General features: G+C 43.3%; 1 protein-coding gene across 1 annotated transcript; it reads right to left on the reverse strand.

Annotated features, from left to right (window-relative positions):
- Positions 1–19,693: 19,693 nt before the first annotated feature.
- On the reverse strand, positions 19,694–34,043 carry LOC128697984 (cerebellin-2-like). The gene is made up of 5 exons (XM_053789968.1): positions 33,932–34,043; positions 33,201–33,475; positions 33,058–33,124; positions 32,201–32,319; positions 19,694–19,957 (listed from the first exon to the last, which is right to left on the reverse strand). Exons 1-5 carry the CDS (start codon positions 33,932–33,934, stop codon positions 19,756–19,758), a joined length of 666 nt encoding a protein of 221 aa, XP_053645943.1. The 5' UTR covers positions 33,935–34,043; the 3' UTR covers positions 19,694–19,755.
- Positions 34,044–72,089: the final 38,046 nt, after the last annotated feature.

The raw sequence follows: 72,089 nt of genomic DNA on the forward strand, positions 1-72,089 counted from the left end.
ACTTTTTTCCAGACTGCACTCAGAGGAAGCAGAGGTGATGGTGGAAACATGATCTCACCAGCAAGTGCGTTTAGCATCACGGATGACATGGTGAGTGATCGCACGCTTCTGCTTAAAATAAAGAAGTCTCTCCGTTGTTCTATTGTACCGGTACCTGCCCCACGCAGCGCGTTTCAAATGTACTGCACGAGCACAAGCAGGAGACCACCAAGGCACGCATTTCTGCAAATGCCTGCCCGAAGTTTGGGGTATAGAATGATAAGCTGCGGTTAAAACGGAGGACGAGAAGAGGTGTAAAAGCTCATCAATGGAGGACGAAGAAGGAACATCACTAAAAACAGTTAGTTGTGAGTAAAGGTTCCAATTTGCCTGATCAAATTGCCAGCGTGGGTTACGAAGAGGTGGTGAATATGAAGGGGAAGTAAGAATGATTGGGAAATGATCGCTGTCATGTAAATCCGGGAGAACAGACCAGGTGAAGCCCAATGTGGCGGAGGAAGAGCAGACTGAGTGATCATTGCAAGAGAGAGTATGAGACCGAGGATCAAAATGGGTGTGAGTACTTGTATTTAAAACATGGAGGGGGTGGGTAGCAAGAAAAGCCTCTAACTGAATGCCACGGGAATCACAGTGAGATCCCCCCCAGAGGAAATGATGGGCATTAAAATCGCCAAGTAACATTAGTGGTGGCGGTAATGACGGAAAAAGAAAGGCAATATCTGGGATAGATAATGCCCGAGAAGGAGAGAGATACAAAGAATAGTGTGTATACCACCTATGCAAGTGGATACAGGCTGCTGTGTAATGCAGCGAAATATGAACAAATAGCTGATGGTACGGAATGTCAGTGCATAGAAGAAGAGCACTTTCATTAAAGGTCCCATCAGGAAAAGGATCTGAAGAATACAATAAATTATAGCCTGAGATGGGATAGATAACGGCAGTGTGTAATTTTGGTTCCTGTAAGCAAACACCAATAGGAAAAAAACTGGGAGAGCAACATCTGAAGCTCACCCTGATTACCCCTGAGACCTCGAATATTTCACTGTAAATAGGCCATGATTGGCAACGATAAAGATACCTGAAATCCACAGGTAAGGGTACCTATGGACTAGAGGGGTTAGAAAAGTCCACATGCGGTGGGAAAGGAAAACGTTCAAGTAGCGAGGGAATGGTGCATTGTGAAGAAAGGAGTTGCACAGATGGAGAAGAGGAAAGAGAAGGAACAGAGGGTGGATCAGTGTCCATTGATAGTTTGGTCTCTGCAATATATTCAGAGATTGCTTCAAGTGTTTTGGTTCAGAGACGTCGTATGGGAGACAATATTGGAGATAGGAGCAGCAGCAGCTTGACTATAGATTGGAGCTGTAATGGACTGTACCAAGGTAGGGGGGGGCGAAAGGGTGGAGGGAACTGGAGAAGTGTGGGAGGGGACAGAAGAGGCAGAAACCTGGGAGGTGGCAGAAGAGGAAGAAACTTGGGAGGGGACAGGGGAGGAAGGCACAGTACGAGGAGGAGGATGAATCTTCACACTTGTAACAGAGCCAGTAAAAGGAGAAGACCCAGGTACAGAGACCGGGAAGGTAAAATGTGGAGGTGGATGAAGGGAAGGAGGGGTTAAAGGAGATTTTTTGGACCTCTGAGAAGTAGAGGTACGATTGGGAGGTGTCGTCGTACGAGGTCTTGTCGATACCGGGGTTTGTGAGGGAGAACACGAAGAAGTGAGGACAGAATAAGGAGTTGAAGTAGGGACGTCTGAGCCCAGAACAGCAAAAGAATTAGATACAGGAGTGACTATGGGACTGGCAACCGCAGAGGAGGCTGCAGAAGATGTGACCCCAGAAGTGGGGGGACGCTTTGAAACACGAGAATAAGAAACACGGGGCAGTCTCCCTTGGAGGCGAATGAGAAACCACCATAGCTTAAGGGAGACCTTCTGCCTCTTGGAGACAACGAATTTCCCGCATATTTAAATAGACCTGGCAACGGCGAGAGTACGAAGGGTGAGCCTCATAACAATTAAGGCAGGAGGGAGGTCGACTGCAAGATGTATTAGAATGGTTATCGGCACCACTGACTGAGCATTCGGCTATAGATCTGCAATATTTTGCTGGGTGGCCAAATCGCCAGCAATTCCTACACTGTTGTGATGTAGGGATCACCTTCCAAACTTGTAACCAATGTCCTGCTAAACAGAGGATGGGAGTTCACGGCTGTCAAAAGTTAAACATTGCAAGGGTATCGTCTTTGCCAGCGGGCAGGAAGAACATAAGTGTCTACCTTGAGAATTGGGAGATCTTGGAGTTCCAGCTGTTCAAGAATGTCCGTGCCACATGTCTGGAAATTCTGTTGGACTGTGGTATGGGGGCAGAATAACAGTACCACTACAAGAATTGAGGGAATGATGTTTTTCGATAGTGATAGGAATAGTATCGATATGTGAAAGAAGAGAAAGATCATGAGCTTGGGTAGAATTCTGGACTGTGATGATGCGCATACCACTCTTAAGAGCATGAAAGGAAATATCTCTACCAACGTGGCATAGGAGCGCTTTGCCAATATTATGGTTGGAAAAATAGGCAGTAGAAGAAGTCGCTCTTAATGTAAAGAATTTAGTCCATTGTGTGGTCCAAAACCGAGTGTGGAGAGGGAGTGCATGACATGTCAGTCTTTTCTGAGTAGAATGGGAAGGTAACGAAGTAACATCAGGAGATTGTTGTTGATGTTTAGAAGTAGGACCAGAGTGGGTCCGACGTGGGACAGGCTGGCGATTCGAAAATTGCCACACCGTAGAGGGAGAAGCCAGAAGCACAGTCAAAGGAGAGTGGAGGTCAGACAAATCGAAGGAGTCAGTGGAAGCCCCGGTACCTGAAGCAGGTGAGGAAACAGCACCAGCAAGAGGTACAGGGGCTTTAGGAATGTCCGAAGAGTGGCCAAAAGATGAGGCGAGGTCAGAACGGGGTGCGGTAACAATAAGGGGCCGGGGATGGGGTAACGGGGTCATGGATCGGGTACTCCATGGTTAGGTTACTTCTTTCTTTTTGTTTTTAAGAAAAAAAGAATGAAGAAAATAAAAATCATAAAAAAAGAATAAAAAAAGGGGGGACCGGGGAGGGATAGTTCCTAGGAGGAATGAAAGGGCCAGAAATCTCCGTCCACACCCAAGAGGACCTCAACACTGTAAGTAGCGTAGATGCAGCATGGAACCCGTGCCATACCCTACCCATCATGCCAGTAAACCAGCAATCCGGGATAGCAACCTCACATCTGCCGAGGTAGGCTTCCAGAGATGCACCCGTCGCCCGAAAGACACCCAAAGCCACCCTCCGGGATACCAGAGAGGGATCGGGACATCCCCAGACAATCCAGATTCCACGGCAAACTACGCCACCGCCAAGAACCTCAACGGAATGGGATGGACCCCGGTACCCTTTCCCCTACCTAGGAACTAGTGTGTCTGTGGGAAAAAATCCTAAAGGCCAAAAAGGAAGGGCAAAAGGGAGGGGTGGGGAGGAGGAGGAAAGGAAAAAGGGGTGGATGGGATAGGGAAGGGGGGATTGGGGGGTAATTAGGTTCGGTCTGAGGAAGGAGACCAACAGGTCTAATTCCTCAGACCAAGAGCCTCTTCACCACGCCAAGGAGCCCCCTTTGAAGAGGCAGTATTGTTCAGAAGACTGATTTATTCATATTCTCGGACACTCGAGCAATCTTTAGAGATTATTATAATCAAAAAGAAGCGCTAAGCCACAAGGGCTATACGGCGCTGCATTCTTTAGAGATGCACGTCTTTCATACAAAATCTTGGTGTCTCTTCTTTATGACTGGATTCAGAGACGTTGCATTTTCCACTTTTATGCAGTTGGTTTAAAGACTGTCTTGTTGAGGTAAATTCTTTGATGAAGACTCGGTGTTAAGATTAGTCTTTATCGTTAATGTGATATTTCCATGCAATTGAACTTTGAATATATATTTTGTAAATTCTAAGTAATGAGTTTCCTTAAAATAAAACTATTGTACATGCACTATTAGGTTGTAATATTATGTAAGAAGACAAAATTATTGTATTCTAATACTTTATTATTAAACACTAAAATTTTAGTATTGGATTTAGTTTCCTAGTAGAAAAGAACTATAAATCCCAGACTCTAAAAATATATTAAACTAGGTTTTGATCCAATGCCTTGTTGCCTGAAAGGGTTAATCTTTGATATAGGCCAAATTCTGAAAATCTTCATAAAATTCCAAGGAATTAAAATTCCTCTTAAGTCCCTTACTCGCATGATCCCGGGCACCGCAGACTGGGCACTCCACCATGGACCTGCAGTATTTAGCTGAATATCCGAAGTGCCAACAATTTCGGCACTGTTGGAGTGTAGGGACCATTTTACAGACCTCTAGGCGATGTCCTGTGATATAAACGGAGGATAGGAGTTCACGACAGTAGAATGGTAATAAGCAAGCATTGTTACTAGGAAAGCACCTCCGCCTGCGAGCGGACAGGACATACGTATCCACTATGAGAATCATAAGGTCTTGAAGGGCTAATTGCTCCAAAATATCGCCACCACAAGACAGAAAATCACACTGTATAATGGTACATGGTAAGACCACCATACCACTGGAAGAATGGAGTAGCGTGCTTGTGAACTGTGATAGGAACATTATCGACAGAAGATGGGAAAGATCACGAGCTCGGCCTGCATTTTAAACAGTAATAATGCAGCCACCACTGAAGAGCGTGAAAGGATATATTTTGGCTAACGTGTCGTAAAAAAGTTCTACCGATACTGTGATCTGAAAGATAATCAGTTGGAGACGTTGGTTGGAAGAAAAGGAATTTGGTCCAGTGTGTACTTGTAAACATGGGGTGTAAAGGAAGTGGGTGTCGTGTAGGTTGTTTCTGGGTAGAAAGAGCAGAAATCAAAGGACCATCGTCAGCAAATGGTCTGGAATGTTTAGGCTTAGGACCGCAGGTGGCCTGACCTGAGGCAGGTGGGCGATCCAAAAACCATCGCACCATATTTGGGGAAGCCGGACACATAGTTAAAGAAGTGCAAGGGGTAAATGCACTAGATGAAACGAGCATAACTTCGGCATTTGGAGCAGTTGATGAAGCATCACCAGCAGGAGGTACTTGGGTATAGGGAAAGTTTGGAGAATGGTCCAATAATGAAGCCTGGTCAGAACAGGATATGGTAACAAAAAGGGGCCTGAAAGGAGGAGGGGGGTCATGGAACAGACTCCATGATGGTGGTACTTCTTTCTTCTTTATTATTTTAAGGAAAATAAAAGGAGGAAATTAAAAAAAGGAAGAGGGACAGCAGAGAGACAGTTACCAGAAGGCATGAAAGGGCTGTAAATTCCTCCTCTCATCTAAGAGGACCTCGACACCACCAGCAGTGCAGATGCAGTGTGGAACCTGTGCCATGCCATACCCTGCTCTTCACGCCAATAAACCAGTGCTCTAGGATAGCAACCTCATATCCACTGAGCAACCTCGGTGGACAAAAGAGAGGGCGGTCGGATACCCACCACAAAACATACTTCCTTCGGCTGCCACCTCTCAGAACCAATAGGCAGCCTCTGGAGATGCATCTGTCACCTGCAGGACACCCCGTCCCACCTCCTGGCAATCCGGGAAGGGAGCAGGGTGTCTCTAGACGATCCAGATTCCACGGCAAACTACACCACTCCCGAGGAACCCCACAGAGTGGGATGAACCCCAGTTGGGAGGGGGGAGTAAGAGGAAAAGGGGGGATGGGGAGAATGGGATAGGGAAGGGGGTATTGGGAGGTAATTAGGTTCGGTCTAAGGAAGGAGACCAAAAGGTCTAATTCCTCAGACCAAGAGCCTCTTCACCATTCCAAGGAGTCCCCCCTTGAAGAGGAACTCGAAGAACTGGAGGCATAGATGAGAGACTGCCATGGTGTAAGTAGAGCCTTCTGTCTTTGAGACAACAGATCTCTCACTCGTTCAAGTAAACCTGGCAACGACAAGAATAAGATGGATGAGCTTCATGACAGTTAAGGCAGGATGAAGGTAGACCACAAAATATACTTGTATGGTCATCGGTACCACAGGCTGGGCATTCAGCCATGGACCTGCAATATTTTGTCGGATGGCCAAACCGGCAGCAATTTCTACACTGTTGTGGTGTAGGGGTGACCTGTTGGACTTGTAAATGATGTCCCGCAATATAAACCGATAATGGAAGTTCACGGCAGTCATAAGTAAAGCGAGCTACATTGCAGGGGTACCATCTCAGCCCGCGGGCAGGTAGCACGTACATGTCTAAGGATTGGGAGGTACTGGAACTCAAGCTGTTCCAGAATGTCATCATCACATGTCTAGAAATTACACTGAACTTGGTATATGATAGAATGACAGTACTACTGAAAGAATTGAGGGTGATGCTTTTCAATTGTCTCAGAAATGTCATCAATGGTTGTAACGAAAGAAAGATCGTGAGCTTGGCTAGCATTTTGTACTGTGATAATGCATGCACCACTCGAGAACATGCAACTGAATATTACTATCAACATCGTGTAGGAGCGCCTTGCTGATACTATAATCAGAAGGATATTCTGAAGATGTTGGTTGTAGAGTGAAACACTTCGTCCATTGTGTACTATGATGCGTAATATGTAAAGGAAGCGATTATTGCATTGGTATTTTTTGAGTTAAGTGACAGGCAGGCGAAATTGTGTCATCAGAACGAGTTCGAGGTCGTTTAGATACAGGACCAGAGGTGGTCTGTTTTGAGGTGGCCATGTGATCTCAAAGCTGTCCCATCATATGGGGAGAAGCCGGAAGCATAGTCAAAGTCGTATGGAGGTCAGGTGTGTCAAAGGAGTCAGGTCCAGCTTCTATATCAGGAGCATAGGACAAAATGTCACCGGCAGAAGATACAGGGGCAGTAGAAAGGTCTGAAGAATGGTCTGGTAACAAGGCAAGGAAGGGGCCCAGGAGGAGGTACATGGAATTGAGGCTCAATGGTTAGGTCACACTTCTGTTTTCAAGAGAAAAAAAAAAAAAAAAAAAAAAAAAAAAAAAGTGGAGCATGGAGGGGCAGTTCCCAGGCGAAAAGACTAAGTATCCCTTTCCATGCCCAAGAGGACAATCTCAGTGCAGTCGGTAGATCAGATGTGGCAAGGAACCTGAGCCATACCCTACCTTTCAGGCCAGTAAACCAGCAATCAAGGATACCTCGGCGGACAAAAGGGAAGGTGGTCGGAAACCCACCACAAAGCATACCTTCTTCGGCCACCACCACCTGGAATCGGACAGGCAGCCTCCAGAAATACACCCATCACCTGAAAGACACCTGAAGCTTAACCCTTCACTTCCCCCCGGTAGACCAGAGAGGGATCGAGATCTCTAAATGATCTAGATTCCACGGCAAACTACACCACCACCAAGGACCTCAATGGAAGGAGATGGACCCAGAACCCCTTCTCAGGTCTAGGAATTACAAAGGCAGAAACTGAAAAGGGAAACGAGTAATGGGAAGGATGGGATAAGCACGGGGGGATTCGGGGTTAATTAGGTTCGGTATGAAGAAAAATATCAAAAAGTCTAATTCCTCAGACCAATAGCCTCTTCACCGTGCCAAGAAGCCCCCCCCTTGAAGAGGAGGAACTTTGGAGCCTAGGGCTGCAGAAGAGTTAGACACAGAGGTTACTGTAGAATTTATGACTAGAGTAGATTACTGTTATAATTAAAACTAAGTGCTAAACCCATCAGGGTCATACAACACTGCAGTAACTACAGTGGAGATGGTGGAAGTAGTTACCACTGAAAATGGAGGCCATCTAGTAACTGAAATAAGAAAGCAGTGGAAGTCTCACATGGAGGCAGAGAAGGGAAACCATCATGGCATAAGAGAAACTCTCCCCCCCTTTGAGTTAGGAAATTTCTCATTCCTTTAAGAAAACCTGGCAATGGTGAGAATCAGCCGGGCGAGCTTCAATACAATTAAGGCAAGAGGGAGGGTGGCTACAGGATGATTGCAGTTATCAGTAGCACCACAGGCTAGACATTTTGCCACTGACCTGCAATATTTCTCCAAATGGACAAAGCACCAGCAATTTCTTCATTGAGGTGTATGGATCAATTCCTGTACTTGTACGTAGTATCCTGCAAGATAAATTGAAGGAAGTTCACAACAATTAAAAGCTAACTTAGTTATATGACACGAATATCATCTCCGCTCATGGGCAGGAAGTACCCAAGTGTCCACTTTAAAAACTGGGAGGTCTTGGAGTTGAAGTTGCTCCATGTCTCCATCATATGTCAGGAAATCACGTTGAACGATGGTATGTGGAAGAACAACGGTTCCACTGCAAGAACTGAGAAAAGTGTTTATGAATTGTGATAGGAATGTTGTCAATGGTGGTAAGAACAGAAAGACTGAGCTTGTCCAGTATTTTGCACCATGACGGTGTGTATAACACTCTTAAGAGCATGAAATTAAATATTTTGTCCAACATGGCAAAGGGGTGCCTTGCTGATACCATGATCTGAAAGATAGTCGGAGGGAGATGTCGGTTGTAAAGAATTTAGTTTATTAGTTACCTCGAAGCAGAGCGCAGGGGAAGCAAGTGTCGATTAGGTCACAGAGACAGAGACAGAGAGAGACAGATAGATATAGAGAGATAGATATAGAGATAGATATAGAGAGATAGATATAGATATAGATAGATAGAGAGAAAACCAGATAGTGTCATGTTACTGGTAGTGGTCGTTTAGTTGCAGGACTGGATGAGGTCCATTCAGAGATGTGTGGGCAATCTGAAAATCGTTGCATTGTACAGGGAGAAACCGGAAGCATGGTCAAAGATGCACGGAGGCCGCACGTATCAAGAGAGTCGTCAGTACCTCGGTAACAGAGATGGGCAATGAAATGTTACCTGAAGGCAGAAACATTTCGTTTTCGAGAGGATAGAAGAATGGTCTAATGGATTGACAGGGTCTTGAGAGGGTGCAGTAGGCAGAAGGGGTCTGTTTGGAGGAATTTCATGAAAGAAGTCTCGATGGTAAGGTTTCTTTATTTCCTTTTCAACAACAAAAAAAGGAGTACATGGAGGGATAGTTCATAGGAGGAATGAAAGGGATCGTATATCCCTCTTCACGTCCATGGGGACCCTGAGTGCGGCTGGTAGTGCAGATGCGGCACGGAACCCATGCCCTACCCTACCCTTCACACCGGTAAATCAGCAATCCAAGATAGTAACCTCACATCTACCGAGCCACCTCAGTGGACAAAAGAAAGGACGTTCGGAAGCTCGCTGCAAGGCATACCTACTTCAGCCACCACCTCCCAGAACAGACAGGCAGCCTCCAGAGATACACTCGTCACCCAATCCACCCTCTGGGAGTCCGGAGAGTGGATTGGAACATTCCTATATCCAGACTCGATGGCAACCACCAGCACCAAAGGTCTCAAAGGAATGGACAGGCAACGACACCCTACCCCCACCCAGGGATTTAGAATTTTAGAGGGGAATATCACAAAGGCCAAAAATGTGAAAGGAAGGAGAAAGGAGGGATGGGGAAAGGTGGGATGGAAAGGATGGGGCAAGGAAGGTTTATTATAACCAAAACTAAGCGCTACACTCACCAGGGTAATGCAGCTGAGAAGTAACGAGTGGGGGGTAATTAGGTTCGGTCGGAGGAAGAAGACCGAAAGGTCTAATTCCTCAGACCAAAAACCTCTTCGCATTGGCAAGGGCCCCCTCCCCCTTGAATAGATACACAGCTGGCTGTCTTGGGAGGCTAGGAGTGCTGGAGAGGATAAGTATGTAAATCATGTACTTCTGCGACAGCTTTAGGTGTTTAAGGGGTTTGGGTAGTCTATAAAAACACTTAGGGATAGAGAAATGATGGTTATGCAGGGTTGGGCGTTTATCGTAAAGGCGAATGTCCTAGCAAGGGGTGTAGAAGCATCTTATACAATGACTTCATACGAGTTATTCAGATAATATCATGGGTGTTAGGTTGAGGATATGTTGCTCTGGAATGAGGTTCAGGGTAATTTTCCATGATGGAGTAGCAGACTTTAGCTTAACCAAGCTCTCAAATGCTTACTTACCCAGTGAAAAACTGGACACTAGCAAGAATATAATCAAAGGTCTAAACCAGAAAGGGTGGTACAGAGCTGATGAGAATAAGGTAAATATCGTCTCAATTTAAACAATTTTGACAATTACAAGGATAACTGGGTCACTCCGAAGACAGGGCCTGCTCGTCACCAACAATACTAACACCAGCAATTACAACATATGACTTTTGCTATATCCCGTTTAAGGGATTGCCTGCTATATAAACTGATGAAAGTATAAGACAGTGTAAAGTTAACTTAGCTATATACTGTTGGGATAACTTCGTCGCTTTTGGGCTGAATAGCTACAGGTTTCTACATTGCTGACTGGGGGAGCAGAGGGGTGAAGGGGTTGAGAGGGGGATAAGAGTTCTGGATATTTGGTAGTAAATTCTAGAAAGTGTGCGATATTCAGTCTAACTGTACCTCGTGTTGAAGGTGCAGCATCCGCGTATATGAACTGAAGTGTAGTGTTTTAGCTTGGTGATGCATGTCACTTAAGTGACATGCTGAAGAATTGAGACACTTGTGCATGGGAATCTTTATTGAAACGTTTCCCCACACAGTAGCTTCATCAGTCTTATACAAAGCAGGAAGGTATAAGGAGGAGTAGTAGTTTAGGTAATCAGTCCCTCAGCCTGGAGTCGATGTGTTCAGTCCATCAATCTTGTAGAAAGTACAGCACAGGACCGTTGTAGTGGCTTATATACTTTAGTCAGGTGAGGCAAAGCAGAAGGCGGGGTCACAGTGGAACCATCCACTAGTTTAAGTAGGTCTTCGTCCAAAGATTGGACAAGTTATGAAGAATTCTTTGTATCAAGATCCCATGATGATGCAGTGTCTGACAGACGTGATGAATGGTTTTGAAAACCGACAACTTGCCGGTTTTCAAAACCATTCATCACAAAGATAATGTTGCCCATCATAACTATCGCCCATTTATATTAGGTAATGTAGGTTAAAAATGTGGCCCATAACTAATTTATGGATGGGAGGATGTTAAAGCGCACGATGAAGTATACGTAACATCCTTAGATGATTCTGAGAGACTGTCCAGTCTACCATTACATGAGCAGGCGATCCTAGAGCCGCCTCCGCCGCCGCTGTTAGGAAGAGCCAGGTTCACAGTCGGGGTAAAGTAAAGGTCAGACACACGAGAAGTGTCATCTTTAAATGGGGTTTGGGCAACGAATGGTTTCCCCAAAGATTCCAGATTAAGATACGTGGGAGATACGAGGCCAGTTAAGGGAAGCGAGCTTAATTTATCAGGGCCTAGGAAAATCACTCGCATTCATGAAGGGAAGGACGTCTCTAATCGGTTGAAAGGAACCATAAAGAATAAAAAGGCAGAATACCTTGGCTTGAATAAAACAAATAACCCATACGTAGAAAAAGTTGTGACGACGTTTCGGTCAGACAGACCATTAACTAGTCACATTCACACGAAGGTAAGAGCCAATATATATACGCGAGGGCAGGGACGGGAGAAAGTAGAAAAATAGTACTGGAGATAGTTGAAGAGGTAGTGAGTAGGGAAAAAGTGAAGCGAGGTAATAGAAGTGAAGGAAGTCTAAGGACAAGATAAAGGAACACTGAAGGAGAGCTAATGGCCCACGAGGGTGGGACCAAAAACACGGGAAAACCAGGACAGAAAACACAGGCAGAAGAAAGGAAGGGCAAACAAAACATAAGACAGGAGATAAAGATCAGGTCAAGTCACTAGTGTTTCTGGAGTTAGGAGCATTTAACAATGTACTGAGAAAGGCATCTACACACACAACCAGGACTAAGTTCACTAGGAAAGTTGTGAATAAGGGATGCTTCAACAAGACTGCATCTGTGAAGGATGGAGGAGTAGACAGTTTTGGCAGAAGACCAGTTAATTGGATAACTGATCTCTATTTTTATTATAATAATCAAAACTAAGCTCTAAACCCCTGATCTCTAACATGACAATGACAGAAGAGAGCATTAATAAGATTGATGTCCAGGGAACGGAGTGTTAAAATTTAAGAGTGGATTATAATCAAAAAGCAGCGCTAATCCCACTAGGGTCATATAGCACTGCAGGGCAGGGAGTGATGTTTTATCACAGGGTAGCAAGGGTGGAGAGGATAATAGAGGTAGAGTTAGAAAGGGCCTTGAGGAGTGCTAAAGTATTAAAGTTTGTGTAATAAATGAGTTGCTGTCAAAAAGTCAGAGGGGGAGTCTGTGTCAAAGGTGGAACCGTTAGCAAGGAGGAAGGATAAAGTAAGGGTGTTAGAGCAGTAAACGACGTCGGAGGAAAATTGTGTACGCTCGTTGATGGACAGGACAGTCCAACAGTATATGGCAAACAAACTGGAACCTGACAATTCTCAGAGTGGAACAGGGTGCTTCTCCATGAGATACCCACGAGTAAGACGGGTGTGGTCCGATGCGAAGACACGAGAGAGTTGTCTCTCAACCTCAGCATCGATAACAAGATGACCATAACAAGATGGCCAGAAACCTAAACTTAGTCTGATAGAATATAATTTGTTATGGTCATATCTGACGAAAGTTGTTGCCAACGGTTGCGAAGATGGTTAGAGATTACAGCAAAATAGTCTGAGAACAGAATACCTCTCTGAAACTGAGAAGTCATGTACTGCTGACCGCGCAGCAGAATCTGCCTCCTCATTGCCCTGAACATCAACATGACCAGGGACTCAACAGAACACGATCTCTTTGTTTTTGCTGGTAATGCGGAACAACGAAAGTTGTATATGAAGAGCTGCGGGATGAGGCGAATCAAATTTTGTAATAGTCTGCAAAGCACTAAAGGACTAAGACGATTACAAACGTTGAGGTAGGCATAGATGCAATATGGATTAAGTGCAATGAGAACTGCATACAGATCAGCTGTAAAAATGCTAGCAGTCTAATAAATGACCCCGCACTACAGTGTGGGAACACTGCTGCCAACCCGATAGCGTCAGAGGATTTAGAACTATTAGTGTACACTGCGACGGCATGAGAATGAGACCGGAAGTGATTAAGAACTAGAAATATCTAAATATTTGGGCTTTCGTGCACGGCAGTGGGGAATAACAGACATGAACTGTCTGAACCGCCCAAGGGGAAAGTGAAAAGTTAGATGCTATCTGAACATATAAAGGGGCAACTAGAGAAGAAAATAGTGGAGAGAAAACGGACGAAGAAAACAGGGGAGGCGAACAAATGGACCTCTACTAACGCCCGTTACTATCTTGTATGTAGAAGGATCGTGAAGATCACGAGAACAGACAAAATAGCGGCGGAGGCAATGAGTATCACGACGATTGTTCAACAATGGAACATTCATTTCTGCAGTACTCTCCACAGATGAGCGAAAAGCACCTTGACAAACGTAATCCCTGATGATGGATGAGATCAAGTTAAGAAAGGGTTGCAGGAGGCGCCGTTGAATATCTAGTCACCACACACTAGTTTTGATAAAATTAGGGTTGAATGCAGGCGAAGGAGAGTTTAACTATCCACCCCTATGAAAGAAGAGCAAGGGTTGCAGGTTGCTTTCAGGGAGGTAATGTGAGGTTTCCAGGACAATCTGCGATCAAACAGAAGGCCAAGAAATCTAACTGCAGGAATACATGAGCCATACAAGTACAATTACTTTCAACGTCTGTTGAAAGTAATTTGGTATGTTTTAGCACTAGAAAATTTAAACCCACGAGTGCTGAGCCAATGGGACATACGGCTGACAGCATACTGGAGAGAGGTTGCTACTAGGAGACAGCACCTGCACGAAAGCTATAGCGAAGTCATCAGCATAGAGTGAAGACCAAATATTAGATGGGAGAACAGATGCCAGATCATTTATAGCAAGAGGACAAAGTGATGCTTGGACACAGGCGAAAGGGAATTAACCCGAACATGGAAATATATCTCAGACAAGATTTTGAGGAAAAATAGATTGCCTCGGAGGCCTAAGGAGTGACCTTGGGCCTAGATGTTATATCTCCATGTAGTGTCGTATGCCTTTTCAAGATCAAAAAAGACCACGACGAGTGATTACCAGCAAAAGCATCATGAACATAGGTATTTAAGCAGAGTAAGGGGTCAATAAAAGAGGGTCTTACGAAAGCCGTATTGACGAAGGGAGAGAGTATTGTCTCTAAATACCACATCAAACATTTGTTTACTAGACGTTCCATCACCTTGCAAACTGCACTGGTAAGAGCAACGGGATACTGTGAGGCATGTCCGAAGTGCCTGGCTTACAAGAAAGTGGAAGATTTCCACAGCGTAAGAGGACTGCAAGGGCTGACGGATGTAAATGTTGAAGCATATGAATGCCATCAAGCCCATCTGCCGATGATCGACAAGCGGAAAGTGTTGACTAGCTCTAGAAGTGTAAAAGACACACTAAGACTTCTCTGTTTGAAGAAAAATATAAGGGTAGTAACTCTTACCGACTTTGTGGGGAAAAAAACAAGGGGCATAGACGAAGCCCCTACGAGTTACGGGCAAGATTTCCAATCTGTAGCAACGTTAAGAGGTTTTGCAATGCTGACAACGGCAACCCGAAGAACGGGAGCTGGGTCTGGAGAGTATTTGCCATTCAATTTCTGTACTTTGTTCAAACTGCATTCACAGACGAAGCCAAAGTGATGGTAGAAACTATCCCGCCAACAAGTGCATTTAGCTTCACCGATGACACGTTGGGCGTCCGCTTAAGTGTAAGGAATTGCTCTGTGGTCCTGTTGTAATTTAATATCGGCCACATGCAGCATGTTTCAAACGTACTGCACGAGCACAAGCAGACCACCAAAGCACGCATTTCTGAGTGTGTACTCGAGGATTGAGGGATAGAATGTGAGGCCGTGGTTAAAACTGAGGTTAGAAGAGGAAGAAGGGTCCTCTATAAAAACAGACAAGTACAGGTCCCAGTTCGCTCGTTCAAACTGCCAATGTGGGCTACGAGTTGTGGGAGGTCTTTTAGAAAGAAATATGCTAACCAGATGATTCAATGGCAGTTTGAGGCGACGAGATAGGGACCTCCGAATCCAGGACTGCAAAAGAATTAGATACAGAGGTGCCTACAGAGGAAATTGTGGCAGTAGGTACCACCGAGGTTGGAGACCTCTTGGGAACACTAGAATAGTCATGAAAGTCTCCCTTGGAGGGGATGAGACTGCCATGGTGTACAAAGTACCTCCTGTCTGAGAAAAATTTCTCGTTCTTTTAGGTATATTGGCAATGGCAAGAATAAGCCAGGTGACCCACATTACAATTAAAGCAAGAGGTAGGCTGCAGGATGTATTAGTATGGTCGGCAGCGCCACAAACTGGGCAGTCATGGACCCTATTTCGCTGGGCGGCAAAAGCGCCAGCAATTTTTGCACTGTAGGGATCAACTCTGACAGTGTCCCACAATATAAACAGGATGGAAGTTCTCCGCAGTCAAAACTTAAGCAAGCTACATTGTAGGGCAAGCATTTTCGGTCGTGGGAAGGTAATACACAAGTGTTCCCTGAGAATTGGGAGGTCTTGGAGCTCAAAGTTGCTCCAGAATGTCTGCATCACATGTCCAGAAATCACGCTGAACAATATTACGAGTCAGAACTACAGCACCACTGCAAGAATTGAGAAATATGTTTAAGAATTGTGAGGTGGTCTGTCCTGAGATGGGTGGGCGATCTAAAAATCGTAGCACCATAGAAACCAAAAGAATAGTCAAAAACGTGCAGAGGTCGTAAGCATAAAGAGTCCGGCTAAACTTCAGTATCAGGAGTGGGCAAGTAAATGTTACCTACCTGAAGAAAGTACTGGGGTGTTAGAAAGGGTCCGATTATTGTAATCAAAAAGAGAAAGGGTCCGAAGAATGGTTCGATAACGAGGTGGGGTAGTAAGAGGGCTCTGAAGCAGAAAGGATTGGGAGAAGTTTCATGGATATGGAACTCCAAGGTTAAGACACTATCAAGCAGGAAAAAAAAAAGTACATGAAGGGGGTAGTGCCTATGAGGAACGAGCCTTAAATCCCCCTTCATGCCCAAGAGGACCTCAGTGCAGATGCGGCATGGAATCCATGCCATACCAGACCCTTCATACCAGCAAACCGACAATCCAGGATGGCAAACATCTACCTAGTCACCCTGGAGAGGAGTGAATGAAAAATGAGGGGGCCAAGTCACGAAATAAATGGTATAAAATACAGACAATGGAAATATACACATGCAGTATGTGATCCTTTGTTAATAATGTTTCACCCACGCAGTGGGCTTTATAAAGTCGCACAGATCTACCTGGGTGAAAAACCACGAGTATTTATTGGACAAGAATGCTGGGTCAGGTGGAGAAAGCTGCATGTGACAATCTTCCGAATAATTGTCCAAACACTTTGGTAGCTTTTAAAAGGGATTGGATAAGTATACGAGTAGACCTTCTGCAGTGTTCCTCGATTATGTGGGATAACTATGAAAAAAAATCTAGAAGCCGAGCGCTTTTCCACCATTATTTCCTCGTGTCACCTGGCTACGTTATGTTGACATTCTCGTAACTCCCAGACACTTCAACGTTCAAGCTCTGTCACAAGCTCAACCAGGTCGAGCCCTCAATCCAGTTCACACTAGAAGTCGACAGCACTTCTTTCCTTTATGTTCTCTGCAAAGCTGACCAAGAACTTGGTTTCAAAGTCTATGGAAAACCAACACTATCTTACTACTCACCACGACACCAAAACTAAATTAATTATAGGCTTTTTCCTGAGTGCACTCAATATGCAGCAATGAGTTCCTTGAGGAAGAAAGCACTTAACTGAATAAGTATTTTCCAAACTTCACTATCCTCGTCACTTCAGACTGCAGACGACGGGCATTAAAAATAAACACTCCCAGAGAAGACTATCGAGAAGAGAGGCATAGTCCTTTCCACCAACTCCATTGCCAAATGCGTTTTCAACTTTTTCCAAAACCTCATTCCAAGTATTTTCCTCCACATCCACCACCATCAAGGACATTACCAGTAATAGGCAGGACAAGCTGCAATCATCTGCAGGGGTACACAATCCCTTTTAATGACTGCAGCAAATTATACGTCGGCGAAACATCGAGACCTCCAAACCCCTATTTCAGAACACCAGTACATGCAGGCAGATCTGACGATCCAAGGAATGCCTGTTAAACACCGAAATTCGCACAACCATTTAATTACAGAAAAAAAGACTTACCAGGAGAGAAAAAAAAAAAAGGTACCGAAGTCCTGGAATCTTCACTTATCTGTACATCCAACCAGAAGAACGGCTTTTATAAAAGCTGAACCTCTTTCCAAGAAACTTCATCGCTATCCCACACAATAACAGAGGAACACTACAGAAGGTCTACTCATACTTATCCAATTCCTTTTAAAAGCTAAAAGTTTTTAGACTACTCGAAAGTAACTTGCAGCTTCCCACTTGACCCGGCCTTATTCTATAAATACTCGTGTAAGTTTCGCCCAGGTAGATCCGCGACTAAAGCAAACTACATGGGCGAAACTAAAGGATCGTATATAGCATATTTTATATTTCCACAGGGGGCATTATAATCACAGGGAAGCGCTAAACCCGTAGCGTTATACAGCGCATGTGGGGGATTGAAGGTATTCAGGCCCAACTCAGGAAACTGGAGTACAGATCCAATTACCTAGATCAAGAGCCCCTCAAGCATAAAGGAACCTCCCTTGAGGGGTCCACAGGGGGCAGGCTAATACATACCACTGAATCCTACAGGCAGCTTCCAGAGATACACCTATCACCCGAAAGACAAGCCTCTCCCCAGGGAGATCGGAAAGGGATCTGATATGCCCAGATCCAGATTTTCTCCTGAGGGGAGGACACCAAAGGCCAAGAGTAGGAAAGAATGGGGAAACTAGGAGTGGGAATCTGGTAGTTAGGTTTGGTCTGAGCAAGAAGACCGATGGGTCCAATTCCTTAGACGAAAAAGAAAGTCTTCACCCTGATGAGCCCTCTCGAGGACAGGTTGGAAGCCACCTAGTAGCTAGAACCAAGTCATTGCAGTTTCCCCCATGAAGACTAAAGACTGCCATCGCGTAAGAAACTGAGGAACCGAATTTATCATTCAAGACAACTTTGTAACAGCAAGAATAAGGAGGGAGAGCCTCGTTACCGTTAAGGCCTGAGGGATGTTGACTGCAGGCTGTATTATGGTCAGTAGCACTGGACCGGGCATTCCGCCATGGACTTTAAATATTGCAGTGGCCAAAGCCCCAGCAATATACACACCGGTGCAAGAATCTATTGCCGTACTTTTAAACGGTCCCGTAATACACAAAACTAAAGTCCACAAGTCAAAGTGAACACTATTGCAGAGAGTCTGCCTGCACGTAGGTAGTACGCAAGTTTAAGAATTGGGAGGCATTTGCTGAAGTTACTCGAAATGTTTATATCTTGTCCCGAATCATGTTTAACAAAGTTATTTGGAAGAACTACAGTACCATGGCAAGAATTGAGGCTTACGAATTTTTTCACTAGTATCATTAAGGAAGTAAAGAGCCTGGCCAGCATTTCGTACCGTGACTGCATGCACCACTAGCATAAGAGTATCAACTTTGCACAAGAATCCCTTGCTGGTACCGATAACATTGGAAGTCTTAGAGTGGGGGGGGGGGGGAAGATATTCCATTGTGTACCTTGAAACATTAAGAAGCAAGCGTCTTCTGGTAAGGGCGAGAAGTAACTAGTCTTTCGGTGGTTATGGACCCCAGAGGTGGTCAAGATGGGCAGGTGGTCTGGAAAATAGTTACTAGTGGAAGCCGCCAGAATCAGACGTGCAGAAGTGGTACATATCAATAGTCAGGCAGAACCACTGTACCAGAGGCAGGCAACGAAATTTTACCTGAAGGTAAAAGGTGTTAAGGTCCGAAAAATGGTTAATAACGAGGCAAAGTTGAGGGACTATCGGGAGGAAAGGGTCAGAGGAACTTGGTGGGCATGCGATTATGTTAAGTTCCCTCCCCCCCAAAAAATTGCATGGAGGGTAGTTTCTAGGAGGAAAGAATGAGACTATCCCCTTCAATGCTCAAGAGCCCCTAGTACCTCTGGTAGCATAACTGCGACGTGGAACCCTTGCCCTATCCTTCACGCCAGTGAATCTGCGATGCAGGATAGCAATCTCACATCCAGCCATCTCGCCGGACAAACTGCGGCGGTTTGAAGCCAGCCACGGGTCAATTTCAGCCGCCACTGCCTCCCAGAACTGACAGGCAGCCTGAGATACACCAGTCATCTGGGTGGACATCACAATAAAAAAGTGCTAAACTTATCTGGTGAACAAAAGTCCCTCCCCATCCCCCTCCTCCCCCCCATTAGAATTCTTTAGGGTAATCAAGACTAGGCAGATTCCACAGCAAACACCAAGGACCTAAAGGGAATGGGAAGGACAATTACACCCTTTGAAACCTAGGAGCTAGAATTTAGAAGAGAATAAAGGCCAAACATTGGAAAGGAAGATAGGGATTGTTAGGTTCGGTTGGAGGAAGACAAGTGTTCTATTCCTCAGATCAATTTAAGTCTAGGAGCTCTTGTCCCCCTTGAGCCAAGGCTGAAGACTGGCCACTGTTACAAATAAAAACCAAGTAACCGTTAAAATTTATTGCAACTGGTTAAACTCAATTACAAATTTGGACACTAGAAAAGGCTTAGTATTCAAAGAGAAGAAATCCAGTTAAAGTGGTGTAAGCCTCGTCACCAGGATGCTCGTAAATGCTGCCTTGCTGAAGTTCTAGAAAGATCCTGTCTTCATTATGCAAGTCCAGAAAGACTGAATTTGACCCATGCTCAAAGCTTCTCTCGGTACCATAAGCAGTAACTTGATATATGCCATTCTTCATGAGAGCCAGTCTGTAAAATCAAAAGTTAAAGGATATTTGACGGTCGTGCAGTATACCGAAGGAAAAAGATGAAGTTATACGCTTTATCTATTCAAACCATCGCATGAATTTAAGCATTAGTTCTTCACCAGGAGTGATTATATGAAACAAACCAGGGAAAAAAAAATAAGGTTAAAGCTAAAACCCACCAAATTGCCATGGCTAAGTTTATAATAGCTCCCGGTAATTAAAAATAAAACCATGGACAAACCTTGGTTATCTGTTCACCGTAGGAAACAAGTTGGAGAAGGGGAGGGACAAAAATTTAGCTTTGACATTCTACATCTTTTCATTTATAGTTAATTGAGGTCCCTATATTTGTCCCCCCCCCTCCCTGAAAAAACAGGTCTTAAGTGTGTAGAGGTTTAAGTAGGACAAACTTATTATGAAGCGCTAAACCTACAAGGGTAATTCAAGTAGGAAAGATTTGCAGAATTTCTGCAATCGTTTTGCCAGAACATTGACCAGGAACCAGCTGAACACCTTTCCGAGTACACAAAAATAGCGGTGATCATAAGGCCAAGTATACTGGGCCCAGGAGAGCAAGAACCAATGAAGCTAGCGAGGAATCTCGCAGTGAACCTAGTAATCATGACCGATGAGATTAGCAAAGGTAATTACGAGGGGGGGTTGGAAGTTAAGTATTCAATGCCCAAGGGATAAAATCAAAGCCAAAGTTTGACAGCACAAAAATCAGGAGGGTCCAGCATCTGGACGCCAGCGTCTGCGTTAATCTTCCAATAAGCACAATGCTTCAAGCCAGGTGGACATTTGCACTAACCCGAAATTTAGCTAGGTAGCGTTATAGCAGATCCATGGTAAAGCAGATTGCAGATTAGACAGGAAGATTTAGGAATACATTTGAGAAACCTGAAAACTAAGCAATTAAGGTTAAACAGTCTGGTGAAGGTGTGAATTTGTTTTGAAGTTAAATGTCTTGGCTTTCAGCAGATTAAAGCCAACGCAATGGCATTTACAGCTATGAAATCCGGACATTCAAATTCAATCGTGACAACTTTTAGTCCTAAGAATAAGGGAGCGGAAGTCGCCTTCCACACTAATTTTCCAGATTTAAGGAAATTTATAATTACACCTGTAAAGCTCAGGTTTAGTAGTTCAGTAGGGAAACTTCCATAACGCCTATTAAGGTAAGGACAATATGGGAGTAAAGTTCAGGTGCTTTGATATAAATTGCTACAAAAAAAATAGTGCGATATATAAATGTGTTATCGGGTCTGTTCTAGGAACAAGCGCTATATTCCTCGAGAATAGGGACATTTATATTTTCGATTCAAGAGGCAGAAGAGTGGCATTTAATTAGATTTAAGTATGAGAGGTATTTAGAGTAAATATAAAATGGTTTAGGAAAGCAATAGATTTTCAGATGAAGTCTCATTCAACGAGAATACTTAACTAGAAAGATTAGGGTCAAGGTTTATGATTAATAAATGGTAAAAGATATCCCTGTATACTTGTGCTCGTGTAGCCCAAGATTGCATATGCTGAAGTAAAATATCGTGATGCCTTGCCAATCAGATGTGGCATACTTAAAGATGTTCCACCTTACCTGATGGCAGGTATCACTGGAATAACTAGGTTATTTGTGGCAATTTCAGAAATGGGGAGGGGAAGTAATCTGCCTAGTCTACCAAACAATGGGTGCTACCCTAAACCACGTTAGTGTAGGTAAAGAGGGAAAGTATCGGGGGGGGGGGGAGGTGGCAAGAAGGCCTAGCTGATAGGAGAGGCTACGTTATTGCCGAGTAGATGGTAATGGTTTTGCAGTTTCCATGTTGAAGTGTATGTCCAGGATCCCTTTCCCCTTTACCCACGCAACCAGTAAGAAAAATCTTAAGACACTAGATTGGCTTGGCTAAATAGAAAAATTATAATCAAAAATAAGCACTAAGCCACAAGGGCTATACAGCGCTGCAGGGTAGGGAAGGAAGGGTATTGGAAGAGGGTATTGGATGGCAGAAGGGAGGGATGATCGGTATGTTTCAGAAAACAGCGGGGCAGGGGATAGTACGGGGGTTGAGGGCAGCAAGAGATTGAAGAAAGGGCTGAAGGTATCAGAATTTGTGAAGTCAATCAGTCGTCAAAAAGTCAGAGTCCGGATGAAAAGTGGGTCCATCAGCGAGAAGGGAAGGTATAGAGCAGCGGAGCGAAGACTACGACGGAGGTAAATTCTGCGTGCTCGTTGATAAAGTGGGCAGTCCAACAGAATGTGGCTGACTGATAATGGAGCTTGGCAATTCTCACAGGAGCAGGGCGCCTCTTCATGAGATCCACGCGCAAGACTGGTATGGCCAATGCGAAGACGGGAGAGTAGTCTCTCCACCTCGACATTGGTGATAAGACGGCCAGTAACCTATACTGTTTAATAGATTGAAGTTCGTTGCCGAGCATAGTAGACCAACGTTCTTGCCAACTGGTGTGAAGGTGGGAAGATATGGAATACCTCTATGAAACTGGTAGGTCATGTACTGCTGACCGTGCAACAGTATCTGCCTACAAAAAACAATCTTTATGCTTGGTAAAGATGCGGCGTAGCCAAAGTTGGATATGGAGGACTTAAGGGGTGAGGTGTATCAAATTTCTGTATAGCCTGTAAAGCTATAAGGGAGTGAAAATCACAAATGATAGGCATAGATGCAATACAGATAAGTGCTGCAAGGATGGCATACAACTCTGCAGTAAAGATACTAGCCGAAGATAGTAAATGCCCGCGTACGACGTTGTCCGGAAACTGCTGCGAATCCTACGCCATCAGAAGACCGAGCCATCTGTGTACACAGCAATGGCATGAGAAAGAGTGGAAGTGGTAAAGAAAAAGAGCGGGAAGCGACCGTAGACAGTTGGGCTTTCGAGCAAGGGAGAGAAAACAGATTAACAGCTGGAACTTCCCAAGGGGGTAGGGAAAAGTGAGATGCTACATTAACATAGAAAGGTGGTAATTGAAGAGAAGACAAGAGCGAATGAAGGCGAAGAGAGAAGGGACGGAGTAAACAGGTGCGGAGAACAAATAAAGAATGTCTACTAATATCAGTGACCACTATAAATGGAAGGATTGCGGAGATCATGAGAACGTACATAGTAGCGAAGGCAATGGGCATCACGGCTATTGGATAAGGATGGAACGTTCGCTTTTGCATAGAGGCTCTCGACAGGGGAATAGCAAAAAGCACGAAGGCATAAACGTAATCCTTGGTGATTAATGGAGGTTAAGGCTAGAGTAGCAGGAGATGCCGCTGAATAAAACTGGTCACCATAATCAATTTTCGATAAAATGAGGGTGGAATGTAGGCGAAGGAGGGTTCGACGATCAGCTCCCTATGAATGATGAGCAAGGGTTTTAAGAAGGTTCAGCTGGCTGTGACAGAGGTAATGCGAGGTTTCCAGGATAACCTACGGTCAAAGAGGAGGCCCAGAAAATTTACTGTAACACATTAAGGGATACAGGAGCCATAGAGGTACGAAGGATGATCAGAGATGAGAGCATCTAGTGAAAGTAATTTGGTGGGTTTTAGTGCTGGAAAATTTAAACTAGTGTGGTGGTGCAGTTGGAAACTGTCGATTACATGCTGGAGAGAAACTAATGAGGCGACAGTCAGCGCCTGCACAGGCAATAGCGAAGTAATCAACAGTGATCAAATATTGGATGGAAGACTAGACCAAATCTTTAATTTCAAGGAGAAAAAGTGTGCTCAGAACGCATCCCTGGGGGACACCTTCAGCTTGGATAAAGTCCGGGGAGAGCACATTAACCCGAACACGGAAATGCCTGTCAGTTAAAAAGTTCTTAATGAAGGATGGTAGATTGCCTCTAAGGCCCAAGGAGTGGGCTTGGGCTATAAAATTAGCCCTCCAAGTTGTCATATGCCTTCAAGGTCAAAAAATGGCAATAACCGAGTAGTTATTCGCAAAGGCATTACGAACATACGTATCCAAGCGTAGTAAGGGGTCTATGGTAGACCGTCCCTTACGAAAGCCATATTGACGAGTGGAGAGACTTGTGTCTAAATACCACGCTAAACTTTATTTACTAGGCGTTCCATCACTTTGCAAACTACACTGGTAACAGCAATGGGACGATAGTGGGAGGCTTCATGTCCTGTAGTGCCTGGTTTGCAGAAAGGGAGAACAATGGCGGATTTCCACAGCTGTGGAAGAACTCCTTGTGACCAAGTAAGATTGTAAAGGCATAATAGGACTGCAAGGGCCGACTGATGTAAATGTTGTAGCATACGAATATGAACGTCGTCGGGCCCAGCTGCCGATGATCAGCAAGCCGAGTGTTTCCTCCAGTTCTTTAAGTGTAAAAGGCACATTATACTGTTCTTCTGAGAAGAAAAGTCCAAGGGTGCTAACTCTGGCATACTGAGGAAAGAAATCGGGGGCATAGATGGAGTCCCTGAGAAATACGGACCAGATTGCCAATTTCATTGGCAACATCTAGTGGGTTTGCTATATCAACACCGGCAACCTGCAGAACAGGAGCCGGGTCAGAATATTTACCACCCAGTTTTCGTACTTTTCCCAGACTGCACTCAGGAAGCAGAGGTGATGGTGGAGACAATCTCACCAGCAAGTGCGTTTAGAGTCACTGATGACACTGCGAGCGATCGCACGCTTCTGCTTAAAATCAAGAAGTCTCTCCGTGGTTCTATTGTACCGGTATCTGCCCCATGCAGCGAGTTTCAAACGTACTGCACGAGCACAAGCAGGAGACCACCAAGACATGCATTTCTGAGAATGCCTGCCCGAAGTTTGGGGTATACAATTAGAAGCTGCGGTTAAAAATGGAGGACGAGAAGAGGTGTAAAAGCTCATCGATGGAGGACGAAGAAGGAACACCTCTAAAAACAGGCGTGAGTAAAGGTTCCAATTTGCCTGATCAAATTGCTAGCGTGGGATGCGAAGGTGGTGAATATGAAGGGGAAGTAAGAAAGATTGGGAAATTATTGCAGTCATGCAAGTCCGGGAGAACAGACCAAGTTACATCTAATGGTGGAGGAAGAGCAGACTGATAGATCTATGCAAGAGCAAGTCAGAGGATCAAAAATGGGAGAGTACCTGTATTTAAAACGTGCAGGGGGGGGGTGGCAAGAAAAGCCTCTGAATGCCACGGGAATCACAGTGAGACCACCCCCAGAGGAAATGGTGGGCATTAAAATCACCAAGTAACAGAATCGGTGGCGGTAATGAAACAAACGCAATATCCGGAATAGATAATGCCTGAGAAGGAGATAAACAGAGCGTATACCACCTATGCAAGTGGATACAGGCTGCTGTGTAATGCAGCGAAGTACGAACAAATAGCTGATGGTACGGAATATCAGTGCGTAGAAGGGCACTTTCATTAAAGGTCCCATCAGGAAAAAGGATTGGAAGAATACAATAAATTATAGCCCGAGATGGGAGAGATAACAGCAGTTTAATTTTGGTTCCTGTAAGCAAACACCAACAGGGGGGAAACTGGGAGAGTAACATCTGAAGCTCACCCTGATTACCCCTGAGGCTGCATATATATGCCACTGTAAATAGGCCACGATTGGCAATGATAAAGATACCTGAAATCCGCAGGTAAGGGTTCCTACGGACTAGAGGGGGTTAGAAAAGTCCACATGCGGAAGCAGCGGAAAACTTTCAGGCAGCGAAGGAATAGTGCGCTGTGAAGAAAGTTGTGCAGATGGAGCAGAGAGAAGGAACGGAGGGTGGATCAGTGTCCATTGATGGTTTGGTCTCTGCAATATATTCAGAGATTGCTTCAAGTATTTCGGAATTCAGATATGTTGTATGGGAGAATATTGGAAATTGTAGGGGGGAGGATGAGTAAAGATTGGAACTAATGGACTGTACCAAGGTAAGGGGGCCCCCCCCCCCGATAGGGTGGAGGGAACTGAAGCGTGGAAGGGGACAGAAGAGGCAGAAACCTGGGAGGTGGCAGAAGAGGAAGAAACTTGGGAGGAACAGGGGAGGAAGGTACAGTACGAGGAGGGTGAACCTCTACACTTTTAACAGCCAGTTAGAGGGGAAGAACCAGGTACAGACAGGGAAGGTAATGAGGTGGAAGATGGGTAGGTGTTAACAGACCTTTTTTGCTTTTGAGAAGTAGAGGGACGATTAGGAGGTGTCATACGAGATCTCGTCGCTACTGAGGCTTGCGAGGGAGAACACTAAGAGATCAGACAGGCGTTGAAGTAGGGAAGTCTGAGCCTAGGACAGCAAAAGAATTAGATACAGGAGTGACTATGGGAGAGGTAACCACAGAGGTGGTTGCAGAAGATGGGATCCCAGAAGTGGGGGGGGAAGTTTTGAAACAGGGAATAAGAAACACAAGGTAGTCTCCCTTGGAGGCGGGAGAAACTGCCATGGCATAAGGGAGACCTTCTGCCTAAGGTAACATTTTCCGCTCGTTTAAGTAGACTTGACAACGGCAAGAGTACGAAGGGTGAGCCTCATGACAATTAAGGCAAGAGGGAGGTTGATTGCAAGACATTAGAATGGTCATCGGCACCACAGACCTGGCATTCGGCGATAGATCTGCAATATTTTGCTGGATGGCCAAATCGCCAGCAATTTCTATACTTGCTGTGTAGGGATCACCTTTCCAACTTTTAACCGATGTCCTGCTACATAAACTGAGGATGGAGTTCACTGCTGTCAAAAGTTAAACGAGCCACATTGCTAGGGTACAGTCTCCGCCCACGGGCAGGAAGAACATAAGTGTCTACCTTGAGGATTGGGAGATCTTGGAGTTCCAGCTGTTCAAGAATGTAGGTGCCACATGTCTGGAAATTTTGTTGAATTATGGTATGGGGCAGAATGACTACCACTACTAGAATTGAGGGAATGATGTTTTTCCAATAGTGACAGGAACAGTATCGATATGGGAGAAAGCTCATGAGCCTGGGTAGCATTCTGTACGGTGATGCACGTACCGCTCTTAAGAGCATGAAAAGAGCTATCTTTACCAACATGGCATAGGAGTGCCTTGCCAATACTGTGGTCAGAAAGATAGGCAGTAGAGGAAGTCGGTCGTAAAGTGAAGAATTTAGTCCATTGTGCAGTCTGAAACCGAGCGTGGAAAGGTAGTGAAGGACGTGTCGATCTTTTCTGAGAAGAACGAGAAGGTGGAGAAGTATCATCAGCAGGCAATTGTCGTTTAGGCGTGGGACCAGAGTTGGTCCGACGTGGAACGGGCCGGCTATTCGAAAATTGCCCCACCATAGAGGGAGAGGCCGGAAGCATAGTCAGAGCGAAGGTCAGATAAATTGAAGGAGTCAGTCGAGGCCTCGGTACCTCAAGTGGGCGAGGAAACTGCACCGGCAAGAGGTACAGAGGCACGAGGAGTGTCTGAAGAGTGGTCCAAAGATGAGGCGGGGTCAGAACGGGGTGTGGTATCAAGGGGCCCGGGGGTAGCAGGTTCATGGACTAGGGCTGCCATGGTTAGGTTACTTTAATAAAAAATAATTAAAAAGGGGGGGACCGGGGAGGGATAGTTCCTAGGAGGAATGAAAGGGCCAGAAATCTCCCTCCGCACCCAAGAGGACCTCAGCACCGCAGATGCAGCATTGAACCCGTGCCATACTTTACCCATCATGCCAGTAAACCGGCAATCTGGGATAGCAACCTCACATCTGCCGAGCTACCTCGGTGGACAAAAGAGGGCGTACGGAAATCCGCCACAAAGCATACCTCCTTCGGCCACCACCCCCGGAATCCGAAAGGTGGCTTCCAGAGATACACCCGTCGCCCGGTATCTCTCCGGGATACCAGAGAGGATCGGGACATCCCCAGGCAATCCAGATTCCACAGCAAACTACGCCACCAAGAACCTCAACGGAATGGGATGGACCCTGGTACCCTTTCCCCTACCTAGGAACTAGCGTGCCTGTGGGGAAAAAAAAATACCAAAGGCCAAAAAGGGCAAAAGGGAAGGGTGGGGAGCAGGAGGAAAGGAAAAAAAAAAAAGGGAGCATGGGATAGGGAATGGGGGTAATTAGGTTCGGTCTGAGGAAGGAGACCAACAGATCTAATTCATCAGACCAAGAGCCTCTTCACCACGCCAAGGATCCCCCCCTTGAAGAGGAAAGCTTTTAGAGATGGGTATAAAAGGAATATTTATACAAATAGTTTTAACAAGAAAACGTGCTTCACAATTTTTAGAGCCTTGTCAGACAGGAGGAAACTGCTAGAAATAACTACCCACTTCAGCTTCCTCACAACTTTGAAACTAAACTTCACACACATGGTCATTTGTGTAATCTGGTTAGTACTTTTCCTTTGACAGTTTAGTACTGACGTGTCTGCATCATCCTCTTTAAATTTGAGGGACTTTAGTTTTCCTGTATACTTTACATTAGTCATTTTCTAGATTTCTTTGCTTTTTTTCCTACATTTTCTCTTGTGCTCTTACAAACTACCTTAGCAAGGTTTCTATACCCCAAATTAACTATAGTGACCGGTAGACTTCTCCAGTACACAACTTTTCAGCGCCAGTTTGCCCCACAGTTGAAGGTATTTGCGAAACTAACCAGAACTTTACCATTTATTTTTTTCAAGCTGCTGTATGGGGGGAAACTAACCTCAAAAGTTTAGGTACAACTAGGGAAAGGGAGGCTCCATTTTATTTGTCAGCCAACTGACTAAGAACAGTGTGCAGATTCACGAATTCTTCCTTAAAGCTTTTAGGAAAAATAGTTAACCCTTAAGCAACCCTTAAATCAGATATTTATGGCACTACCTGTAGTCTTAGGTGTAAAGACATCTGAAAGATATACAATAGTCAACAATGAGTCGTAAGGATGGGAGGGGGGTGGCTAGTTGCCAGGCAGAGCCTTTAGAAGTGATTAATGCCCAAAGTGCTGCAACAATGCAAGCTGAATAGTACGAATAGGCTTATAGGGAAAAAATCATGGATTTTTTAATGACTTCGCATTGAAAATTGGGTTGGGCAAATGTTTAGTTAGTGGCACGAATTTTAAAGGACCTGCCTAGTATGGGCCAACAGGCCCGCTGCAGTGTTTGTTTTTTATGTTGTGTTGAAGGCAAGGCAATTCAAAACCAGATCGAGAAGTTTCCGGTACTAAAGGTTAAATCAACTAGCGTGAAAGTTTTTTTTTTTTTAATTTAGGATCTTTCATTTACTGTGGTATTAGTGTTTCCTCATTACGATTTGCTTAAAATTAAATATTCCCCTGTTCTGTTTATGAAGGCTAAAAGTTCTCGTTGAGAAGCATTAGTCACTGGGCATGCAGTAGTGACGCAATTTGAGTTTACTCCCCTAGTGGCCTGGTGGTTAACGCTCTCGCTTCACACGGTGAGGGCCTGGGTTCGATTCCCAGCCAAAGTAGAAACATTGGACGTGTTTCTTTCCACCTGTTGTCTATGTTCCCCATCAGTAAAATGGGTACCTGGGTGTTAGTCGACTGGTGTGGGTCGCATCCTGGGACACTGACCTAAGGAGGCCTGGTCACAGACCGAGCCGCGGGGGCGTTGACCCCCGGAACTCTCCAGAAACTCCAGATATCCCCGCTGATTTCACAGGTGGGACACCAAGCCTAGCAACGCCACTGCTAGGCAACAAAGTACAGCTACTGCTTTAAGCATGGAAAGCTTATGACTAAGCTATGATTTAGTTTCATGACTTACAAGTCTGGCCAGGTACCAGCAGAGATTCCTTTAGATTTAAAAGTACTAAGGTTGAACACTGCAGTAGGCCTATTGGCCCATAGCTGGCAGATCCTTCACAACTAATCCACTAAATTCGGGGGAAAATTATACCTGAAGTGTCTGCAGCCTCAAGCTGCAGACTTCAGGTAACAAGCTTTGAGAGTACTGGAAGTAAAGTTACTATTTTCCGTAGTTTTATTCACCAGTTCCCTTTGAAAGGGAAGTTTCAAGCCGTCAGTTCAAAAAGAACTTTTCTCCATTATTATCCAACAACTTGTCAAGTCATCTGAAGGCTTTTGATAAATGGTTTAAAATCGACAAGTTGAAGACAAACTTCTGGGAATCTATTTCAGAAACTTTTCGCCACAGCTTCAGTCCAATACAAATTGGAAGGGTACAAGCAGAGTTTGAGGTAATCAGTCTCGGCCTGGAGTTTCAGTCCATCACTTAGAAAGTGATGAACTGTTTAATGACAAGCTCTCGCCCCCCCCCCCCCTTCCCTTCGGCCTTGCACAATTCATTCCTCTCTCCAACCTTTCAAAGGACTACTGCCCCTCCCACACCGTCTCTTATCTCTAACTGAGTAAACTACTCTAGGGCCCTCCCCACTCTGCTCTAGTACTTTCCGTAAGCACTACTTTTTCCTGGAGAACGGGTCTGATTCAAAACTACCTTCTTATTAACCACTAAGCTAGTGCTTTGGGAAAGCATGGTACGGGTGGGGACTGAACTCGCGGAGACAGAAGTGACCGACGTGTTAGCCACTAGGTTAGCTGGCTACAGAAAGATTAAGCATCTAGATTTTTTAAACAGGAAAGTTAACATGGGCACCACTGACTACAAATTAAAGTTCAGATTAATCTCGCCAGCGTGGTAGTGACCAACTCTAGCTAAAGTCCCCCGAAGGTGTTTGGAATATTTACACTTCCCCTAGCAATGCTCGGAGAACTGGCATAGGGCATTCCAGGTAAAGTTCTTAATCTATTAAGATTAAAGTTTCTTCTGTTTCGAAACAATTACCCTGGTTAACGTTGTGTGGTAATGTTAAAATGCTTGCCTAGTTTATCAAAGACACTTAAAATTTTTAAAATACTTTCCACGTGATAACCGGTATAAAAACTAAAAGGTAAAAACAATAGAGCACATGTACTTTAGAGGAAGAGCCAAGAGCAACATTAAATTTGTGAAGGCATGTTTCACTTATCAGAAGTAGGTTAGTCCAGTGTAAATAAACCAAGGATCACTGCAGTAAGCCTGCTAGCCCATGCTAGGCAGGTTGAAGTCTCTTCACTTCAACCAATGCCTCGCCTAGTCAGGTCCAACACTATTGTATTTAACCTATTTTTAAAACTAATCTTATTTCCAATTATAGTACCGAGTTAGTTCCCATCATCCACAACTTAATATACGAGTGCTCTTATATTCTCCCCGAATTTGAACTTTTCCAATTTAAAACAATTGCTTAGAGTGTTCTTTGCTAGGTATTTTCAGCACGCTATTTACGTACCCTTCATTCTAGTTTTCCAGCTATGCACCTTAGCTCGCATCTCCCCCCCCCCCTTACGTAATTCTAGGGCTTTCTAGAGTGCAGATTCACAGCTCTGCAAATCTTCATCCGAGACATGGGACAAACTTTTTAATCCTCTACTGTACTTTCAGTGCATTTATGTTAGGTAATACGGTGACCAAAACCAGTACATTCTAAATTAGGCCTAACTAGACAGTTTAACAACCCGAGGGCTCTTATTCTCTTATATGAAGAGAAGAATTCTGTTACCTAAATTGCGAACACTTTTGCACTTATGTTTCAGATTACTGCCAACTAATTCTTCCTGCAATTAGTAAAAAGATCTAGTCATTTTCGTGTGTAAGGTTTAAAAATAGCTTGTGGTTTACATTAATTTGGATCTGCCACTTCGACTATTGCATCAGTGGTCGAATCTTCCTGTAGTGCTCTAATGTCAATGAATTTAGAGACATTTTGGTATCGCCAGCAAACTTTGCTTTAGTTATTTTTTCCCCTCGTCAATGTAGTTACATAAATTGTGAAGTGGCCCAACACTAGTGGAACGCCATTCGTGATGCGTACCCACCGATTTCTCCCCAATGATGCAAACTGCTGCCTGTCAACCACGCTTCCATCCAGGAAACAGTTCTATTCCGTGTGCATCAATGAAAAGAGTTACTGAAAGTCAAACAATTGTACGAGGTACTTCCTCTAATACCTTTGTGGAAAAGGTAAATTAAGGTAGGAACGCTCTTTTGTAAAAAGTTATGCCCTCATGATACGCCTATATATGCCGCTTTACAAACACAGCACGAGGAAAGCTACGAATAATGAGACCCGGATCATTAGACTAAGCAACTTAATCTGAATTTTGAAGCTTGCATACTTTAAAGTACTATACTGCGAGTGCAGCGGCAGGTTAGGATTCTCACAATGGGGTTTTAATTTACTTAAGTCTGGAGTGAGCATGGTGCGTAAATACGTGAAAAAACAGTTTAGGAGTGCATAAATGCTTTTAAATATACTTACGTGAAGTCCCTGTTCCTGGCACCAACTGCGTGGAAGCTGAAGTAATAACCACCGTTGTACTGAGCAACAAATTCATCAGCAGCGTGGTTCCAGCCGCCTCCGATGTTGCTCACTACTTCCTGGAAGTGAAAATTTGTAATTAAGGGGAAGCGTTAAACCCTTACTAATAGAGCGCGCCTGTGGTGGGGGGAGGGGGGAGTAAGGTATTCAGGCTTGCCTCAGGGAGCTAGCAGATTTAACTTTGAGGGGTTAAAGTGGAAAACTGAATACCACTAGATTTAGTGAAAATATATGAAAGGTACGAGAAACTAGCAATGTTTTTAATAAGCCTTAAAATTAAAGTTATCCAGAGAGCATTAGTTTTACTAATAAAGTAAGCGCTAAACCCGCGAGGGGCATACACTGGTGCTGCACTTAGCATGAGCAGTCAAGTAGTTTTTAGCTATCCAAACCAAAATTTAAATTAATCTACCTTAAGACTAAACCTTTAGAACTGTCCAAACTTAGGAAGTTTTCCTCAACATTTGAAAGTATGTAAAACTAGTTTTTTTTTTACATTTGAAAAACCTAAAATAGTGATCCAAGTTTATTATTTAAAAGAAAAACCTGATCTACTGTTGGAGCACTACGCATGTGAACGTAGATCTGCTTGGACAGTTTAAGGGTTAAAGATGTGCATAAAATTTCTGAAGAATTGGTGAAAACCCGAAGTGTTGTTCAAATTTTTAGGATAAAGGAGTAAACTTTAAGAGACATTACACCGCATCAACTACATAAAAGTTGTGGCATATAGAGCACATTTCGGGGTAATAATTAAATTTCATGGTAAGTTTAGTGTAATAGTACATAGTACTGACCTGGAACCTGAGGCGTGACACTGCCTGAAGGTTGTAAGCTTTTCTCACACTGAAGGCCACATTACGCCTGAGGAGTTAAAAGAAATTAATTTTAGGAATTTTAAGATTTTACATAAACAGTTAAAGTTCTTAATTAATGTTACCTTAAAAAAGGGATTGGAGGAAAGGGAAGAGTACGTGGAAGATCAGCCACCTTTGTTTCATTTCCACCATGTTTAGTAGTGTTAGAAGTAGTGTTAGCAACATCAGTCATCTTTGTCTTCCCGGCTGTGGTGTTCCCGCTTGAGGCATTGATCATTTTATCTCCATTTTGTGGTTCTAGGTTTGCCTCTGCCAGTGTTTGTTTCCATATGTGCGCATTGGTCCAGGCAGCCATTACGGCCATAATCAACACCAATAAACTGACTGCCTTGTTCATCTGCCAAATAAAAACAAATGTTAAGGCACATTACTGTTGTGTGCATGACAGCCTGGGAAACTGAATGTAGAAAATAGTGCCGCTAGTTAAGGTCAACCAAGAAACACTAGCATTATAAGCTGGTTTCCGTTTGAAGCTTAAAATGAGAACTACGGAGCGATGCAATGGATTATAGGAGAAACTAAGGGCTAAATCCACGAGGGTCATACAGCCCTAATAATGAAGTTGAAAGCAAGCTTAAAAATAAAAAACAAGTAGGTAATTTTTATTTAGAAACATTCACGTCAATCTTAAAAAAAAAAATCAACGCTGCAAATAATTTCTCCCTCCCCACCTACAAGACAAATAAGTTCTTTAATTTATTGTAGTTTAAAGTTCAAACTTGCTTCAACATCAAAACCTCAATCACTTCAGCCTCTCAACGTCAGGAGTAGTAGTATATAAAAAACAGCCTACCATTATTATGAAGACAAGTTTACCGGACAACACCAGACAATCTTAGTCAGACTTCAGACGTAAGTTGACCACTAACTGGCCACTCACCTGGACTGTCTCTCCGCCTAAACTCTGGCAGTGTTAACAAGACATATTTTCAATGTGACGATGAACTATCAAATTATGTTAGTTGCCTACACTTTATGATGCTCCAAGCGCCATCTGTTGAGTGGTAGGGACATTAATAATGAGAGAGAGAATGGAACAAATATTTGGAATGTCTGGTATAATATAATTTACATCATAATTTGTACTATAATTGGTTGATCTCGTTCAGAGCTTCATACTTACATTTTACAGATATGTAAATATAATATTTGTAAACTCGCCTTATTAAAGCAGAACTTAACTCACAGCAGTACAAAAAATAATTTGAGTACATTTCAAAACACAAGGCATCTACACCGACAGGTATGTAATGTGTATCTCTAAGTGTATATACACAGTTCTGTTTCATCCCATTCTTTGGGGTTCAGATATTTTTGACTGGTACCGATATTTTTGACTGGTACCGATATTTTTGACTGATACCGTACAAGTGATAACCATCTTGGATCTTCGTCCATCTCATAGATATAAACCTGACATAGTGGTGAGAGGCTTCCAGTGTTATAAATCAGGAAAGGATCATCAACTGGGTGGTATCGGTAAGGACCAGCCTTGTAATAATGTTGGTAGAATTACCGACAGTATCTTAGGTACAAGGACACAAGTGCAACTAATGTGACATTTTTGTGGCAACACTTTTCGCTCTCCAGGAGCTTTGTCAAGCCGTTACAAACAATACACAGACACAGAGGGTATATATATGCACGGAGTGAGGTGGAAAAACCCTGGCCAGGACGGGTCCTGGCCCAGGTCTTCATGTGATGGCCCGGCTGTGACTCCCGAAGGAGTGCCACAGTTGGTACAAGTGATGTACCGTTTACAGCCCTGTGACGGGGACAGCCCTATGACAAATGGCGCGGTGACTCTTTCAACTCCAATTGAGCCATTCCTGGGACTCAGGCCACAGCCCGAGTGCCAGAACGACTCAGGAGATTCTCTGCAGGTGTGTTAACATCTAGCTTCTGATGTATGTATGTATAATGTTCGCCAAGACCGGAGTCTTGGCACGGGTCTTAATCTTGCGATGACCCGTGTCTGGCTTCCGAAGGAGAAAGGTTTCTGCAATGTTGCAACGTATGCTGATCAAGCACTGTTCTGGTTATTTCATCTGGTGCGTCTCATAAGCGACACCACCGTATGCACTCCTAACTGTGGACACTAGCGAGGAGGAGGATATAACGTTATCATGGGCAACAGCTTGTCTGGTTCGTTGACTCCATGGTACACTAGTGTAGCCGCAGTCCTCTCTGGGTCTTCTTCGGGAGGGGACATCAGTACTAGTTGCCTATGGAGTGTCTCAGTAGCTTGGCACTCCAAGAGATAGTGTGTTAGGGGGCGCTGGATAACGTGCTGGCAGTGCTGGGAAATCTCCTCTGCCTTGTCTACTATCATCTTGGCTGTAGGAAAGCCCAAACGAAGCCGATGGATGGCGGTACACTGCGCTCTGGACCAGCTTCTATCATATGGAGGGGGTTCTTCCTGAGTCGCTGTTCGGTACCACTGTTGAGATGGGGTATCACCTAGGACCTCCCCCATAAGTTACATTGCTCTGGCAGCCACCAGTTTGGTCTGGCGTAGGCTGATGGGGACAGTAATACCAACATGTGGATAATCTGTGGCTGCCTTGGCTGCATCCAGTTCAATGTCGATCTTACCCTGAGCTTCTAAGGCTGTCATTATGCTCAGGATCGATGTGATGAAGTGATCATTATCCTGTGGTTGAGGATGGGAGAGGGCATTGATTGCAGAGGTGGAGTCAACATGTATGTCGTAGGACATGTGACAATGCTGAATCGCCACCAGCTCAGCTTGAAGGATCGTGCAGTGGTCAGGGAGTCGCCAGCTTTGTGTGTGACCATTGTGGTACAGTCCAGCTGCTGCTCTCTTCCTGTCAGGGTCGACAGAACCATCTGTGAAATACACTGCACATGTGCGTCCCCCTGCCAGTGCCATGCTTGTCTCAGCATGATTGCTGAGGGTGCCTTGACTGCAGAGACGCTTAGAGGTAGGTAGTTGCATGACGCAGACATCAGCCAGATCTGGGCGCCAGGGAGTTGGTGGATAATACCCAGCAACAGGAAGGTCACAACTTTTCTCAAGGAGTAATTGTATAGGCAGCAGCTTCCGCCCAGCAGCACAAAATGAACGAATTCAGGAGTAGTCCGTGAAGAGAGTTGGATCTTGTGTCATAGTTGCCAATATCCGTCTTCTCAGTAGGGTACCTTGCTGCCGGTGCAGAATTGTGGCTACTTGGCATGCGTTTATGTATCTTACTTTATCAGCCAGGGAAGGAAGCCGGGCCTCAAATCTGAAACATAGTGTGTTGGTCCAGATGGGGGCCCCAAGCATAGTTCTTATCGCCTGGTTTTGTACGACCTCCACCTTTTGCCTACTCTGAGGAAAGAGATGAGCCAACGCCGTTGCACAGTAGTCAATGAGCGAGCGCACAGGTTGTATATAGTACAAGCGAAGTACATCTTTGCTCGCCCCTGCACGGTGCCTCGTCATGGCTCTCATGGCATTGAGTCAGTAGAGCACAGGATCTGACATACTCGGCCTGTTTCTGAAAGGTCAGCTTTGTATCAATGTAGATTCCCAAGTATAGGTAGGAGCCTGTCAACTCAAGTTCTATATCCTGAATACGTAATCTGTTCACAGGATCTGGTCCTGTGGAAAATACTGTATATATTTTCCAGAAATACAGTAGTCATTTGTAAATAGATGGTCATACTGTATTTAATAAAAGTTATGTTATCGAAAATGGGAAGCCTGCGCCTGCACAGAGGAGTCGCCATTATTGTTCGAATTGAACAGACGTTGTGAATAATGGGAAGAATTTTTCGTGGAAATAAGTCACTCTGTCTGACTTTTTTGGGTTATCCTAGGTTCCCTACACATATGCTGCTATGTATGATAATTCTATGTAACTGTATTTGTGTTTACCTGAATAAACTTACTTACTTACTTACTTACTTAGAGGTTAAAAATTGGGTTGACACCTCTCAAATAGGAGGCGAAATTGTTGGATGTGCATTCCTGCATAACTTGAGATATCAGGCGACAGGACAGGACAACTCCAGGAACTTCAGATAAGCTGTCTAATTTATGTTTAAATTCTGGCCAGTAAATTTTTCATAAATGTAGGCAAAAGGGGGGGTGGTCCTGTACATGACACATTAATCTCCGGTCAAATTGGTGAGTGTTATGATTAAGATATATTAAGATAAGATAAGATAAGATAAGATTTCGTTCGGATTTTTAACCCCGGAGGGTTAGCCACCCAGGATAACCCAAGAAAGTCAGTGCGTCATCGAGGACTGTCTAACTTATTTCCATTGGGATCCTTAATCTTGTCCCCCAGGATGCGACCCACACCAGTCGACTAACACCCAGGTACCTATTTGCTGCTAGGTGAACAGGACAACAGGTGTAAGGAAACGTGTCGGAATTTCCACCCGCCGGGAATCGAACCCGGGCCCTCCGTGTGTGAAGCGGGAGCTTTAGCCACCAGGCCACCGGGCCACCGGGCCTTCTGTTATATAAATGTGTATATATATAATTCTTTATTAATTTAATATACAGTCCACAAATTTATACATTTACCAGCATTCCTGGTGATGTATTTTTCATTTGTAATTTTTTTTTTTTTTTTTATTTTATTTAAAATACAATACATAGCTTAACATAAAAACCCTTAAACTAGGGTTGATACACATTGTATATAAACACATTTTGAAAACAATCTCTCAGAACGTACAATAGCAAATAAACACAATATTAACAAACACAAGAGGTTACACAATTATACTAGAAAATATCGCTTGTGACAAAACATAACATTAAGAAGATGGGCAATCTTAACCCTATGTACACAAGAACAACAACAAGAACATAACATGTAGGTGACCCCTGTAGCAGGTTCAATAATATAAATAAAACCATAATCCCTTCGGGTATACACTATTTACATAATATACTGGGACATTGCCAATGCACAATACAATACAATAAGAAGAATAGTATGATAAATATATACATATATCGGTTACTCACAACCAACACAAATAATCGATAACCGAAAGAACCTACATCACAATCTCATGATAAAACAAAGTACATACTCGCCTTACCACAAGTCTTACGAGTCAGCCACAAAACTAGAAAAAGCCATAATCATTCCGCACTCATCTACAGGCTATACACATTATATAACATAGCAATAAAATGCTCGGTACAAACACACAAAACCCCGTTTGCCAGGCCATAGCCGAAAGGTACATCAAGTACTTCAACAAAGAAAGAAGGCAGTAGACTCTGACTTAAGACATCTATAACACATATAACTTCACCACCACATCCACTCACACAACCACATTTTCCTCAACCACGCATTACACAGATACACACAGTAAACCAGCCGTTGTGCATACCCAACCCCGGAGACAAGCCCGTTCCATCCCCTGAAATTCACTCCCCCCCCCCCCTTTCACAACGTTAACAATGCTCTCACACTCATACTACGGTACCCTGCTGAAAAAGCCTGGTCCCAGCGACTTCCATATATTTCCCGATTATAACACAACGTTCTATAAATGGTCCCCGCCAACACCCTTTTGCGCACCTCCCAATCCCCATTCCTTCTCATTGCCCAGGATACAAAAACAAAATCCGCAATTATATACGTGATTGCACGTTGCACAGGCGCCTCGACGCCTCCCACGTCCAAACTTAACGCCCTCAATACTAATATCCCGCCTCCTCCCACTGTCCTCAGAACCTTACCCATCCATTCCCTGATACTCCCCAAATTATCACAAAAATACACTACATGAAACGCAGTCTCCTCATCCCCGCACACCCGACACGCGCCCTCCACCATCAACCCTCTTTCCTTAAGTGCAGCACCCGACGGCAGTATACCATGGAGAAAACGGAAAAATACCTCTCGCACATTTGGACGCACGCGCATCAACCGTAATCTTTCCCATATATCCTTCCACGCATACATAGGGTAGATACTCTCAGCCTTCACGACTACCTTCGCCCTTACAACACGCTCCAAAACACCCACTCGAACTTTATTAGGGTCCCGTACATGCAGCAACGCCCGCAACACGTCTTCACACACTTTCATCTCCGACCCTCCCCACCACATTCGCACCTCTTCATGCAAGCCATTCACGCCCCTCCCTGCATGACCCCGCACACGGCGTAACCCCCACTTCAAATAAATGCACTTGACTCTTAACCGTAAATCAATCAACCCCAAAATCATTCGTCTCTCGACCTGCGGGGAGAGAGGACGCTTCTACTGGTTCTCTTGCACGCCACCTGGTGAGGAAAACATAGTATTAGCGCCAAGATGGCGGACCGACTGTACCGGCGCATTAATACTGTCTGCATTCAGCTGGTTAGAGGAACTTTAAGCAACGACACGATGAACGTTCTCCTGCCAAGCATTATCAGGGACTGTTATGGCATCCCCAACGAAGAGCTGTATGGTGTGGCACTGAATGGAATGTCAAGGGTCTTCGTGAAGTTCATGAGGGCTGACTTCTACTCTACCATCGTAGATGAATTTCAAGAACGACGGATGAGTATCAATTCGGCAGTGGAAGTATGCTTGCATGATGTGTCTAAGTATTTTACTTGGGTGAAGGTAAGGAATGTACCTTTTGAGGCAACAGCATACAGCATCCAAGATGTGTTCAGTGGTTATGGAACTGTACACTCGACGAGCATGGGAATGTGGAGGGACGGCCCTTATGAGGGGATGCCGGAAGGATCATGCACACTGAAAATGACCCTGAGGAGACCGATACCATCATATGTTACATTGCGTAACCATAGAACACAGGTTTTTGTTCACTATGCGGGGCAGAGGAAGACGTGCCGTTTATGTGACTCTTATGAGCACATGGTGGCACAATGCCCCAGGAGACAGGAGCCTAGGCGTCAGGAGACAGCTGCTGTGGATACGCCATTAGAAGCCACGGATGTTATGACGGATGAAGTGGAAAGACGGGGTACAGGCCTATGGAGTGAGGAGGTCGACAGGGCAGAGGTGGTTTTGGAGACGTGTGTTACACTACCAGTGGAAACGGGAGGGGAGGGAATATCGCCGTCAGACAGGCCGTTAGATAATGCAGAGTCAGCTCAGGACGGGATTTTGGAGGCTGTGCTGAAGGATTTTTTGGAAGAGTCGGTGCTTGGTGTGGAAAGTGATGTGAGGTCAGGTGATGACAAGGTGATGGATGAACAGAAGCAGGGTAAGGAAGACTTGAGTGAGGTTCGAAAGGAGAGCAATGTGGTGGTGGAGGTCCATCAAGAAGATGTGGTTGAAGAAGAAATGTATGTAGAGGGTAGCTCCCGCAAGAGATCAGCGGGGGCATCAGACATGGACGAGGTCCTCACACCAGCGCAGAGGCCTGGGAAGAAGATGTGGGCAGCTGTGGTTGCAAAGGCAAGTCAGGGAGGAGGGGGGGGCAATGGGAAGCTAGGTGGGAAGGGACAGGGAGGGGTTGGAGGGCAGGAACGAGGGATTGATAGAGAAGAACCGAGACCTATGAAAGGAGGACCAAGTAAGCCTCAGCGGCACAGGGGTAAGCCGCCTTTCTTGTAAAATTCAGGTGTGTAACTTTCAATGTAAACGGTCTTAAAAACGAGGTCAAGAGGGTATGGTTAGAGTGGGTTTTGAGGAGATTTAGCATTGATGTCTGTTTTTTGCAGGAACATAACCATAGGTTAGGATGTGAGCTGTTGTTGAAAGGTTATAGGTTGTTTACATGTGATGCTTTGAGGTTGAAAGGAGGTGTGGCTGTGGCGGTAAAGGAGACCAGTCCTTTGCGTATCCTGGGTTGGGAGGAGGGGGGGGGTGGGAGGGTTGTCAGGGTGGATGGGTTTTGGGGGGCCAGGAGGGTTAGTTTTGTAGGTGTGTACATGCCAGCAACTAGTAACACTAGAGTGAAGGTGGATTTTGTACGCGAGGTTCTGGTATATCACTTGAGAGGTTTACCTGCTTTTACGGTGATTGGTGGGGATTGGAATTGTGTCATTAGGAAGGGTGATGTGGTTCCGAGGGGGGCGGGTTGTGTTTTGGGGGTTCTGCGGGATGTTTTGCGAGATGTTGGAGCAGTAGATGTGGTGGGAAGTAGGGGATATGGAGTGGAGCACACTTTTATTCGTAGGGGATATGAGGCAAGGTTAGATAGGATTTATGTTAGGCAGGGCATAGGTGTGGAGAGGGTGAGGACTATCGATGTGGGTTTTTCTGATCATCGTGCTGTTATAGCAGATTTGAGGGTAGATGGCATAGTGAGGGTTTATGCAGGATATTGGAAATTAAATGTGAGGCTACTTAGGGAAAAGGATGAACCTACGGGGTTTGAAGATTGGTGGAAATCCTTGTGGGAGACTAGGAATATGGAAATGGATTTGCTGGATTGGTGGGAAATGAGGGCTAAAGTTGAAATAGGGAAATTTTTTAAAGTACGGGGTAAGGAGATGGCTAGGTGGAGCTATGGCCTACAAAATTATCTTGAGGGTCAGTTAAATGACTGTTATGCAGAGGAACGTGTGGGGCGGAGTGAGGACATGGAACGTTTGCGAAATAGGTTGGCGGAAATTCACAATGAAAAATTTGAGGCAATTCGAGTTAGGGCAGGGTTGGAGGATGTCTTAAGGGGAGATAGGCCATCGGGTTTTGTATTAAGGAGGTTTAAGGAACGGCAGGCGAAGACCACCTTGGCGTATATTGAGGCAGGTACAGGGGGGGGTGGCTTTGAGGAGGGTCAAGGCCTATCCACCACGGAAAATATTAGTTTGTATGCAGATTTTTGGTTTAGGGAGAAGTGGAGGAGGGATGGCAGGGGAGTGGGTGAGGGACGGTTTGGGGATGAAGGGTTTAATAGAGTATTAAGTGAGCAGGACAGTAACAGAATCGAGGGTAGTATTACTGTAGAGGAGGTGGAGGAGGCAGTTTTTGGGATGTGCCAGGGTAAAACCCCAGGCATAGACGGACTACCAAACGATTTTTATAGGTATCATTGGGGGAGTGTACGGCATTGTTTGGTGGGGGTTTTGAATTGTATGTTAAATAGTGGGAGGATGGGGAAATCACAAAGAACGGGTGTCACGGTTTTAGTGCCCAAAAAGAAGGAATGCCGAGTTTTGAATGATTATCGTGCGATTACGTTAATGTGCTCGGATTACAAGATTTTTGCTAAGGTTTTGGGCAACAGAATGAGGAAAGTGTTGGGTTTAGTGTTACATAGGGGACAGTTGGGAATTCCGGGAAGAAGGATGAGGGATGGACATGGTGTGATTAGGGATTTTCTAGAGAGATGTTCGGGAGGGGGAATACTAGGTTTAGATTGGGTGAATGCTTATGATTGCGTGGACAGAGATTTCTTAGGGGTTTGCTTAGAGAGGTTGGGTTTTCGGGAGGGGGTAGTGAGGTGGGTGAACACCCTGTATGATGGGGCTGAGGTGAGGGTACAGGTCAATGGGAGGTTGGGTGAAAGTGTACCAATGGAGAGAGGTTTGAGACAGGGCTGTCCGATGTCACAGCTGCTCTTTGCGTGTGTGCAGAATCCTTTTTATGAGTCTGTTGAGAGGGTAATGAACAATCAGGAGATGGAAGGGGGGTGCAAAGGGGGCATCGTTGGGTATGTGGATGATACTACTGTTATGCTAAGGGGTAAGGAGGAGTTAAGGAGGGTGGGAAGAGTGATTCAGATGTTTGGTATGAATACCGGAATGAGAGTTAATACGGTGAAATCAAGGTTACTAGAGGTCGGTAATTGGATAGGGGGGGGCTTGGGGATAGGGTTAGGATGGACAGTGGTTGACAGAATCAAGGTATGTGGGATATGGTATTTGGCGGAAGTGCAGGCATGCAGAAGGGTAAATTCGGAGTCTGTCAAGGGTAAGGTTTTAAGTAGACTAGGAGGTTTAAGTGCGAGGGACTTAGCTTTACATCAGAGGGTAGTGGTGGTAAATTCACTTGTCTATAGCAAGGTATGGGGGGTGGCAGAGGTTTTTCCCTTAGAGGTACGAGATATTGTGGAAATGCAGAGGAGGGTGCTGAAGTTTGTGTGGGGATTTGGGAGGGCATGGTTAAGTAAGGAGGTAGTTATGACGGATGTTCGGAGAGGGGGTTTAGGTTTGTTGCCTTTAGGACTGAGAGTAATGGCTGTATATATCAAGTGGAGGTATATGAGGGAAGGGGGTGTGAGGGGCGCTAAAGTAGGAAGAGTTATGGAGGAGGCACGTAAATGGTGGAGTGGGAAGGAATTGAGGGTTTGTGAAGATATGTTGAGATTTTTATTGACAGTGCAACAGGTGGATAAAATCAAAGTGAAACGGTTGGTGAGGGTAGTGAAAGGTCAAGGAATTATGCAAGGGGTAGCCGTGTATCCAACGTATGATTGGGGGGTTATTTGGAAAGATTTTAGTAAGCTTCGGATACCGGCTAGAGTAAGAGAATTAGTATATAGGTTTATCATGGGGATTCTGGCTTCCAAGGAGGTGTTACGTAGTATGGGATTTGTGGAAGAGGCTTTTTGTCAGTTTTGTGGTGATGTTGAAACGGCGTTTCATGTGGTCTTTTTTTGTACCTCCTTGGAGGGGGTGAGATCATGGATGGGTGGGGTTATCAGACTGTTGGGGGGGGGTCGTTTGTCGCTTTTAAGGGCTTTACTACTGGATGTAGGGGGAGTGCCTAGGGATGTAGGAAGGGCTATAATGTATATCATAGTGGATTATCTGGACATTTCATGGGGAATGAGGGGATTAAGGGGTGATATGAGGATAAAAGCGTTGGCGGCCAGATTCTATAGGACGAAGTGTAGGAATAAGTTGGTTTATGGGGCGTCTTGGGAAAAAAGTTTCCCGGAAGGTTATAGGAATCTCACTGTGGGTTCCCTTGGGCGGGGTCCCTGAGGATGGACAAAGGAGTGGTCTCCTTATGGGGGAATGTAAAGGGGGGGGGTGGTTTTTGGTTATCTGGAACTGATGTAGTGTAAGAGGAAGGTAGTGAGAATTAGGTATGGATGGTAAGCCATGTTTCACGAGAATGTTTGTCATAGTGAGATATAAGTGTGGTTTCCAGGGTTACATTTCTAAGCCTGATGGTTATGTTCACTGGGTTTAAAATTTCCTTGAAAGCCAGGATACCGAGCCCTTAGGATCTCGTTTTTAAGTAATTAGATTGGCACGTTGGTATCAACACAAAATTTTTCTGAGATACGTGTCAGTTCTTTTGGGACTGGCACATTACAGCAGCCTTATTCTTATAACTACTCTAGTTTTATTTTAGTCTCGGGTTCTTTAAATAATTTACATAGCCTAGTATTGTACCGCTAATGTGGCAAGTGGTGTATTATCTTGCATTTTGAGTGTGAACTTTACTATATGCAATGTTTTGAATGTTTGTAAGTCATGGTTAACATTAATATTTGATATCATATCGGTGGTGTATATTCTTCTACTTATTACAGTGTATGTGTATAGGAATGTAATGTTTCATATCTGTTTGAGTCTGTAAATTTTGTGTTTTTGTCTTGTTCATGCACTACCAACTTTTAGGTTTTGATGAGGTCAGGGTATGACCTTTCATTAGGATAATTCAATGTATGTTATTTAGAACGGGGACTGTACATACGGGGAGGGGGGGGGTAGAAGTGTCAGCTGTGTCTGCACTGGCAATAATGATTATTATAAAAGGAGGGTTTATAGGTTATGTATATGGTTGTGGGGTTATGTATATGGTTGTAATATGGCTTTGATCTATGGTGTTCTTAAAATGTACCGGGATTGTGTACTAGAGGTTTTGTAATATCTAGTATGGTTTTTAATTTTATACTATAATCATTATTGTATTTGCTCTGTTTATAAAATTCTGTATTGTAAGGATGTGGAAGGTTGGGTTTTCAATATTGTGGTGTATGTGTTAGGTATGGTGCTCCTGTTTAGCCAAGTACTTGTGACATGCAAGTAAACTATATGTATTTTTTTTTTCTGTATACCGATCTGAGTTGTATATTAATTTAATTTATATATATGTATGTGTGTGTGTGTATGTGTATATATATGTATGTGTATATGTATATGTATATATATATATATGTATATGTGTATATATATGTATGTGTATGTATGTATTGTCATCAATACTAAGTACTTCTATAAAGTTACAGTGGATGTGGTTGGTTTTATTGACTAGTTGGTAATGTTGGTGTTTAATTTCATGTTCGGAGAGGTATGAAGTTCACTGTATGTACCATTTATTTTATTTTTCACCGTGGTTTGTTTTGTAAGTAATACAATGTATTATGTATATGCAGTTTTTTAAATAAAATATAAAAAAAAAAAAAAAACTTCCCATTTACCTGTACACACACTCCTACACCTGTATACAATGTCTCTGCCCAACGCACCACCTCCTCCCCAAAACCCTGCCTCCTTAATATGTACCACAATACCTCACGTTCTACACTATCATATGCCGCCTGCCAATCTAACGCCAAGACACACTCCCCCCTGCTCCCCTCCCGACCCTTCCACAAAATTCTTTATAATACTATGCCCGTCATACATCGTCCTCCCAGACACACCATATTGTCCTCTCGCAACCACTCTATCCACCACACACTTCATCCTATTTCCTAAAATTTTTGCAAAAATCTTATAATCAGCACACAGCAATGATATTATCCTAAAGTCCCGCACCGTGTCCTGTTTCTTACCTTTTGGCACTAAAACCACAACCGCAGTTCCTTGCAACCTGCCCATCCTCCCCTCCCTTTTCATCGTATTCATTAGTTCTACTAAGAAGGACTTCAACACATTCCAATGGCTCACATAAAACTCGCAGGGCAAGCCATCCAGACCTGGAGCCTTACCACGTGCCATCCCCTCCAAAGCCCTCCACACCTCCCCTTCTTCAATATCCCCCCCCCAACGCCATGCGATCACTGCTACTTAGCACACAAGATACATTCTCCCCCAACCTCCCGAAAGCCTCCCCATCCACCCCTACACTCAGTAAATTTTTTCCAAACCACCTATCCACGTAATCACTCATTGCCTCCGTTGTTCTTAACTCATGTCCCGCCCTATATCCACCTAAGTCCTCATGTACCACCAGCCTATCAATTTCCATAGCCATACGTCGCTGCCTCTGTCCCCTTAACACACAGGCCGATGGTCGGTCACCCCACACCGCCTCTTCAATTCCACCCTGCACTCTCACCGCATCAAATCTATCATTCTGCAAATCACGAATCCTTCCTTTTAACAACTCGATTTCCTCCATGGGATACTGCCCTGCCTGCACGCCCCTCTCATAACAACTTTGCAACCTACCCTCGAAATACTGCTGCAACCCGTACGTCATCCAACCCTGGTACTTTCCCCATCGCACATAAAACCGCCGGATCCTCTCCTTAGCTACCCCATCCCACCACCCCAGCAAGTCACCCACATCCCTACTCTCTCCCCTCAAATTCTCCCACATTGTCCTAAAATCTAACCCCGCCTCCTCCACCCCAAGAAGTCTCACATTTAACTTCCAATACCCTGGATACCTCTTAGGTAAGCTGGCCCAAGTCAAGTCCGTATAAACAGCTCTATGATCCGTGTAAACAGCTTCCACCGTACGCACACACATCACTCGCACACTTCTCGTCACATATAACCTATCGAGCCTGGCCGCGTATCCCTGTCTATGAAACGTATGCTCAACCATTAGGTCCCCACCTCCAATAACATCCCTTAACCCCACGCCCAGCAAAAGATCCCTTAGGCTAACCAAAAAACACCCTGCCCCCCGTGGCTCCACATCCTTTCTACGTACTATACAATTCCAATCACCGCCCACGATTGTTACCGAGGGAAGAGATCTCAAATAATAAACCAAAACATCACGCACAAATTCATTCTTCACCCGTACATCACGCTCCGCCGGCGCATACACACAAACCACTGCCAGTCGCTCACCTCTCCACCATCCATCTACCCGGAGTACCCTACCCTCCTCCCCTCCCTCACATCTAATTACAACAAACGGGCTTGTCTCCCGAATCAGAATTCCAACCCCACCTTTCAAACGGTCCGAATATGCCACAAACACACGATATCCGTCCACATTCAAATCCCGACCCGCCTTAAAGTTATGCTCCTGCATGAATACAATATCTATGGCATGACGCCTCAGAAACCCCTGGAGCCACAAACGCTTCACATTCATACACAACCCATTTACATTCACAGTCATACACCTGAAACCTTCTTGAAGGGGTTTACACGCTGCCCTGTAACTCCTTTCATAGACACGTCACCAGCCTTCCTATTTTTCCCACCATGCTCACCACAGTGAGCTCTATTCCCTCCCCGGTCGAACACCTGACCGGACACACCTGTGGCGCCTCCACTCACCACATCAGCCCACGGTTTCTTCCCCGGTCTTTGCGCCGGGGTCAAGACATCATCGGAATCAGAGTGCGTTGCCGCCCTCTTCCGCCGAACACTCTCTGCATCCATGGTCTGGTCGGGGGATGCCTCACAATGCACCTCCGCCGCCACCTCGACCACGGTCACCATTCCCGTAGAAGAGGCACCTGCAGTCAGCTGGCTGTCTCTCCTCTCGTCCTCACTCTCCTCAGGTCCCACCACCGATTGTACATCATCTCCAGCTCTCTTCGTCTCTAAAAACTTTTCCGTCAACTGCTCCAAAGCCACATCCTCTGCTCGTTCTCCTCCACTCAACTTGGTCTCCCCTTCCACCAAAGCGGAGACTGTAGATCCTACAGGCATTGATGGGCTCGACCCCACCGTCTGGAACTCTCTCTCCACCTCCTCGCTCCAAGACGAACTATGGCCCTTTACAGGCGTCCCGCTGGCAGGCCCCGCCTTCGGGTCAGGCCCTCGCTCCGTCCTTCTGTCTGCAACCTGTCGTTGCTGCTGCCTCTCACACTGTGCTGCCATATGGTCATAAGCACCACATAGCCTGCAGGTCTTGCGCTGCCCTGCGTAATACACCATCACTTGCGTCCTAAAGTCGTCCAGGATGACAAACGACGGGATGGGATGCCTCAGCGTCATCTTTAGGTTGAACGTACCCTCCGGCCAGCTGGCGTACACCCCATCCACCCAGGTACCTGCCGTTGCCAGATGCACAGTACCATAACGTTCAAAAACGTTCCGTATATCTGCCTCGTCAGCTTCGAAAGGCACGTTGCGTACCTTCACCCAAGTGTAGTGTCGCGACACGTCAATTAAACGAACTCGTATTGCCGAGTTTACGTCCACACAGCCATCTTGATACTGCTCCACCAGGCGCTCATACACTGCCGTCGATCGTAGCTTAACGAATATTCGGTAAGCCCCGTTGAGCGATACTCCATACAAATCTTGATCAGCAATGCCGTATGTGTCGCGAATAATCAAAGGTAGAAGCACCTGTGCGGACTGAGGCGTAACTACACCCCGCACTAAATCAAAGCACACAGTGTTGACGCGCCTTCTGATAGTCTGCGCCATCTTGTGAAAATCAATCTGCGCAGGAAGGCCTCTCAACCAGGAGCGTGTGCGCAGCACAACCTCACGGCAATAAAGCGATGAGGTCAATTAAATTGGTGAGTGTTATGATTAAGATATATTCTCCTTCTGTTATATAAATGTGTATATATATAATTCTTTATTAATTTAATATACAGTCCACAAATTTATATATTTACCAGCATTCCTGGTGATGTATTTTTCATTTGTAATTAATAGGTCCAGAGCAACTTGTGGATATGACAGTGGTAGGTATCGAAGGGGGACGTCTTTTTGCGACCTAGGTGTCCCAAATTCCTACTTGTCTAACTGATAAATAATAATTATCTTTGTTCATTTACTGTTATGTATATAATGATACATTCAGATAAATGCAATTTTCCACCTTTAATTTGCCCGTTGGTCCTTCTTGAACCGTAGGTAATTAGTGAAGTCATTAATTAGTTAATTACTTAATAATTATATGTGAAATGACAGGAGGAGGTGGATGTTAAATTCACAAATTTACTTAATGTTTAGTGAATTATAATTATTACAATATTAATTTGGATAAGCCAAGTGTGGCTAAAGATTATATTGTGTATAATATTAATTTTGCTATGCCAAATTCTGGCAAGGATTTATATTTGTATAATATTAATTTGATAAGACAATTCTGGCCAAGATTTATATCAGTGTATGTGTAATTGATAAGACAAGTGTGGCTAAAGATTATATTGTGTATAATATTAATTTTGCTGTGCCAAATTCTGGCAAGGATTTATGTTAATTTTTATAATATTAAATTTGATAAGCCGAGTCTGGCTAAAGGTTTGTATTAATGTACATTTGAAGTTTATATTATTTTCTTGCTAAGCTCAAGTAGCTAGGATTTATTCAAAGGTAAGTTGTACTATTTACCTTTATAAAGTGCATAATTTAGTACATAATCAGTGTTATTAAGTTGAATTTAATACATTGCATCATGGCTGAAAATGAGGAAATTAATATAGAAGACAAACATATGAAATATAGAGTAAAGAAAGCATCACTACAGGCTAGAAAAGTTCATGTAACCAAGGCATATAATAAGTGCTTGGAATTAATGAATCAAGAAACTGTGAATACTGATGATTTAAAATTGTATTTAGATGATTTAGGGAATAGATATGATTCATACAAATTATATTACAACAAATATGAAGGAGATTTATTAGTAAACTGTGTAGATGAGAGTGAAGTAGATCTTATGATTAATCAGTATTGTTAATTAGAGGAAAAGATTCTTTCTTGTAAATGTCAGGCCTTGAATAAATTAAAATGTGTAAACCAGGCAGTTAATCAGTCTGCTCCAACAAATAAGATGTCTTTGCCAAAACTCTCAGAATTATGTTTTTTTTTTTTTTTTTTCAACAAGTCGGTCGTCTCCCACCGAGGCAGGGTGACCCAAAGAAGAAAGAAAATCCCCAAAAAGAAAATACTTTCATCATCATTCAACACTTTCACCACACTCACACATTATCACTGCTTTTGCAGAGGTGCTCAGAATACAACAGTTTAGAAGCATATACGTATGAAGATACACAACATATCCCTCCAAACTGCCAATATCCCAAACCCCTCCTTTAAAGTGCAGGCATTGTACTTCCCATTTCCAGGACTCAAGTCCGACTATATGAAAATAACCGGTTTCCCTGAATCCCTTCACTAAATATTACCCTGCTCACACTCCAACAGATCGTCAGGTCCCAAGTATCATTCGTCTCCATTCACTCCTATCTAACACGCTCATGCACGCTTGCTGGAAGTCCAAGCCCCTCGCCCACAAAACCTCCTTTACCCCCTCTTTCCAACCCTTTCGAGGACGACCCCTACCCCTCTTTCCTTCCCCTATAGATTTATATGCTTTCAATGTCATTTATTTTTACCTGTGTTTAATCCTGGAGAAAACTGGGAGGAGTTTTGGTCAATTTTTAAAGCAGCTGTGCATGATAGGAGTGATCTAGCCTGTGTAACTAAATTATTTTACCTCAAAGGGCAGGTAAGAGGAGATGCTCACATACTCATACAAGCCTTTCCCAATGTAGATGACTCTTACAAGGAAGCAGTTGACTTGTTGAAGGTCACTTATGGTAATATAGAACAAAGTAGGTTGGATCTAGTGAATATCATTGTCAATTTAAAATCTCCAGATCACACTTACAAAAGTTTACAGCAGTTTAGAGTTAAACTGGAGAGCACTCTCAAAACTTTAAGTAATAAATATAATCTGAAGGAATCAGACTGGTTATTGAGTGCCATTGTAGAGAATAAATTGAGTTGTAAAACACTTGAATGGCCCTCAAATAAATATCACAAAGGTTATTTTGGTCTGGAGAAAATAAGACTAGGTCTACAAGAATTAATTGTTCAGTTGCAGACCAGCCAACCAACTCATTTTAAAGATGCAACACATAATAACTCTGAGGTATCTGTCAAGTTTCACAAAGGGAGAAATTATCCCAATGTTAATAATAAAAATTCATTTCCTAAAAAGAGTTGCATAGGTGCATATCAAGTATCAGGAATCAGAAATAATGATTCTCCACAAGGTAAGAAGAATAAGTACCCTCCTAAGAGTAGCCCAGTTAATAAGAAACCAGTCAAAGAAAAGAGAGATTGTCTTTTCTGCAAGGGTACTCATTTTTCTAAGAATTGCAATGCATACAATTCATGGAATGATAAAGTTGAAAGATTGGAGGAACTTGACAGATGTATCAGGTGTTTAGGTAATCACAATGTAAAGGATTGTTATGCCAAATTAAACTTCTGTTATCAATGTCACAAAGGAAGACACCATATAGTAATGTGTAAGGGTCTATATGATAATGTTGATAATAATGATAATGTTGACAATCCTGACACAGTAGCTAATGTAAAAATTGCTGCTAATGTTAATAATGATGGTAAAAATTAATGATAAAAGGCATAAATCAAAAAATGTAAATGCATTATTGGACCAGGGATCCCAGTGTACGTTCATAAAACGTAAATGTCTTGATGGTATGAAAGTACAGATGGGAGATCCCACAACTTTAAAATTATCTGGTTTTCTCTCGGATAAAAGGTCTCAATTGTATGACACTGTTTATGTAACTGTCAGGTTGGGCAATGAGAAAAAACGTGTTAATGCAGTAATTGTAGATAGACTTCCAGAGAAAATATCTACAGTAGGACTTAGTAAAGCTACAGAAAGACTTTCACATAATGTAAATTTAGCACCTTCTGGTGTAAGTGATGATTCTGTAGGCCCAATAAATATTTTGATAGGTAGTGACTATTATGCCTTCTTTGTAAAGGGTATGGTAAAGAAATGTGGTGTCACCCTTTTGAAGACTGTTGGAGGCCATGTAATGTATGGTAGGATTCCTCGTAATAATAATACATGACTAGAGGAAACTACGAATACCATAACTGTGTGTCTTACTCATGAAGTCGTACCCCAGTATAATTCTTCCATAGAGGATGGTGTTGAGCCAGTGCATAAATTGTGGGAATTAGACAGCATTGGAATAAATGTAAATGAAGAAAGTCCAGACGATTCTTTTACTCTGGAACAATACCTGAGAGATGTAAAATTTGAATCTGGACAATACTGGGTACGACTTCCGTGGAGACTGAACCATCCAGAATTGCCCACTAATTACAGAATGGCATATGGACAGTTAAAGGCTCAGCTCCGAGAACTGAGTAAGACACCAGAATTGTTAACTGCCTATAATGATATAATTGCTGAGCAGTTAATTAATAAATTGAATTCTCTGCTCGTCTGTTGGTGTGAGCAGACGTACGACTGCTGCCCTCTCTCGGCGATTGGAAGACTTCCTGTTTTTTTCAAATATGGCGCTGAGTGCAAGGAGGAGGGTAAATACTGTGGGCATCCAGCTGGTTCGCGGGGCAATTTCACCGCAAGCTGCTCCTGTGCTGTTGCCATTAATCATCCGGGATACGTATGGTATTCAGGATGAAGAATTATATGGTGTAGCACTTAATGGTGCATACAGGGTGTTTGTTAAGTTGTTGAACACCGACGTCTATGAGCGGCTGGTAGAGAAATACCAGGATGTTCGAGTGGACGTCAATTCTATGGTGAGTGTCCGCCTTCATGACGTCTCCAGGCACTATACATGGGTTAGAGTGCGAAATGTACCGTTTGAGGCTGATGAAACGGACATACACATGTTTTTAAGGACTACAGGACCGTTCACCTGGCACAGCCCGGCAAGTGGGTGGAAGGTGCATACGTGGGATACCCATAGGGCACGTTTTCACTGAAAATGACGATACGGCACCCCATACCGTCATATATTATATTGGAGGCCTTCAGGACTCAGTTCATGGTGTCCTATGCTGGGCAACGCAGGACATGCAGGCGTTGTGGTGGTTATGATCACATTGCTGCATATTGTGAACAACAGACTCGATTCCATGGTGTTGAATGTATTGCCGCAGGGGAACCTGGGCAAGTTGGACGTGCTCTAGAGATACAGGGGAAACCTCGCTGTTTCCCAAGTCCGATGGGGAGGGCGAGTTGGTAACGAGGGCTGATGTGAGGAATGCTGCAGACCTGTGTGGACAGCAAACTAAGCCCATCGACTTGGTGGTGTCTCACGGGGCACTGTGCCCAGAGGGTGGGAAGGTCAGACATGTGGTGGAGGTGGAGGTTCACCGTGAGGTGTCACAGGAGGTGAGGATGGGAACAGGTGGAGTCGCGCTCAAGCGTGAGGCTGTGACATTGGATTCAGATGATGTCCTGACTCCAGCACAGAGGACTGGCAAGGTGGTGGTGGTGGAGGAGGATGGTAGTGGTCCCTCGGGGACTTTGGATCTGGAGCTGGACTGGGGAGGGGTTAGGGCTGCCAGTAGGGACATGCATAAAGGAGGTCCGAAAGGACATGGTGGCATTGTGGGGAAGGTGTCAATGTCAGCATAGTTGCTGATCCCTGTGTTGTATAGCATATAGTATCATCCATGTGCTTTAGATAGGAGATCCCTTTTAGGCCTGTGACTGTTGTGTGACGTCACGGGATGCACATGTGTACATTCGTACCTCTGCCCCGGTCTCAGTCGGCATGTAGACCTAGACAGGCTAAGACAGGCAGAGGCTGGGCTCCATTTCTCATCATCTCAGTCTGACAATATATATCATTACCATCCAACAAGTGTGTCTACCTTCAACCCTCGATATCTCCATTTAAGAACCCCTACGATAAATGGTGGCAGCGGTGGGATAGATTGATCCTGCGGAGTGGATGAGGTCGCCACCGTTGAAAGCCTCCTGTGTGAGTTCATCGTCGAGGTAAGCGCAATTCTACGATCACATGTGCAGAGGACAGCAGCAAGACGACGTAAACAATCCTCTACTCTCCACTACCATCAACCTCATTCTACACCAAGTCGTTACAGCGATAATTAATATTTTTTTTCATAGAGACATTTGCGAGTGTTGAGACATTTCTTTTGTGTTTCCAGTGATTTTTTTTTTCTTAGTGACACTCAGTGACTCTCGATCAGACTCAGTGTTTGTTTGCAATAATCTTTTAGTCTCCTTAATTCAGTGTTAATTTTCGTGCATTATCTTATATCTGTTGTGTTGTGTGTCTTTTTATACACTTGAAGTAAGTACTTAGTGTTTTTCCTTCTTGTGTGTGCAACATATGAGAAGTATAGAACTTGTGTTTACACTTCAGAATCACCTAGTGTTCTCAGTGATTCAGTGGAGTATTTCAGTAATTTCTCAGCTTTATTCTGCATCACAACTCAGTGTTGTCTCAGTTATATATATTTCTTTCATCCCAGCATTTGTGTATTCTTGTTTTGTTCCCTGTGTGTTGAACATTCTTGTGTTCATATTCTTTCATTTAGCCAGTGTCTAATTTGTCTTATTTCCACAGACAATAGTGCCATTATTTTGTGCAAGCAAGAAATCATTTTTACAAAATTTTTCACACATCAAGTTTCATTGCAAGAAAATTATAGTATTGTGTTTATGTTGATGTGTTGTGTTCTGCATCACTGTAAGTGTTGTGTTCTGCATCACTGTAAGTGTTGTGTTCTGCATCACTGTAAGTGTTCAAACTTTTTTTTTTGTTCTGTGTTTTAGCACCTACTATTTTTTATGTTTCATTGAACAAATTCACTCTTAGTGCAATTTTTAAGTTCTTCTTTTAGAGTAAATTGTTGTTTTGCTTGTTAAGTGTTACTTGAGTGCAGTTAAGAGTTAAAGTGTTCATTCCTTGATATATTTCTTTTCTTGTGTGTGTAATAATTTTTTTTTTATTATTGCACTTCGACTCATTTTGCAGTAATTCTTGTGCAAATATTGTGTTGCCATTAAAGTTTTTCTTGCAGAGATTCTATGCAGTGTTTTGCAATACTTTTTGATTAGCAATTTGCAATATTGCTACAGTTTATTTCAGTGCAGTTTCTTATGCTCTGTTCTGTGCATAATATTTTATTCTTTCTGTGCCATTTTATTTTATTCAAGCTTTGAGTCCATTTTATCATTTTATTGTGTGTTTCCCTATTGCATTGAAAGTAAAGACAACTCACTGTGCCATTTATTCAATTTAAAGTAAAAGTTGAGCAAATCAGATTTGAGTAAAGTACAAGTTCTCTTGATTTTCAAAGTGTTGTTCATTCAGTTGCATATTTTTCTTGTGTGAATTCTTTGCTTACTGTGTGACTTGTCAATTTTTAATCACTTATGCAGAATAGTTAAGCATTTTCTTCCATTTAAGCTTATTGTGTCATTCTCTCCATTTTTCTTGCCTTATGCACTTGAGTAAGTTCACTGAGAAGATGTCCCAGTCACTTTTGAATGTTCACTTAGTGTATCATGCCAGTCAAAGTCAATATGAATCAGTCCACAGTACCAATATTTCCTTACTGACTGAAAGACAATACCTAGCCCTTGAGCAATGTGTTTGTTCTCACAGCTTGTATCTGAGATTTGTCAAAGTGCTGCGAAATGTGAAGTTCAGATTAAGTTCCTATAGATCCGTGAATTACTTATTAACGTAGCCGAGCGGTCAGGTACTAGTAACTCTGTCACTCCCATCTGTGTTCCACCTACACCTTCAGACTTGCAGGATAGTTTTCCGTTGCCTCGAGTGTCCGGGGGCACTCAGACTGCCTTGAGTGCACAGCCTATCCCTGCAATGACTGCTAGTTCGAGTAGTAGTTTCTCCACAGGGGATGCCTTGTCAGAAAACGATTACTTGAAACTAGTAATGCCATCTCTTGTTGATGTGACATGCTGTCTGCAGAAAGACGTCTCTGTTACAGCTAGTGTTCTCACTAGAGTGTCTGTTGTTGTTCCTAATGTTCCAGATGGTGATCCCATCCTAGTTGACAGTAATCAGTGCATTGTTAGAAGTTATTTCTCGAGTAACTTTCACATGTTAACGTTTGTAAGTGTAGTTTCTTTATAGCTGATACCTCGTGTCACTGTGTGCGACTCAGATTGAATATCAGCATTGTTGACCGTGTTCATTTATTTTCTCCTGTGCTTGCAGTTTGAGATAGTAGATTCGCTCTCCCTTGCTCATATTGCATGTTATAGCGTTAATTTTTTCAACCGGGGAGAGTCATCCACTCCACCGAGTTTGTGCATTCCTCCAGTAAGAAAGAACCGATCCCTTGTGTTCTGGTGATTCGATTCCTGCTCCAGGAAGATCTTATTCTTACTGTGAAGCCACCAGCTCCCATTAGTGACTTTGTAATGAGCCAAGAATTACTGTATCGAACAGCCGAGTTGGGTACTCCAAGTAGAAGAGTTTACCAGTTAGTAATTCCACAGTCACTAGTGAACGTAGCTCTACAGCTAGTTCATGATGCACCAGGTGTTGCACACCTGGTGTTTACCTGGAGAGAGTTCCGGGGGTCAACGCCCCCGCGTGGATCGTTCTGTGAAACAAGCCAGAATGAAATACTTTTGGCCACGTATGGCAACTGGCATTTCCGAGTATGTTAAGAAATGTAGTGTTTGTATGCAACATAAAGGAAATGTCAATGGTCCTAATCCAATCCAAGTGTACCCAACCACTAGCGAACCGTGGGAAAGAGTTGCCCTTGATTTGTTAACCAATTTTAAATGTTCCCTCCAAGGCAACAAACATCTGTGTGTTATGGTAGACCATTTCACCAGATATTGTGAGTTAGTTCCTATTGCAGATAAGACTGCAGAGACAGTAGCTAAAGCGTTTAAAGAACGCATTATCTGCAGGCATACCACCCATAAGTCCTTAGTAACAGATAATGGAGGTGAATTCTGTAATGAGATTCTTGAAAATTTGTGTACTTTATACAAGATCTCTAAATCCACCATTGTTCCTCATCATCCTGCCAGCAATGGGTTAGCCGAACGAACCAATAAGAAAGTACTTGATGTCCTGAGAGCCACTATCAACCCCAATAGTGAAACTTGGGATGAAGTCATACCAGATGTCCAATGTGCCATAAATTCTGCTTACAATGCTTCAATAGGTGATACTCCACATTATGCATTGTATGGTGTAGACAAGCGTTTACCCTATGAGTTGTTATATTCCACTCCGAAACCTAATTACAACCCTGATGATTTCGTAGCAACTCGTACCAGCATGGCTCAAAGTGTTTTTAGAAGAATCCGTGAAACACTTCACAAATCAACAGCAGAATTTACTAGAGTAACTAATAGCCGTGCTAAGCCATCAAAAGTAAAAGTAGGCTCGAGAGTAATGCTGACAAATTTCAACAAAACATCCGCAATGCCTAAGCTCGATCAAAAGTTTGTCAGACCTTATCGAGTTGTAGAACATATCTCTGGTAATAAGTATAAGGTTAGAGAAATTAGTACTGGCAAGTACAAAGAATCGCATTTAGATCATATGAAATTAGTATGCGATGTTGATGATATTGCCACCCAGACTAATGTGACAGATGCTGAAAATCCTCTTGACTCTGTACCCTCTACCACAAATACTCAGTCAGATAACCAACCTGAATGTCGTTACTCCTTGCGTACTCGACAAGTAATGAGAAACCCACAAGTATCTTTTGTAGATACTCGTTCAGATCTCCCTCAGTCAAGGCATGTGTTAGCCATTGCAGAGGAATTCGATCCTCCCAGAGATGATAACCATTCTGCATATGTAAACCTCACCCTCGCAGAATTGGGTTTAAATATACATAGTCTGTATAACTAGATGTCCGAGATGAAGTAAATTGTCAACTGTTTGTTATTAACTGATTAGTTTTTCAGATTTTTTTTTTCCGTATTCACGTTCCCTCCGTATGCTGAGAATTGACAGTAATAGTGTGAGTGCACCAGATGCCTTTGCTGTTAATTTCACCTTGTATATATATATTTATTCTTCCTCAGAATCCGTAGAGTGCATGAATACAGATCGATCGATCAATTCCATCCATATTGTATAATGATTTGTTCTCATAGTTTGTAATGCATTACGTAAAGTGATTACGTTAACACCCATTACGTAAAATTCATTTTGTTAACATCCAGTATGATACCATCCATTAGTTCTAAGTTATATATGAATTTGTTATTGTATAGAATAAGCCCAGAACCGCCTGTCTGTTCAGCCTATAAGACAGTAGTGTATGTCGAGACGACATACATAACATGACCGAGCTGTCAAAATAGTTGCTGATCCCTGTTGCATAGCATATAGTATCATCCATGTGCTTTAGATAGGAGATCCCTTTTAGGCCTGTGACTGTTGTGTGACGTCACGGGATGCGCATGTGTACGTTCGTACCTCTGCCCCGGTCTCAGTCGGCGTGTAGACCTAGACAGGCTAAGACAGGCAGAGGCTGGGCTCCATTTCTCATCATCTCAGTCTGACAATATATATCGTTACCATCCAACAAGTGTGTCTACCTTCAACCCTCGATATCTCCATTTAAGAACCCCTACGATATCAAAGCACAGGGGGAAGAAACCACCGCTGGCCTAAGGTGTATGACAGTTAACATTAATGGTTTGTGCCAGGATGTGAAGCATGCGTGGTTTTCAAGTTTCTTGTGCTGGCATAGAGTGGATGTTGTATTTGTGCAAGAGCACAATATCAAGGTGGGGCGTGTATTGGAGGTGAATGGTTATAGGGCTTTTGTGATGCAGACGGGACACTTGAAGGGAGGGGTGGGAGTCCTACTCTGGGAGGCGAGCCCATTTGTGGTTAGTAGAAGTGAAGGGGGGCGAGGGGCGTATTATCAGAGTGGATGGATGGTGGATGGGTGAGCGAGTGGTGTTAGTGTGTGTGTACACACCCGCAGAGAGTGATGCACGTCTGAAAGCAGATTTTGTGAGGGATGAGCTCGTTTATTTTTTCCGTTCTTTACCACCTGTTGCTATTGTGGGAGGGGATTGGAATTGTGTTATTCGCAGGGCAGACGTTGAGCCGCGTGGGGCAGGGCATTTTTCCACTATCCTAGGTGATCTTCTGAGAGATGTGTGTCTATGTGATGTATTTGGGGGTGGGGCTTGGGAGGTGGAGCACACTTTTGTTAGACAAGGATATGTTGTGTTGTTAGGTAGGATGTAACATAATATGTGCTCAGTTCAAGTCTTGATTGTCTAACTACTGTAATTATCGTTCTTTGCTTGTTACTCTGCCGGCTTCTGTTGCTGTATGACAGCTGGCCACAAAGCTATCATGTAATCGAGGGGGGGTGTCCTCACCTCGCCTGAAGTATTCAGTCTGGTCTAGACTCTCTTGGTGGTTGGATGTATCCCTGACAAGAGCCTAAATCTCCCTTATTGGCCCTTGTTGGAAGATCGTCTCTTGTCTCATTATTATTGTTAGTTCTAGAGACTCTGCTCACAGAACATTGTATAGACTTAGTGATTTTCGACGTTGTACTGAGGTTGTGTGTCGCTTAGACACTCTAAACAACTCAGGTCCTGAGCTGTAGCTTCTGACCTAACTTGTACTGGTATCTGTGTATTATCACAGTTGAGGATTTTCTTATGCTGAACTTAGATTCAGTAGTATGGGAGTTTGGTGACTTTTGTGGAGGATCTGCAGATGGTCCCTACTTAGTGTCGTTATATTATCTCCTTGTTCCTGATTCTGGGTCGCAGTTGCTTGTTATATTGCTATTGGGCTTAGCATTCTTTTTATTGTTCAAGCAGACTGTTCTGATTGCCAGTTGGTCAAGAAGTTAGTTAATGTGAGGACTGTCAGTCACTTGTTTAAGTCTAGTCGAGTCGTGAGACATAGCGAACTACTTAGAGCACTTACACACATACACACAAACTTACTTGTACACATTTTTAATATCTTATTAAATGTTAATGTACCAGACGGTACTTAAGACTTATAAATGTTATATGTGCTTTCAGCACAATACTACTGTATACGAGAGAAGTGATTATTCTCATTTTGTTGATTACTGTGACTAATTTAATTTGATATACGCCTAGACAACTTAATAAATTTATTAAATTTTAATTTCTCTAGTTAGTAGCCTACCAGTTGTAATCATGAAGTATTATTGAATCATACTGAATTCTAATGAATAATTGGACAAGGATACTGACTACTTGTTATGAAAACCCAGTAACAGGCTGGATGCTAGAAGGGAAGTCCTTTCTAGTATTCACTGGAGATCTCTAAGCTTTTAGAATTGCGTTTTTTGTAACACTGGCCAGGAGGTGGAAGAGTTATTGGAAACAAAACACGAGGATCCTGAGTGATGAGGAGGGACAGGGAGGATTTGAGACGTTGTGGGCAGAGCTCAGTGAGGAACGGCAGGGCATAGAGGATTTACTGGGGTGGTGGGACGAGGTGGCTAAGGCACGAATATGTAAGTTTTATGTGAGGGAGGGCAAACGCATAATGCAACAATCGTATGGGCTCCTTCAGTACCTAAAGGGTAGGTTGAGGGATTGCTATGGGAGAGGTGGACACTGGGGAGTATATCCTGTAGAGGACATAGAAACGTTGAAGGGAAGGATTCGTGAGCTGCAAAATGAACAGTTTAATGTGGTGCGTGTGCAGGGGGGGGGGTTGAAAAGGTGTTATGGGGTGATCGACCGTCGGCGTGTGTTTTAGGAGGTCAGCAGCGACGTCGGACGGCCACAGAGGTTGGTAGGTTAATCGTCCACTCTGAAGTGGGGGATTATCGTGAGGGGCAAGTGTTGAGGACGACCGAGGGAATGAGTGGTTATGCAGATGCATGGTATGAGCAGTATTTGGGACGTAGTGCAGCATTGCATAGTGTCTGTGAGCTAGTGCCATGTTCATTGGGGCATAGTGATCGAGTAGCGCTGGGTGGGAAGATAGATGAGGGCAAGGTTTGGTGGGCATTAGTGAGTATGCATATGGGAAAGGCTCCGGGGATTGATGGATTACCCTGTGAATTTTACCTGCAGAATTGGAAGTTAATGTGTGGATTCCTGGTGGAGTTGATGAATATCATGAAGGAGAAGGGGGTGTTGGGGGAGTTGCAAGCCACAGCAGTGGTTGTTCTGGTCCCAAAGGGAGAGGTCCAGAATACTCTCAAGGATTATCGGGCAATATCTTTACTTTGTGTGGATTACAAATTGTTTGCGAAAATACTGGGAAATCGCCTGAAATGTGTCGTGGGGCGTGTCGTATCTGGAGGGCAATATGGGTTGCCTGGCAGATCTATGGTCGAGGGTCATGGACGTCTTAAGGGGTTTGTAGAGGGTTTGGGGGGAAAAGGGGGGCTTCATTGCTTTGGATTGGCAGGGAGCTTATGACCGTGTGGAACAGGAGGCGTTGCGGCAGATCCTTCTAAAGCAGGGATTTGGGGAAGAGGTTGTGGAATGGGTGGAGACACTGTATCGAGGGGCGCAGGTGCGTGTGCAAATTAATGGTCACATAGGGGAAGCAGTGTGTATGGGGCGGGGTCTCAGGCAAGGGTGTCCACTATCTCAAATCCTGTTTGCCTGTGTTCAAGACCCTTTTTACAAACTCATTGAGGCACGTATCTGTGGGGGGGTGGGGACAGGGGAGGTGGAGTGTGGGCCGGGGATTGTAGGATACGTCGACGACACGACAGTACTTGTGTGGGAGGGAAATACGTAGTTTGAGAGAGGTGGGAGAGGTCATTCGTACATTTGGGGAGGCTACGGGGATGAGGGTTAATGTGGAGAAATCTTGCTTCTTAAAGTTGGGAAATTGGAATTGGGAGGGGGATTGGGATGCTGGTGTGGAGTGGAGGGTGGTGGATAGCTTAAAGATATGTGGAATAGTGTTTATGGAGAATCAAGTGCGGTCGAGAGAGGTGAACTCAGAGCGTATTGTGGAACGGGTGCAGCATAGATTGGGGAGTTTGCGCCCGTATCATCTGACATTGTTGCAGAGGGCCATCGTGGTAAACATGTTACTATACAGTAAGGTTTGGCATGTGGTGGCAGTTTACCCCTTAACGGGACAAGGAATTACGAGAAATTTAAAGCAGGTGTTTAGGTTTATATGGGGTTCTGGGTGTGATTGGCTGAGGAGGGAGGTGGTAATGCTGCCGGTACGTCAGGGGGGGTTAGGGTTATTGGATCTACGGCGTTGGGTAAAATGTGTTTTCTTACAAAGGGAATATGTACAGGTCGGGTGTGGGGGGTTAAAGCTTCTGTATGAGGGAGTGCACAGGTGGTATGTGGGTGCAGAGTTGAGAGAATGTGAGGAGGTGCTGCATACCCTCATGGTCCTACGGGAGCCTGGCAAGATTTGCATAGGGGTTTTGGCGAGAGTAATTGGGAGCCGGGTGGTGGTGCCGGTGGAGGGAATATACCCCATGTATGGATTGGGAGATATTTGGTGTCGTTTTCGTAAGTTGAAGCTCAGACCTCGGGTGCAGGAGGTTATGCTCCGTTTCCTGCATGGCATTTTGCCATCAGGAGCGGTCCTGCGGGCGAGGCGAATAGTAGAGGAGAGTGGGTGTGGAGTGTGGTGGAGAGGATACGGCATATCATGCTGTGTATTTTTGCGAATGTTTGGGGAATGTTAGGGATTGGATGAGTAGAATTGTGAGGCTAGTGGGAGGGGGGGGGCATACCAGTGTTGAGAGCGCTCGTTTTGGATGTGGGAGTGGTGCCAGAGAGTACACAACGTGCATTGGCATATTTAATGGTAGATTTCGTGTACGTGTCGTGGGGTATGCGTGGGAATGGGGACTGGGTGGCGAGGAAACGGGTACTGACAGCTACTTTTTATAGGACGGTTTGCAGGAACAGGGAAATATATGGATCGCGGTGGGAGGGAGCCTTCCCTGTAGGTTATCGTAGTTTAACTATTGGGATCTTACTCGCATTATAGTGGGGGGGGGGTTGTCATGGCTGGGGCAAGGATTGAGAATGTCATCCAGGGTTTCAATGGGCTCGCCGTCGGGAGTGTGTGTTGTTGCAACCCCTGAATGGGTTACAATGATTATTATGTATATATGTAATGTATATTACCTTTTCATATAATTTTATATTGCTTATATTTGCGATAATAGCTAAATCGTAAATGTATGACTTTATATTATTATTTGACTGTTATATTCTTATTTAGCTTATGTTGTTAGGATGTATATAAAATGTGCTCAGTTAGGCTTGATTGTCAAACTACTGTAATTATCGCTTGTCGCTCGTTATACTGCCGGCTTCTGAGCTGCAGTTGTCCACGTAGCTATCACGTGATCGAGGGGGGGGGTGTCTTCACCTCTCGTGAAGTAGTCAGTCTGCTGGAGACTCGCTTGCTGGTTGGACAGATTGTCTGTCTCATTATTCTTGTTAGTTCTGTAGAACTTTGTTCACAGAACATTGTATAGACTTTGTGATTTTCGACATTGTACTGAGGTTGTGTGTCTCTTAGACACTCTGAGTATCTCAGGTCCTTAGCTATAGCTTCTGACCTAATTTTGTACTGGTTCCTGTGTATTGTCACAGTCACAGTTTTCCTATGCTGAACAAAGATTCAGTATTATGGGAGTGTTGTAACTTTTGTGGAGGATCTGCAGATGGTCCCTACTTAGTGTCGTTATATTATCTCCTTGATCCTGATTGTGTCGCAGTCGCATATTGCATTGCTATTGGGCTTAGCATTCTTTGTTGTTCAAGCAGACTGTTCGGGTTGCCAGTCGGTCAAGAAGTTAGTTTATTTGCTGACTTTGTCAGTCACTTGTTTAAGTCTTATTCGAGTCTTGAGACATAGCTAACTACTTAAGAGCACTTACACGCATACACACACTTGTACATATTTGTAATATCTTATTAAATGTTAATGTACCTGACGGTACTTAAGAATTATAAATGTGATATGTGCTTTCAGCACAATAATATTGAACTCGAGAGATTGATTTTATTTTGATTGCTGTGATTTAATTTAATTTGATAATATACCTCTAGACAACTTATAGACTTAATAAATTTATTAAATTTTAATTTCTCTAGTTAGTAGCCTACCAGTTGTAATCCTAAAGCACTATTGAACCATACTGAATTTTAATGGATAATTGGACAAGGATACTGACTACTTGTTACAAAAACCCAGTAACAGGCTGGATGCTAGAAGGGCAGTCCTTTCTAGTATTCACTGGAGATCTCTAAGCTTTTAGAATCGCGTTTTTTGTAACAAATGGGGGCCTGTCCGGGAGGCTCTTGATCCAAGGTGTTGGAGAAATTGTCCAGTTTGACATACTAGTAACTCTATGATCAAACACTTTGAGTACTTTCCTAATCTGAAGACTTTGAGTTTAGTCTTGTACAACATACCAGGTGGATGTATGTACCTGACTGAGTCTCTTGATCCAAGGAGATGGAAATACTGTTTATGAGTTCTAACTCTAAGACAACTAACATTAAAATTCCTATTAGGATTATAGTTTCCCATAATCACTCTCTCGAAGTACAATTATTTTCGTGATGTATGCTAAAGTGAAACAGTTAATTGATACTCTGACTTTGTCTGAGCTAAGTACATTAAAACTTCAGACGTGTTGGCAAGTAGCCAAATATCTCGGTGTGACGTATAACAGGAATTACACCGCAGAAACTGTCAGAGCATTAATTAAAGATATATTGTTTCCTGCTCATACAGAGATGTCTGATTATGATTCAGATTCAGAAAGCCTAGTGTCACGATTAGGAAGTATGACTCTATTTGAAGTTGAAGAAAGAGCAACTAGAGCAGAAGTGAGCCTAGTGGCTGAGCCTAGTGTAGCTCAGTTCTCGCTCACACCTTCCCGCCTCACTGACACTATAGCACAGAGTGTAGCTGGTTGGATGACACAGCCTAATACTAGTACCGTGTATACTACACCTGTATTTACTTATCTTAGACCAGATCTAGACTCTCTAGAGACGGCTGGACCAAGTGTCCGACCTAAGGACCGTCCAGACCATGTTAATTTCCCTACTCCTCCATTACCCACTGGTCCTATCTCTCAGGAACAGTTTGAGAGGTTGGAACGCCTCATTATTTTGCAGACTGCACAAATAGAGGCACAGAGGAAATTGAACGAAGAAGATTTCCAAAGAGAAAATGTTCGTCTGGGAAGACAACAGACTGATAGATCACAGGACACATTTAATGTGCAGAAAGCTGCATCTATGGTTCCTAAGTTTTTTGAAAGTGACTTAGACACATATTTTGATGTGTTTGAGAACCAGGCTCGTGCTATGAACTGGCCACGTAAGCACTGGGCAACATTGCTTCATACTGCTTTGACAGGAAGAGCTCAAACTTGTACGGCTGCTTTGCCATTTGCTAAGTACATTAGTTATGACGCTGTCAAACAAACAATTCTAGAGACGTATAACTTGTTACCTGTAAGTTATCAAAGAGCCTTTCGTACGTTACAACGACGACAAGATCAAACTTGTGTAGAGTTTGCTCGTGAGAAAAAAGTTGCATTTGAGAGATGGTCTAGAGCTGCTAAGTGTACCAACTACGACAGCCTTGTTCAGTTGTTACTACACGAAGAGTTTAACAACTGTATGTCTGCTGACATACAAGAATATCTGATCGATCATACTACCTCAGATATTCTGGAAACTGCAGCATTAGCAGACAATTACGAGATTTCTCACAAACTTGTACGTACTAAAACACAAAGAAACAAGGTAACTAAAAATTGTCCTAGAAGTTGGCAACCTAAATCAGCTGCTCATTGCCGGCCTGATGTACCTGCTACTGTAACTTCTCGTACCTTTACCAGGAAAACTCACAATCCTGAATCTGTCTCTGTGGCTAGACAGAAATCTGGTATCGAGAAGAAGAAAGTTAAATGTACCTATTGTAACAGAAAAGGACATGCTAGAGAGTATTGCTATAAATTAGAAAGAGATACGAGAAACAGTCGTGCGGCTGGCGCCCCCACTCAAGTCGTATCCTCTTCCGAGCAACAAAGGCACCAAAATCCTAGCAATTCCTCTTATCCTACTGTTTTAGATAATGTTACTCAGGATAGATGACTAGCGTCAGAAAGTGTATCTGACGAAAAGATTCGTTCAGCGATGAGTCCTTACTTTTCGAGAGATAAAGTAGGATTTGACGAATCACATCTAACTGAGATAATTTCTTTCCGAGACACTGGCAGTTATCTCACGTTATTAAGAGAAGATGTACTGCCCATAACTGACGATACCTATTGCAAGATAGATGTATTGTTAGAAGCCTATGGAGGGGCTGTTATAAAAGTGCCTCTGCACAAAGTTTATATTGAAACAAGCTATTACACTGGTTATATTTCAGTGGGTATATCCAGTGGTGTATTTCCCATCAGGTCAGTGGACTTGTTGATAGGGAACGATATCCTTCATGCTGGTATATGTAAAGAACCACTTGTGATTGATAATACCACTGATGATAATTATGCCATTGAAGCTTGTAGAGAGAAACCTATTTTATTTCCTCTCAGCGCAATTACTAGAGCTATGTCAAAGATTCAACAACCATCCTTGTCTCCTGTTGAGTTAGTTGATGACGATGATTTGGGGTTGAATATGTTGTTTAGTGACGCTCTGCGCCCAGGATCATTAACACTGACTCCCCCCGGTCATCAACCTAGTCAAGACACAACTGACGTTAAATTTCTAACTCATGATGATTTAATCAAGGATCAGTTTGTTGATCAGTCACTGGAAAGACTGAGAGATATAGCAGTTACTGAGAGTGAAGCAAAGGATCTCGATAATTGTTACTATTATAGTAACGGTGTACTGATGGAGAAAAATACATGTAAGTTGTCAGCTGATAGTGTTTCTACCACAGTCAAGAATCTAGTTGTGTTACCAGTTACATTTCGTGAACAAGCCATTGATTTTGCTCACAATAGTCCCATAGGAGGACATTTGGGTGTCAAGAAGACACTCGGTAAACTGGCAAAACATTTTACTTGGCCAAAGATGAAGGAAACAGTAGCTGATCATGTGCGACGTTGCCACGTGTGTCAAGTGACAGGCAAGCCAGCACACACACCTCCACCTACACCTCTCACTATGTTCATTAGTACCAAAGTTCAGTTCATCTGGACTAGAGATTGTTCAGACTCGTTCAAAAGGTTGAAGCGCTTGCTATCCTCTGCTCCTGTGTTGAAGAGTCCTAATTTCAATCTTCCCTTCTTTTTACATATAGATGCGAGTGGCTATGCAGTGGGTGCTGTGCTGCTCCAACAGTCAACATCCACTGATATTCTCCATCCTATATGTTACTATTCATCTAAGCTTAAACGACACCAGAAAAATTATGCCACTATTGAGAAAGAGGCTCTAGCTCTTGTGGTGTCCTTGGAACATTTTGACGTGTATTTGGGCACTTCCCCATTTAAAATTAACGTTTTTTCTGACCACAATCCACTCACCTACATAAACACTATGAAAAGTAAAAATGCTAGGATCATGAGGTGGGCTCTCAGAATCCAACCTTATTCTATTAGTATAAAACACATAAGTGGTCATTGTAATGTAATTGCTGACGCTCTGTCTCGTCCTTAATAATTATCAATTACATTAAATTAACGTAATTTTATGCCCAAATACCTTTTGTTACTTGCTATGTCAAATTCAGTAAAGTAACTTAATCCCTCCAGCCCATATTAACTATATATACTCATGTCATGTCTAATTATTATATTTATATATTCACAGTAATGTTGTGTGAGGAGGAAACAAGCTGAGTGTTGAGTGAGTAGTGTGGTGCGGGTGATGTACTGCGCGTGACGCAACACTGTCCTGCCGCAGACCCCCCCCTCACTACACACCTTAAGCTGTTTCATACTCAGATGTTCATACTGCCTCGCATTCCACAACCACTACTTAAGAGTGGAATGCAGTCTCCTCTACTATGATCGAGCCTCAACGTGCCCTCCTTGTCAGCGCTATCCTGTCTCTACACTGATGTATATAACCACGAGTATGCAGAAATACGATACTGTGTACTGCCCTAGTTAGGGGCATATCCTAGTGACGGACGCTGTAAAATTGTAGAAGTGCTTGGCACAAGAGACTCGGATTAATATTTTATTGATATGAGTAACCAGAAATAATGTGATAGACATTCATGCAACTCCTAGTGCGACCCTCTGTCGTGTTGGGGGGGGTGTTGCAACCCCTGAATGGGTTACAATGATTATTATGTATATATGTAATGTATATTACCTTTTCATATAATTTTATATTGCTTATATTTGCGATAATAGCTAAATCGTAAATGTATGACTTTATATTATTATTTGACTGTTATATTCTTATTTAGCTTATGTTGTTAGGATGTATATAAAATGTGCTCAGTTAGGCTTGATTGTCAAACTACTGTAATTATCGCTTGTCGCTCGTTATACTGCCGGCTTCTGAGCTGCAGTTGTCCACGTAGCTATCACGTGATCGAGGGGGGGGGTGTCTTCACCTCTCGTGAAGTAGTCAGTCTGCTGGAGACTCGCTTGGTGGTTGGACAGATTGTCTGTCTCATTATTCTTGTTAGTTCTGTAGAACTTTGTTCACAGAACATTGTATAGACTTTGTGATTTTCGACGTTGTACTGAGGTTGTGTGTCTCTTAGACACTCTGAGTATCTCAGGTCCTTAGCTATAGCTTCTGACCTAATTTTGTACTGGTTCCTGTGTATTGTCACAGTCACAGTTTTCCTATGCTGAACAAAGATTCAGTATTATGGGAGTGTTGTAACTTTTGTGGAGGATCTGCAGATGGTCCCTACTTAGTGTCGTTATATTATCTCCTTGATCCTGATTGTGTCGCAGTCGCATATTGCATTGCTATTGGGCTTAGCATTCTTTGTTGTTCAAGCAGACTGTTCGGGTTGCCAGTCGGTCAAGAAGTTAGTTTATTTGAGGACTTTGTCAGTCACTTGTTTAAGTCTTATTCGAGTCTTGAGACATAGCTAACTACTTAAGAGCACTTACACGCATACACACACTTGTACATATTTGTAATATCTTATTAAATGTTAATGTACCTGACGGTACTTAAGAATTATAAATGTGATATGTGCTTTCAGCACAATAATATTGAACTCGAGAGATTGATTTTATTTTGATTGCTGTGATTTAATTTAATTTGATAATATACCTCTAGACAACTTATAGACTTAATAAATTTATTAAATTTTAATTTCTCTAGTTAGTAGCCTACCAGTTGTAATCCTAAAGCACTATTGAACCATACTGAATTTTAATGGATAATTGGACAAGGATACTGACTACTTGTTACAAAAACCCAGTAACAGGCTGGATGCTAGAAGGGCAGTCCTTTCTAGTATTCACTGGAGATCTCTAAGCTTTTAGAATCGCGTTTTTTGTAACATGTGTGTGTGTGTGTGTGTGTGTGTGTGTGCATGTGTATGTGTGCGTGCGTGCATGTGGTGTGGGTGTATGGCTTAGATGGAAACGAGGGAAGGTTCAGTGTGTCAGTAGGTGTTAGGAGGTACGTGTGATGCTAGCTGGATTAAGTGTGTGATCCAGTTTGATAGTGGAGAATTTAGGTTTATATCTTTGCATGCGTGTCCCATGGGATGACTGTATTAACCTCTGTGTATATAACGCCTTGCTATGCTTGGTCACTTACCATCACACCTCTGTCAGAGGGTTGAGGTATATATTATTGTTTAGAGGTATTGTATGCATGTATACAGTAAGATTGCTTGGGTGTAGTTTGTTGTGATTGAGATACTGTTGCGATGTGACAGGCTTATATGCTCATGTACAGCTGGGAGACTGAGCGACAGGGAACTGTATGCTGCCGAGAGACAGTGGTGGTTGCCTAAATGAGGGAGAAGAGTGGGGGGGGGGTGTAATAGAATGTTTTGTTATAGGAGACAGCATTGAACGTTGCCCTATTAAGGGCTCATCTCTGATTGGAGGTTAATGAGATAGGATTATATACACATATACGGATTACGGGGTTATTTTTCAAACTGTTCATACTGTGTACCTTGTGTGTGGTGAGAGGAGGCATATATCAACTTATTGTTTAATGTCACTTTGTTTTATGTAAAAATTTATGTATGTTTGGTTTTGGTACATTTAAAGTGTATATTAATTTAGGTCACAACTCTGGTACTGTTTTTGTTAAGTGCTATGTTCTTGATGCAAGTTTTTCATGTATGGTTTACAGTTACATATACAGAGTTTATACATACAAGTTTTGTAGCATTTTTTGTCACGTATATTCAGGTGTGGGTAGTAAATCGTTTAGTTACAAGGATGGTGTATTTCTTATTATAGCTTCATGTTTAGTGATTTCAGTCAATCATGTATGATTACATGTATATTGTATACCTGTGCTCTAAATAAAACATACAAAATTAGGGGATGAATAGCTACGGAATGTTTAGGTACATAAAATGCTAATATTACAATGTACAGTAAGAGGCCAAAGCATTAGTTTATATATAAAAACTTTTGTATATACAGTTTTCATACAAGATATGAATACAAATGTCAGTTTTGGCTAGTGGCAATTTTATTATGTATGTTCAGGGGTAGGTTGTCATCCGTTAGTTATAAGGATGTTTTCTTATAAATTGTTATCATGTATTGTGATTACGTCAATGTGTGATATGCATGTATACTGCATATTTTAAATAAAAAATAAAAAAAAAAATAAAAAAAATTATAGAAGAGGTACCTCCTGGGCAAGCCAAAATTTATGGTCACTATTTGCCACATCACGGAGTGAAGAAGGACTCTAAGACCACTCCTCTGAGAATTGTGTTTAATTGTAGTGCCAGGAGTAACAAAAATGTATCTAGTTTAAATGACTGTTTGATAACAGGTTCGTCGTTGACAGAAAAATTAGGAGATATCTTATTAAATTTCAGAGTGAGGCATTATGCCTTTACGGCTGACATAAGTAAAGCTTTCCTAAGAGTGGGTTTACAAGAGGCTGATTGGGATTGTACCCGCTTCTTATGGCCTGAGAATCCTAGTGATCCACTTAGCCCTCTGAAAACCTTTCGCTTTAGGAGCGTATTATTTGGTGCTACATCCAGTCCATTCCTACTTCAAGCGACGATAAATGCATACCTTAACATATGGGAAGTCCATTGGGTAAAGTAATGAGCAAACAATTTTATGTGGACAATTTCCTGGGTGTGACGTCAACTGAAGAGGAACTGTTAATGACTTACAGAGAGGCTAATGAAATAATGCAAAGTGCAAATATGCCTCTGAGGAAATGGAATAGTAATTCGTCCAAATTAAAGAACAAAATAAGTAAAGATTACCCTGGAGATGAAGTGCCAAAATGTAGTAATGTATTAGGATTAACTTGGGATACTGAGAGAGATTTGTTAATGTTAAACCTAATAATTGCAGTATGCCCAATAAATTAACTAAGAGAGTTTTGCTTGCTGAAGTTTCCAAATGTTTTGATCCACTAGGTTTAGTGTCACCCCTTACTATAAGAGGGAAATTATTAATACAGGAAGTATGGAAACTTAAATGTGCTTGGGATGAAATTCTACCTGAGGAATTCATTAACAGGTGGGATGAATTAATTGGTGATTATGAAAAATTCCAATGTTGGAGTTCCCACGCCAGGTGGCCAATCCAAATGGGAAAAATGTACTCCACATTTTTTGTGATGCTTCAAAATTGGCATATGGAGCAGTTGCTTACCTTCAATGTAATAGTGTTATTTCTCTTGTTATGTCTAAGGCTAAAGTGTCTCCAATTAAATCACGTACCTTACCTCAGTTAGAATTAACAGCCATTTATGTAGGTGTCAAATTAGCTAATTATATAAGAAATAAGTTGCAGGAGATAAATATTATCGACACTGTAATTTGGTCTGATGAGGTATCCTTACAATGGATTCGTAATGGAAACAGTAAAATTGTGTACGTACAAAACGGAGTCGCTGAAATTAATCAGATGCAAGAGAAGTATAATAATTTGGGTCAGCATATGTTAACATTTAATCATATACCTGGTGAGGAGAATCCAGCTGATTTCTTGTCTCGAGGTT

The sequence above is a fragment of the Cherax quadricarinatus genome, chromosome 26, assembly GCF_038502225.1.
Source record: "Cherax quadricarinatus isolate ZL_2023a chromosome 26, ASM3850222v1, whole genome shotgun sequence".
Taxonomy (NCBI): Eukaryota; Metazoa; Arthropoda; class Malacostraca; order Decapoda; family Parastacidae; genus Cherax; species Cherax quadricarinatus.

Excerpts from the sequence above, each read along its gene's own strand:
- LOC128697984 (XM_053789968.1), bottom strand. Across the intron at positions 33,125-33,200 it reads CCTCCAATCCCTTTTTTAAG|GCGTAATGTGGCCTTCAGTG; the intron begins GTAACATTAATT and ends TTAACTCCTCAG. Across the intron at positions 19,958-32,200 it reads GCCAGGAACAGGGACTTCAC|ACTGGCTCTCATGAAGAATG; the intron begins GTAAGTATATTT and ends TTGATTTTACAG.